We start from the raw sequence: 56538 nt of genomic DNA, 5'->3' as shown, positions 1-56538 counted from the left end.
TTTTAAACTCTCTAGGTGAAAATCCTGATTCCGCCAATAAATTTAGTCGGTAGTGCATTAGTCAATGAACGTAACAAAAAAGAAAAGTTAAGCAATGATTCGAAATGGGCACACAATGCTTGGAATTCTCTGGGCATGATGTAACCACGTTTTACGAAACCAGGCGTGCGCAATGATTTTTAATGCCTTTTGCCTTACGGAATTATGATTTTTATGGTCTGCACATACTTGTGGACCATTTATCGAGCTATTTTTTCCAATTGCCCATGACTGATTCTCCTCTTTTGATGGAGAAAGAGGAGAGAGAAGAATGACAAAATAATGGACAAAATGACTTCTTCTCCTCTCTTGCTTTTACGCTTTTTTTTATCTACTCATGAAAAGGTGATTTTGGTCTCTTTTGATGTAGCCTCGACAAACTTTTCAAACAGGATTTTTGGCTTATGTTTTGAGACGAAGATTAGAGGGAGGCATGGAAGCGTGTCGGCTTACACAAGTACTCATGAAAAGCCCTCTTATTTCTAATTTATTGAGTACTACAATATAGTGTTGGTGTCTCAGATGAACACTAGATGCCAACGAAAGGATTGATCTAGGATTCTTTAATTTCTCCTATTCTAGGTAATAAAACTTAGTATGGTTGGCCCTTAGTGAGGTTGTTTTTATTAATTAAAGACGTCCCGTACGTATTGCATGCAATTAACCTATATATTTGTGTTTTCCAATTGAAAAACCCTTATGGATTCAATTGAATTTGGCCCTGGTGGAGGGTAGCGCATTGAAATGCTTGGATATGATGTTCAACCCTCTAGCTAAAAGGGTCTCGCGTATTGAAAGTGCTCAGACGTACGTGACCATCCGTTGTTGGAGATGCATACTGATCCATGCAATTAATACCTGCTAAACAATGTTGAAATGTGTGACCAATATATTCATTAATTTTTTTTAAGAGGCTAGAGAAACACTTTTATTTATCTAATTATATCTTTCAGCCCTCTTACAATACTCTTGTTTATTTAGTTATGCTTTTCAACAGGCCTCCTAGAGATCCACATGTGATAACGAAGTGGTGGTTAGACTCGAAGTCATGATCTTTTTTATACTCTGATATCATGTTAAAGTATACGACAAACTCATTTAAAAACTAGACCTGTTAGGGCATGCGAATACATTTCTACTTAGTTAAATATGTTTCTTTTTAACGAAGAGAAGGGTTAATATTGCCCTCTAGAGGGGTCACATATATAGCTCATTGGTGCACCAAATGCACCGAAAAGGATAGAGCTTATGCATAAGATGAACCATGCAATGCATGCTCGCTTAACATAAAGAGGGAGTTAGTTAATTAGTCAAAGTCTTGCCCACGCTTGCAAGATTCTAAATGATCTTGTGGAATACATGTAACATGTCTCGAATTCAAACACCTATATATTAATTCATTAGCAAGTGCCCTACTACCTTCTATTAATTTCAGTAGTGATATTTGACTTACTTTTTAATGAACCATGCATCACACAACTTCAAAACCCATCATCTTGTTACGAGTTGGCTGTTCAAGTGCCACCCCATTCAATGAATACAAGTCAGAATTCCTTTTTGAGTTTATATATAAAACAAAGGTCAATTCTCAACTATTATTTAAAACAAAATAATCAATTAGATCCCATTCTTTTCTCCCTTGACAAGACCTACACAATCAAGGATGTTTGTCCTTTTGTAACAGTAAAGATCCTTTTTTCTTTCTTAAAGTTTTTTTTTCCCTTTTTGTTTTGTATATTGATCATTTTTTTGGGTTGATAAATATGGCAAAGTCTAATCAAATCGGGCTGTAAAGAAGTCTCAACTCTTTGCCCAAACTCATGAATCACGGCCGGCCGATATGGCCTACATTTAAAGTACGCAGTTGGTGCGCATTTAAACTTATGGCCCCTTCTCTGCCACACGTGTGGCACTGGACTTGACAGTGTGGCAATGATTGGGATATAGGATAAAAAGTTCATCTTATTTTAAAAGAAAAGGTCCACCCCGCACGAATGGTGAGTTGTTTTCTCCTATTGGTTGGTCCGTTGGTTCCAAATTATGGAGAAGACAGCTTATTGGGCCAGGTGGATGCCTGTAATAGCCCTTTGTTTATGATGAGACCATTTGTCCTACTTCAATGGTTTGGATCTCACCTTTTCCTCTTGATAAAGTTTTTATTTATTTTTCTCCATTCCTGTTTTTCTTTTACAAAAAAAAAAAAACATTATTGAGCTGTGATATATACATGAAGGGTGCTTTAGAGCAATGGTAGTCGGTAAAATTATCTTTGTGCGATCTATAGACCAGAAGTTTGAACTGTAAAAATATTCAACTATATATGCTTTTGTTAAGGTATAATTGTCTACATCACACCTCCTAATCGGGGGTGCAACCCTTTCTAGACCCTGCGTAAGTATGAGATACTTCGTGCACCAACCTATATATACTAATAGAGTTCTCAGTCTGATTCTTCAAACATGCTCAGGTTAACAGGTTTTGTACTTTCAAGAAAGACGAGTTACTTGAAAGCTTTAAAATGTTTCCACAATCACTCAATTTACATAATGAGTATTTCCTACAAAGTAATATACAACATATACTAATCACATTAGTATGCACATGAAAAAAATCAATTATTTCGGAGTTCTTATCAAGTAAGAAAAATAAATCAAATCAGAGTCCTTTACCAAGAAGAATTCTCAAATCGTGTCTTACAAAAAATAACTCTCAATCCAGTCAATACACATATTCTTTTTACAGCTCAATTACTTTAGAAAGATATTAATTGTGAATATTCAAAATATATTGCACGAATAACCACGGAGATATAGACAAATATTTTTCCTAAAATATCTCAATGCAGTCACGTCTTTTAGCTCACCACACATAAGCACTTTCAGAACCTTGGTCAAACACAAGTTGTTACTCTAATATTGAACATAGTGTTTCCAAATTGATTTGCCAAATACAATATGTTACTCCAAAAATACTTTTTCAAAAAGTACTTCTGAAAAAAAAAAAAACACTTTTAAAAAATAAACAGATTTGAAAGTTTGGCCAAACAGATTGATTACACTCGCGGTAAATGGAAATATTAAAAATTATAGTTGTAATATTTTAATAAGACATCTAAACTATACTTATGAGAGTATGTTGTGCCTCAGATGTACCTTTTCGATCTTTCCATCTCATTTTTGTAAATTTTACGTTAAGCAGGGTTTTTCGGTTGATGATTTAATTACTTAATTGTAAAGATTATTTTTACCTTTAATTTTGTCGCTTGTTAACCTTGTTCTTGCTTCCTTGTCTCACGATGTAAAGCATGGTACGAGTCAATAGTGAAGCATCAATGTAGTACAGAGTTGTAATTGGATGTATTCAATCCAAAGATACACTACGTACATGGAATTATTTGTCTATCTGTTTATTTGATAAACACCATTTACCAAACTATAAATTTATTTCGTAATTTAGCGGATTATTAGACAATGTTGCATAAATGTAATATGTTCACCCGATAAATTAAAGTATAAGCAATTAACTTTGATAATTGAAAAAAGCAACCGTAAGGCGTAAACATAAAGCAAAAAGAGTACAAAAATATGAAAATGACAGGACATTAAAAGCTTTAATGCCTACAACAAGTTGAAGTTTTCTTTTCTGAAAAATTCGACCGTATTGTATTTGATGTTCAGTAAAAGGTGTTACCAAAATGTTATTTTGTGATGTTTAGAGAACAAGTACCAAAAGTCATCCGAAAGTCATACTGGACTTTATGCAAAGTAGAATGATCCAAAATCGCTACGAACGTGTATTTATAATAGCTTTTGTTTCTTCTTGTTGCAACATTATAATAAAATAAAAGAAACTATGCATTGAAAAGCATAAAAATTACAATAATCACTCGCCTATAAAATAATTATAATTATTTTCTGTGATATGAATTAGTAATAGATTATAACGTGGAAAAATAGTTTAATCTTTTGCCACATGTTAGAATTTGTTAATAGTATAATAAAAATTACATTATCAAATATATGAAAATCAAATTCATAGAATTAAATAATAGTGTTGTTCTTCTATGAAAGCAGTGGCGGACCTAGAATTTTTACCAAGTGAATTCAATATATAAGAAATATATAAATAACATTGTATATACATATATATTTTTTAAAAACAAATTAAATATACATGTATATACAGTGTTATTTTTTAACAAAGTGAGTTCATATGAACCCACTTGAAACCACGTGGGACCGCCCCAGTATCAAAGTACTCCTAGTAGTTAGGCTAGAAGAAAAGCCAAGAACCACGGATTTCCGTATGGTCCGTGGTCAAGTTCTCACTGCTTCAGAAAACACCATTATTGGAGCTGTCTGCAACTGAACTTCTTGCTGTGTTTTTTTAGCAACCATCCCCCTTCTTTTATTTTTCTGTTTCCCACTTGGTATAGTATCTGTATTGGAGTTTGATTACATTCATCTTTGCCTCGGTATGTATAACATTGAGGTTAAAGTGTTCCATAACAAAGCCGACTACATATTAATTAGGACTCGAACCGAAGATCTATGTCAAAAAATAAAGGAATATCCACCGCTTCACTACAACCCTCATTGATATTACGTCCTCTTCTGCAACCAAATAACCTTTACTTTTCATTTTCTACATATACCTCCCTCCTCATTTCTCACTCTCCTCTTCCATCTATGTATATTAAAAAAATTAAAGGAAGAAATCTTTTCAGTCTTGGTAATATGCTCTTCGACAAGAAGTTGAAAAAAAATATATTTTAAACTAAAGTTAGTATAATTAGTATTATATTTGGAGGTAAATTTCACTTGGAAAAAGTTAAAATTATATAAGTGAAACCATTATCATTTTGTCTCATGATGACACAGCTATTAATAATCACCCACTAATGCAAAATAATTTAGTATTCTCTCCGGTTCGATTTATGTGAACTTTTTTTTTTCAATTCACTTAATAAAAATAATATTTTTCTATATTTTGAATAATTTAATCTTTTCATTTTAGCCTTAATGAAACACTTTTATGATCACATAGTATAGCATATTTTAAAATCACAAGTTTCAAAAAAATTAATTTCTTTTTTAAGCTCCATGCTCATCAAATACAAAGTACTCCCTTTGTTTCAATTTATGTGAACGTGTTTGACTGGATACAAAATTTTAAAGTGAAAGAAAGACTTTTAAAACTTGTGGTCTGAAATTAGCTATATATATTTATATAGCCATAAATCTTGAATGAAAAGCTTAAAGATAAATTGTTATTAAATATAGAAAAATATCCTTTTTTTAAAATGATAAAAAAAAATGTCACATAAATTAGGACCCGGAAAATAATAAACTCGTGGGTAAATTTCTGTGTGGTTGTAGGCAGTCGTGCAGCTGAGCCTATCAAGTGGGTTGGGCCGGGCCATAGTTAGTGGGCCGGGTTGGGGGCCGAGTTGGAGGAGAGAAAGGGGTGTTTGGCCCAGCCCCCTACCCGGGTAGGGGTACATAGTGGGCTAAGTGGGCCGGGCTAGGTTTTAGTTAGTGGGCCAGGCCGAATTTTTTTTTTTTTTTTTAAAAAAAATCTAATACTAAAATTTATTAAGTTTGATACTTTAAAATCTAGTGTTGTCAACTTTATTTTAACCATGAAGTTCCTTAAATTATACTTTGGCCCTATTTTCAATCTATAAATACCATTCATTCTTCTCCATATTGTCTCACAATTCCCTACTATCCTCTTTCCCTAAATTTCCTACTCATCTAAATCTCTCTCTCTCTCTCTCTCTCTCTCTCTCTCTCTCTCTCTCTCTCTATATATATATATATATATATATATATATATATATATATATATATATATCTCTTCCAACTTCCAAGTTCAAATTTCAAAATTTAAATTTAATGGATAATGATAATCCTCCCCCTCCTCCTCCAGTCCGAAAATCAATTTCAAGTCCGGTGTGGTTGCATTTTGAGCGAGTAGACGAGGAACATGTTAAATGTCAACGTTGAGGTCAAATATATCTCCGTAAGTCCGAATCGATTTTTGGGGGTACCGGTCCGTTACGTAGGCACTTGGACAAAAGACACAAAATTGAATGTTTTGAATTTGCAATGTTATCAATTTAAGTTTGAAGTTTTATTTTAAATTACTTATGTAGTCTTGTATCACATTCTCAACTTTTTATAATTTTTAGCACTTAAATAGCCGTTGGGAGTCTTCATTCCAACAACATATTCAAGATATACACAAATATACCATTAAAATATACAAGATATACACAAATATATCACTTAAATAAATAAATAAAACAATGAAGTGGGCTGGGCCGGGCCCCCGGTGGGCCAGAACTCGGGCTGTTGGTGGGCCGGGTGTCACGACCCGACTAGGGGCCATGACGGGTACCCGGAGCTAACCACCTAGCACCGCTCGTACCATTATAAATTATATGAATTTTATGAAATAAGTTTAGGGCCCTTTTGATATATTTTCGCTTTAGGCAACCAACATCATTGAGCCGCCTCAGGGAAAGGAAGAAAAATTGCCAGAATCTACAATAATAATGCTCATAATATTTTTTTTAATCTCTGTAGTACTTTTCTTTTGTTTACTTTTTGAGCTTTTTTGGCCAAGTGGTGCTCAACAGAAGTAGGAGAAGGAAGGGGGAAAATCCGGAACCTAAATGATGGAAAAAAGAAAAAAAAAAGCCAAATGAACCCAAGTAGGTTGCAAAAAAAAAAAAAAAAAACTGTTCAATCTACCTATAGCGCAATAATTAACAGTGCTATATAAGAATGAGTCAATGTCTCCCGTTAAAATTCTTTACCTAAGTCTTTTTTTTTTTGTTTAAAATAATGTCAATAATTACATAATGCAGTATTTAAGTGCGCTATATAAATAGGAGTAAATGAATTGTATCTGCAGTTGTAATTCAAAAGGAACATGATGTTGTTTTGCCAAATTCAAACTTCATTGTTGGGATTCTTAAAAGCTTGAAAACTCAAAATTGGTTTTTGTGATTTGTTGAAATTTTTGACAAATTGATGAGTAGAGTTCATTGAGGGTGTCATTTTTAAGCTTTGATTCAAAATTTCAAGCTATATGATGAAGATTTGAGCTATTTGGTGATAGTTTTGTTCCATTTCAGATGGAGTTAATTTGGGGTGAAATTTGTAGGAGACTAAACCCAGTCTTTTTTATAAGTGTATATACATTGTATAATTTTGTATAATATTGCAAAAGGGTGTATAAACCCTCTTATATAGTTTTATACAAGGTTGATATATTGTTTACAGTTAAACCTTCTTATACACTTTTATACAAGGTTGATACATTTCGAAGGATCTATGAAAGTCCCACTAAGAATTCCTATCCCATTAATAAAGTACAGATAATGTTTACAGTAAGGGTATAACGTTGTATCCCGAGTATAAATATTGTCGTTAAAAAGTTAGTTATGCGGGTGTAAATTTAAAATATTGCTACGTGGGTACAATGTATTATGTTGACTCTATATAAATTACTCTATATAATTTGAGGTGCCTACTTGTGCACACCCAAAGTTGGAGGGCATGCTTTTCAGTTGAGGCCAAGTTTGAGGGCTTGTTTATGTATTATGCCCTTGTAATAAATGAAGTACTTCAGTATGTCATTTTTTCCAACTCTTACCCTCTGTTTGGATGGTTGTTTCTGTGGTTCATTAATGTACAGTATGTTATGGTACAGTATTGTGTTGTATTGTATTGTATTGTACTGTATTAATGAATACAATGTTTGGATAGACTGTATCGTTTGTTGTGATTTAATAACATTTGTATTGTTTGGTTTGACTGTATCGTTTGTTGTGGTTTAATAACATTTGTATTGTTTGGTTTGACTGTATGGTACTGTATAATAACTTGTAAGTTTACTAAAATACCCTTAACTCTTAATTAGAAATTAGTTGGTTTAGGTCTAATCCTCTAAACCACTTGGCATATGCTGATGACACTATAATATTTGCTTCTGCTCATCCAGATTCTTTACAGAGTATCATGGGAGTTTTGAATAAGTATGAGGTGACTTCAGGACAGCTTATTAACAAGGAGAAGAGCTCTTTCTATATGTACTCTAAAGTGGGAAATGATCTAATCCAATCAGTGGCTGCTATCACAGGTTTTACCATGGGGCGGTTTCCATTCACCTATCTTGGGTGCCCCACTTTTCACTCCAGGAAAAGGAAGGTGTATTATGCTGATCTTATCAAGAAGATTAAAGGGAGATTGCATTCGTGGAAGGGCAAGTTATTATCTTTTGGTGGTAAAGCAGTATTAATAAAGAGTGTGTTGCAATCTATGCCTTTACATCTCTTATCAGTACTTGTTCCTCCTAAATGTGTGTTGAATGAACTTCACAAGATCTTTGCTAGATTCTTCTGGAGTAATAAGGACGAAGGGAGAAGCAAACACTGGGTATCATGGAAGGATGTTTGTTTACCTATTCAGGAAGGAGGCCTAGGGTTCAAATCTTTATTTGATGTGTCTAAAGCACTTTTTGCAAAACTTTGATGGAGATTCAGAACCACCAGTACTCTATGGGCAAACTACATGTGGAACAAATACTGCAAGAAAGTGATTCCTACCTTGGTTCAATGGAAAGGAGGAACTCAAGTGTGGAAAAAGATGCTAGAAGCCAGAGAAGATATGGAGCATGAAATTTGGTGGGAAATTAAAGGAGGGTCAGTTAATGTTTGGTATGAGAACTGGACAAAGCTGGGGCCACTACACTTTGTGGTGCCCAATGAATACCCTATCAATGAAGGACTAGAGGATGTAGCAGATCTCATTGAAGATGGAAGATGGAAAGATACAGTGCTACAACAGTCTTTTCCCACTGATATTGTAGAACATATTAAGCAGGAAATTTATATAGAGCAGCTTCAAGGGGTATGGGATAGGCCATGGTGGATGCCCACAAGCACAGGGCAGTTTACAGTAAATAGTGCTTGGCAACTCCGAAGGCAGAAGGGGCAAATACACCCTGATTTTCAACAATTGTGGATCAAGGGAGTACCATTCAAGATATCATTTTTCCTTTGGAGTCTATGGAGGGGAAATATCCCAACTGATGATAATCTTAGGAGAATGAGAATAGCTGTGGTATCAAGGTGTTACTGTTGTATTAATCCTCAACAACAAGAGACAATGATACATCTATTCCTGACAGGAGGATTTGCAGCTGGGGTATGGAAGATTTTTATGGAGGCAGCAGGCATTCAAGTTCACATGGTACAATTACACCAAGTTATTAGATCTTTGTGGCAAGTCAAATGTGGAGAGAAGCTCAAGCCTATAATCCAAGCTTTGCCAGCTATGATTGCGTGGGAGTTGTGGAAGAGGAGAAATACCATGAGGCATGGAGGAAGGGTAAGCTTCAAAAGAGTAGTACATGAAATCAATAACAATCTATTTTACCTCGCCAAGATGAGATATCCATGGCTAATTAATATCCCTTTCATCTGGCCTGATTTAATTGATTTTCTGGAGAACTATAATCCCTCTATAATTTGCAAGATTGTGCACTGGAAACTCCCTTATAATATGTGGTTTAAATGCAACACAGATGGGGCTTCAAGGGGAAATCCAGGACCTAGTTCCTACAGCTTTTGTGTAAGAAATTGGGAAGGAGACTTGGTTTATGCACAATGTGCAGAGATAGGCGATACAACCAATGTAGTGGCTGAAGCTAGGGGAATTCTGGAGGGTTTGATATATTGTGTGGAACAGGAGATCCATCCCCTAATTTTGGAGACTGATTCATTGTTGCTAAAGAATATCATTGAAGAAGTATGGCAAGCATCATGGTGTATTATCACAGAAGTTGGGAGAATCAAGAAAGCAGTGAAAAACTTTAATGTGATAATACAACATACATACATGGAGGGAAATAGTCTGGCTGATTTCTTATCTAACGTTGCTTTTGATTTTGCAGGTACATCAAAATTTTATAGCTTTTCTGAGCTGCCTGGTGCAGGAAAAAAAATTCTCAATCTGGACAAGAATCAGGTACCCAATCTGAGAATCAGAAATGCTAGGAATGGAAGAACCAATGGAACGTGAAGTGACAATGTGATTCAAATATTGATAACTCTCCAACGTGTGGTATTAGCCTTTGGCTCATTCTTTTGAAGAGTTAACAATATATGAAGATCAGAAATCGCAACACTTCCAGAGAGAATTTTGAGTTTAAAGTGAGAGAAATTTGGGATCCTATGACCTTATGATTCTCCTCATGGAAAGTCCATAGTGATTGCTACATAATGTTTTATTTAGTTCACTTTAGAGTCTGGAGGCATACTCCCGGTGGTTGTTAACCATGTCCCATACCACATAATTTCAAGAACAATGGAGACAAACATGGTTTCATAAAAAATCATACATTAATGAACCACGGGAAACCACCATCCAAACAGGGGGTTAGTTTACCCTTTTTTTCTTCTTTGTTTGTTCATAGTTGAGGGTTTACGGGTGAGACACGTACATAAAAACTAGTCAAATAAATATGTGGATGTAAACGGTAAGCTTTGGAGTCGCAGTACACAATCAAAGCACGGCTGGGAGCATGTTCTCAGTCTTCGTTTCGGGCGATAGAATGTTCAAAGTCGTCATAGTCAATTTAGCAACTAGGAGTACTCTAGTAACTTAGGGTTTTAGTTAATTGGTCGGTTGTCGATACAATGTATTGTTCCTTATCAACTGATATATGTTACCCTCGAGTTGTTTCACCGGAGCTTCATTTTTTTGGTCAATTTATTATTGTCTTCTTTGCATAACTTATATCTATCACTTTTTTTAAGACGTTGAAACAAGGAAAACATTGAATTTATAGTAATTAAAAGTTAAGTATATTAAAATACTGTTGTCAACAAATAACAACAACATACCCAATATAGTCTCACAAATTAAAATATTGCTGTCATTTATTTCAAATATTAGTCGTTTTAACAAATTATATTTATTCTAAATTATTTGTTGTTTTAAAAAAACAAAAATCATTTCTTACTCTTTTTATTAATACAAAAGACATCATTTCATCCCTAAACTTGGACGCAAAACTCACTTTAGCAACTAAACTTTATGAGCTGTTAAATACCCCCTAAACAACTTTCATCTTAATTAAATACAACCCCAAATGCTGACGTGACAAAAAAAAAAAAAAAAGAGAGTAAAGAACACAAAAAGGTGGACCTGCTGATATATACTCCCTCTGTTTCAATTTATGTAAACCCATTTGACTGGGCACAAAGTTTAAGAAAATATAGAGGTCTTTTAAACTTGTGGTGTAAAATGAGTCACATATATTTTTTGTGTGGCTATAAATCATTGCATAAAGGTAAATTGTTTCCAAATATAGAAAGAGGTCATTCTTTTTGGCACGGACTAATAAGGAAATGGGTTCACATAAATTGAAACAGAGTGAGTATATAATTATACAATTAAAAAATAAAATAAAAATAATATACAATTAAAAAATAAAATAAAAATAAAAATGCACTCCCACCCCCCACCCGCTCCTCCTCCCCCACCCACTTAAATCAACCCAACTGAAACCCCCCCACCCCACCCCCAACCGCTCTTCTTCCCCCACCCCACTTAAATCAACCCAATTGAACCCCCCCCCCCCCCCCCCACCATTGCCACCTCCACCACCACCATCGTGACCACCACCTCCTCGATATCCACCTTCACCACGGCTACCACTATCGTATCCACCACCACCACTACCATACCCACTGTCTCGATCGACCACCACTATACCCACCCCCACCTCCATAACCACCACCACCACCGCCGCCGCCAACCTTCCCCACCACCGAAGCAACAATAATTTCCAACAGACCATCTTCTTCCAATTTTGCTTCTACTTCTCATTCAAATCACCAAATTAAGAAAACCCACAAATATTGGTTTGCTTTATCTTCTTCTGGGCAACCCACAAACATTCCTCACCTCCGTTCAAATTTTGATTCCATCTTTTTAAAGAGGCAGTGTTGGTATTTTGCTAATTTTGGACTGAAATTAAGATTGGTATCAACAAAAAAAATTGAAGATGGGATTTTTTGTTGATGATAATGGAGGTTTGAATGACAAGGATAAGGAGGAAGATGAAGATGACAAAGATGGGATTTTTCAGTTGGGTTGATTTAAGAAGGCGGTGGTTATGGTCATGGTGGAGGTTGTGGTGGCGGCGACGGTGGTGGTTGCTACAAGTGTGGGGAGGATGAGGAGAAAGAAGAAGAAAAAGAAAAGGGAGAAAGAAGAAAGAGAAAAAATAATAAAAGAAAAACAAAAAATGAAGGGTTGGTAGTTTTTGCCCTAACAATGACGTGGCAACGATGTGGCAATGATGTGGCGCGAGTGTAATACCCCTCACATTGTGAGAATGGTATTATTTTTTCAGGGTGAAAAATAATTGAAACCTATGTTCTTTAGGGGGCTATATAATTAGAAGTTAAGTTTAGTTGCTAAAGTGAGTTTTCGTGCCAAGTTCAGGGAGAAAATGATGTCTTTTCTCTTTTATTAAGTACATCTTCACGGCTCACTATGACGACATAAACTGTAACCTCTGGGAGTCGCAACCAAAGTATGAATTGATCTCATGTTCAAAGTAGACTTGGTCAATTTAGTTACTAGTCCATCCATTCATTTATGTATGGAAAAGGGTCAGATATGTTCCTCGACTATACGATATTGCATGGAATGACCATTATTTAAAGGTGGGCACATATGTGCCCCTGCCGTCCATTAGGTGAGTCATTCATGCCTCTTGGTTTAACGGAAACCATAGGAGGACATATTTATCTAGTCTCGCATAGTATAGAGGCATATTTGATTCATTGAAGTTCCTGCACTGCATATTGCACCTACACAGTGCCGGCTCTATAGCTAGGCATTTAAGGCATATGCCTTAGGTCCCTGATTTGCGGGGCCCCAAATTTTACCAAGAATAGATTATGTGAATTTTTCTTTAAGGAAATTTTGATTATTTATGATAAAAAGTAGTAATATTGTTTTGTAAATTTTATATTATTTTATTCTCTTTGATTTTTTTCAAATAGAAGAAATCAAGAAAACGTTGTTTTGCCTTCTTACATTCTGTTAGCTAACACTCACAATATTTTATTCTCTTTAACTCCTTTTGTACTCTCTTTCTTAAAGTATCTGATAAGTTAGAGTAATATTCTGTCAAAAATAAGAGTCAATAGTCGAAAGTGTTGAACAAAGTGATTTTTTTTTTTTGTTTCTTCTTAGGTTTTCAAGCATTGAGCAAGGATATTAAAGTGGGTATACTAAGTTATCAGTTTCTTGAATCAGATTCTATAGTTCTAACTCTATTATTTTTATCTAAAATTTGTCAAGTTATTGCTTATAGAATTATGTCAACAATTTTTGTAATGATTGTCTCAGTAAAAGGATGTTTTTCAATATTCAAATTGATAAAAGTTTACCTAAAATTAACAATTGAAAAAGAAAAATATTCGAAGAAATCGATAATAAAAATCTTATTAAGTATTAATTTAGCATCTAAAAAAAGTTAAAAAAATAAATTTCAAATAAAATATAAGTATATAAAGTTTGTTTAGGTTTAGGCCTCTAATTGTTTAGGTTTAGGCCTCTAATTAAAGTTTGGCTTTAGGCCTCCAATTATGTCGAGCCGCCCCTAGATAATATCACTTAAGGTTGATCAAATTGTGTGGAGTTGGAGACATGATACTTTCACATTCCGACTGAACATCTGAAGCGTGAATAATAGGTTTAATATCGAGTAAATGAAAAATAGGGATGTATTAGATGCAACTACCATTATAAAATAAACATTAGGTATAGTTCAACCCAAAAAACTAGTACACGAATACGGAGATAACTTCACATCTTCTGTGTCACTGTGGGATAATCTAACACTCGGACTACGAAAATCGTTGCTAGCCACTGTTCTTTTACACCATCTTGGTGGTGTAATCAAGAAGGAAAGTCGCGTAAAAAACGTTGATAATCTTTTATAGTTTTATTGTAAGGAAGGATTTAGTAATAAATTAAGATGGTATTTAATTAGTGAATAAAGTAAAATTGTTGAAGTGTGAAGGAACTCTAACGGCGCAAGTGCGAATCCGCGACTTTTCTAGCACAAAAAAAAAAAAAAAAAAAAAAGTTGAACCAAACTAGTGCAAAAAAAAAAAAAAAACAGAAGAGCCTTAACGCACGAAATTCGTGCGTGAAAGGACCAAAATGCAAAAATGCAGCTTCGGCCTTTCACACACGAAATTCATGCGTTAAGGCTCTTCTGTTTTTTTTTTTTTTTTTTTGGTGTTACCTTTCAAATCACATTTTTTTCATACTTTGGGCAAAGATTAGTCATGTTTCAAAACCCCAAAATATCAATATTTTATATAAAACTTAATATCTTTTTTTTGCGTACAATAATGTCGGCTCATTACATCAAGTCCACCTAAACATTTGGATCGTCGTTTTAGGGGTTCTAAAGTGCCCCGAAGTAAGTTTTGAAACTTGTCATATTTATAGGGTTTTGATTTAAGGGTTTTATTATATTTGAATGTACAAATATAAATATTTGATTTAATAATAATTCATCCAATACGAGAGGTTTATACTAATTAAAAAATAATTCATTCCATTTAATTACAATACTAATTCAAAGCAATACAATAATAAATTACAATTATAATACAATCTTCAAGTTTTAGAGGTTCTATTGCTTCGAGACGTGCTTGTACTACCACGACCTTGTTGCCCACCCGAACGCTTGTCATGGCCATATTGCTTACATGTAGAGCACTTGCGAAAATAAGTTCTTTCACTAACATCCATTTGATTGGGTCTACGACTCCGTGAGTTAATGCCCAATTTCCTGATGTAATCCTTGTTAGCAACCATCGAAAACGGCTCGTTTGGCCAATAAGCTTCATTACCAAGTGGGTGGAATTGGCCGGAGTATTCTCTAAGGTAACTGTGGACCTTGTATTCCCCCGCCACATAACTTGTTACCGTTTTTCTCATTCTCTCGAAGCACTTGACAGCATGAGAACACGACATGTGGTACGTTTGCAACTTACCGCAAGTGCATGTTCTTGTTGCCTCATAAACGGTATGCACGTTTCCACCCTTACCGTTGCGATAACCCGTCCTAACTTCATACACATGTTGAATTGGGTCATACTCGGTCATTTGGTGATGCTTACTTTTTTTTTTCTATAATGCTCCATATTTTTGAAGGGCTTTGGCATTCATGTCCCGCTGTCGGCTAATATCGCTCTAGTCTGCCTTGTCCTAACAACAAATCGCTCCACAACCTGCTTGAAAGTCATTCTCACCATTGCGGTGACAGGTAGTCCTCGAGCAGATTTCAGCAAGCCATTGAAAGACTCTGAGCTGTTTGTTGTGAGCTTGCCCCATCTTTTGCCTCCATCAGCATGAAGCGTCCATTTTTCAACTTCGAGCTTCATCAACCAAACATATATGGGTTCACTCACTGCCCTGATCAGATCCATTTTTGCAGCCCATTTTCGTTGTTGATGCTCCATCGCAGCCCCCCACATCAATTTGTTTAGAGTGCCATTGTGAAACGTTGATTGCAAATTTGCCTTCAAGTGCCTTAAACAATAGCGATGGTAAATAAAGGGAGGTTGTCACCCCGGTAAATTAGCCATATTGTGCAATATTCCTTTATGACGATCAGACAACACGCATATGCCGGTACGATCCTTAATAACATGAGTTTTCAAATGGGTCAAAAAGATGCCCCATGTGTCGTTGCTCTCGTTAGCGGCAATTGCGAAAGCAAGAGAAAATATTGACCCATTGGCATCCATTCCTATTGCAATTAGGAGCTTGATGTCGTAGGCACCATATACATGCGTACCATCTATGGATATCACTGGTCGGCAGGGAGCAAAACCATCAATGCATGATTTGAATGTCCAAAATATGAAGTTAAAGATTTTACCCTCTATAAGCCGTCACTCTACAGCAGTACCATTATTAAAATGTTGTAGAGGTGCCATATACCTTGGCAGCAATTGAAAAGAAGTATGCCAATTTCCAAAGACTATCTCAAAAGCGCGTCTACGCCCGAGAAATCCCTTTCTGTTGCTTATAGTTTTACTATATACGGTTTGAACGTTTCGAATACAATCTTTGATGGGGATCCTGTTGACACCCAATTTTGTCCCTCCCTTATTTAATTCTATTCACTCGGGCTTCTAAATTTACTGAAGAACTAAACACTTTATTTTCACTACTATTATTTTTCACTACTCTTATTTTTAAACATTACGAGCATTACTTTATCACAAATTTTTAATGTTCGTCATCGTTTCATTTTCGGGTTTGGAATCGCTAAATTAATTACAAGACTACACTTTGCAAAATATTTATTTTTATCTACATATTAATTATCAATCGTCTTTACATAGTATATATTGTACTAGTTATCAAATTAGAAGCCCAAAAAAGAATTAAATAAAGGAGGAAGGATCAACATTTTTCAGCCAAATTAATGGCCAAAAATACAAATACAATATTATTTCCCTACCCAAATAAATAACCCACATTTTTATACTCAACCCATATTTTCAGCCCAAACGGACCAGCCCATTACCATCTTAATTTCGGTCCAGTCCATTATTTCACCCGACCCGGCGGCCCATTTACCTCATTATTCTAAACCCTACCCCCCTTTTTCTTTTCCTTTCCCCGCCTCTCTCACCCCTTGCCTCTCTCCTCTTTCTTTCCCACTTTTCCGCCTCCCTCCTCATCTCTCTTTCTTCCTTTTCCCACTTTCCTCCGCCTCATCTCCCTCGTCTCACTCCCCACTACCGCCGCTCCTCTTCCCTTTTCCCCACACACGCTCCCCTCCACTCACCGCCGCACCTCACATACAAAAACCTAATCACCTTTCTATAAAAGGGGGGAAGAGAAACAAGGATTCGTGGTTTTTGGGGACATCCACTATCTTCTACACTTGATTCTTCCTTTTACCGGTGAACTTTAGCCGCGACAAAGGGTTTCCAATAAATTCACTTTGATTTTATTTGGCTTTAAAACATTCGTCTGCGGATTTGTTGAGTTTAGAACTCAAAAGAATTCGAGTGTCGTTCGTGTTCGAGCATAGATTCGAGACCCCGAAGACCCCAGTTCATTGCACACAAAAAAGGCATGTACACCGGAGCCGAAGAGTTTCACTTTGAGACTCAACGACACCGCTACCGCATGAAATTCGCAGCCATATACTAAATTTACTGGGCCCAAGCCCAATAGCATAAAGAGTTCGCAGCAATTGGGCCTTAATAAATGGGCCGTACCCATTTATTCTTTTCCTCTTTCCTTATTTTATTATTATGTATTCTCACTTGTTTAGTATGACTAATATTTTATCTCACTTTTATTAACTTAGATGAATTCTAATAAATTAGTGGGTTTAATTTTAACATAGTGGGTGGCTTAACTTAAGGGAGAAACTCACGATTAGCCCATATATTTCATTCTCTTTCTATATTATAGTTATTTGTGGAATCTATGATATTTTATATATTCGAATAATTGATTCTTAAAAAACAGTATGACTACATTTCTCTAGCTAAGGGAATCATAATTTATTTTCACTATCTTAAAGAATTCAAACGTAATGAATAGACCCATATAAATTAAAGCACACGTTTGTTGATTTTTTTTAGATTTATCCAAATTGTACATACTTTGATTGAGTATAGTTTTATAAGAAATAATAAAAGAGATAAAATAAAACTCGCATTAACTATTTTCGTACTTTGTTCATACTCCTAAAATACAAAAGACAATCATTAATATCTCACCATTTGAATTTGTTTTTTTTTTCTTTCAAGTATTTATCAAAACGCTGCATAAATTCACTTTTTTTTTTAATACTCATATGTAAACTATCTTTGGCAAGCTTTATTTTTAAAATAACATCATTAGTCGAAACCTTAACAACATTTATAAGTCGTATTTCAAAATAGCATTAAAAGTACTCTTTTTATACAAACTATTACTTTTTACAAATTCTATTTTAAATGGCATTTTTTCATGTTTATCTATAACTTTAGCCATACTTACAAAGCTACTTTCCTTTCTATAATACTATATTTACGCTTAGCCTAATTAATTATAAGTCCGGTCGGTTAACCGTTGTTAATGGGTCTTAAAGGGTGCCTAATACCTTCCCTTTAGACTAATTGAACCCTTACCTAGAATCTTAAGTTTCGCAGACCTTAAACAGAGTTAACTTTAAACATAACTTTAATAAACTTTAGGTGTCCTAATTCACCATGAATAATTAGGTGGCGACTCCTTAAAATAAACAAATAAAACAGGAATCTCCAATATGTCGTACTTCTAAATTTAACCCGGTTAAAATGGGGTATGACAGTTTGGCGACTCTGCTGGGGATGTAGATAGGTTCTAACCATAACGGACTTAGTTTAAATAGGCTTTGTGTGCTTATTGGAAATTACTTTATTTATTCGTTAACTGTTTTTTACATGCTATTAATTGTTTGTTTGATATAAACTGTTTGTTTGATATAAACTGTATATGTGTTACTGCTTTGGTAAATTGTCATTCCGTTCATATTTCTTCCACTTCTGGAAACTCACACTATCACACGTACACGCGAGGTGTGTTTTGCGCACCCGCAAACTTCTTTCGTAGAATCCAAATTTTAGGAGAGTTGGCGTATGCACGGGGTGCCCGAATAACGGGGACAGCGTGGCCTTCTCACTCGAGTAGTCCGCTCGGGAACCTTGCGTCTAGTAAACCCACTCCTAGTCAACCTAGGATAGAGCTAAACCAACACTCTTTATTAAGAACATACATTTTATAACCTAGGAGGTTTGATACCCTTGGGGGTCGTTTGGTTTAAGGTATAAGTTGGGTTATCCCAGCACTAATTTTTATACTATGTTTGGTATAAGGTATAAATTAGTGCTGGGATAAACTTATACCTTGTACCAAACATGGTATAAAAATTATTGTTGGGATAACCCAGTGATGTGCCGTGAATTTTAGCACATTTTATGCCTTTGTAACTAGACATGTTGCTTGATTTTAAGTGTTTTTACATTGTTTCTTATGTTATTTTTGTGTTTTATAGGGTTGATTAACTAAGGATCGGAAATGAGAAGTAATGCTGAAAAAACGGACAAATTGGAGCTAAGCGACGCTCCGTAACTCATGTTTCGGTCCGTACCTTTGAACCGTAACAGGGCCTGAATTTCCAGAAAGTTTTCATTGAAACCATCAGTGTTACGGTGGAGTGTTACGGTCCGTAACTCATGTTACGGTCCGTAACTCATGTTACGGTCCGTTACATGTCACCGTAACATGAGCTAAAATTTCCAGAGAGTTTCAATAAAACCTTCAGTGTTACGGTTTAGTGTTACGGTCCGTAACTCATGTTACGGTCCGTAACCCTTCACCGTAACATCATCCAAAATTCCAGAGAGTTGCCAAGTAATTGTCACCACTTACGCTTCAGAAGGACGGACCGTAACACAGGGTACGGTCCGTCGCATGGTGGCCGTAACGTCAAAGTGGTCAAATGACGAAATGAAGGACAGACCGTAACCTGAGTTACGGTCCGTAACAATGCGGCGTAAGGGCATTTTTTTCCAGAAACTTGGCGCGATTTTTGGCTCTATAAATACATAATGTAGGGTTTTAATTCATCATTCAGATTTTATTTTAGAGGCATAAACCCTAGGTTTTTAATCTTGAAGTGGTTGGAGCATTTAAGGCAACAACTTCACTCTCATTCCATCTTGTATTAGTATTGTAAGTGTATTATGTTAATCTTTAAGCTTTTTCTGTCAAGAAACATTATGAGTAGTTAATTTCAATTCTAAGGTTGTGAATCCCATGATGGGTATTATGTGAATGGGTTTCTATTATTGATATATGCATAATGGTTGTTGTTATTTATTCTATCTTTGAGTTGTAACGTTGGGTAATGATTGCAAGCATTAGCCGAAGCCATTATATTGACTTTTCTTGGGAAAGAGAGTCAATATTGGTAAGATTGAATAACAATGACTCGAGGCGTTAACCCTCGTTTAATAGACTAACTTAGGAATAAGAATAAGTCTAAATTGGCATCATTGGTCGCTCTTCGATTGTAACGCTTTTATATTCGGAAGAATCATAAAGAGGAAATATTGCTTAACTGTTGGGAAACATTAAGAAGTCTTTAAGAGACCAAGTGCATATTCATAGAACAACCATTAGAAGTATATCACTTTGAAACCTGAAGCATAATATCTAATCAAATTGGGGAACACAACCTTAGTCTCTCTCTCTCACATTAATTACATTTTAAGTCAAAGTATTAAATTACATTATTCAACAATCAATTCAAACTATCCGGAATAGGATTAAAGCATTTAAAGACCGGTATCGCATACGATTAGTACTCTTTTCTCTCCATATTCCCTGTGGGATTCGACCCCAACCTTGTTGGGTTACTATATTTGACAACGTCCGCTTTACGCCATTAATAGGTGTAATTTGAGCGTATCAAATTTTGGCGCCGTTGCCGGGGAATACGGTTCAGAAATTACTAATTGTTGTGTACTATTCTTTAAAACTTTTTCTATTCCATCACACCTCGTTTGCTGTTTTAGTGAACCAGGTGAACATGGCTGGAAGACCCCATCGCAATCAAGGGAACCAAGGGGGATCCAAGTGAACCATCCTGCACCAGAAGAAGATGAGGATGAGAATGTATTTGCAGAATTCATCGACGAAGCTGATTACGCTTCTGCTGTAGTTCCCCCGAGAACAGGAAATGCTAATTTCAAAATTGATAGTTCTATCTATCAGCTATTGAAACTTGAAGGCTATTTCCGAAATTCTTCGGAGGACTATCCACTTCGACAGCTAAAGAATTTCGTGCATGTATGTTCCCAACAATCTCAAGGTGTTGTTCCTGCTGATGCACTGCGACTGCGGGTTTTCAAATATTCCTTAGCTGGCCAAGCTAGGGAATGGTATGAAAAGCTCCCGAGCAATACTATTCATACCTGGAATGAGCTGGCCAATATCTTTCTAAAAAAATGATTCCCACCCAGCAAAAAGGCTGAGCTTCGAGATAAGATTTTTGGGTTTAAACAACTTCCAGGGGAACAACTATATGCTGCATGGGAAAGGTTCAAATATTAGCTAGCTCAATCTCCGACTCATGGATTTCCAGATGCAATTCTCACAGAGAAGTTCTACAAGGGGCTAGATACAATGAATCAAATAGTTGTCAACACTGCAGCTGGGGGATGCTTCATGGACAAATCCTTTGTCAACATCACCCGGTTGCTCGACAAGCTTACTACCCATAATCAAGCCTGGCATTCGAGTGATAGCGAATTCTTATCATATGGTAGTCCCTCTGTGGCCGCGGTGGCCAAAGAAAATCATGAGCGAGATCATGCGTTCGCTCAATTGCAAACCACCGTGGATTTATTATCCAAAAGGCTTATGGAGAAAGAGGCCAAATGTGTAAATGTTGTCGATGAGATGCCACCTCATGCTCTCGGAATGTATCAAGTTTCTGACGAAACTTATCTTGAGGGGCAGCCACAATATGAGGATGCGAATTATGTCAATAACTCGCAAGGGGGTTATCAACGGCAAAACTACCAAGGTCCCGGTAATCACCCATGGCAAAGGCCTCAACAAAATTACCAAGGAAATAATTATGGAAGAACTGATCAGGGTAATCCCAATCAAGGGAATTACAATAACTATAATTATGGCAACAAGAGCTCTAACCCCTACATTCCACCTAGGGGGCAAGCATCCAATTCCCAGCCATGGAGAGATAATTCAGCTACTAACTCTGCTGGCAACACGTCTAATGATTCTGCAGAACTGAAGAGTATGATGCAGAAAATGCTGATGAATCAAGACAGAACAGAGAGCACAATCATGGGAATGTCCCAGGTCCAACTATCGCATTCAGCTTCCATTCAGAAGCTTGAAGCGCAATTCAGAGACCTTTCCCGAGAAGTGCATACTCCTCAACGGGGACAATTACCGAGTGATACAGTTCCTAATCCAAAAGGTAGTGGAGTGAACTCTGTGGAGAATGTACTTGCCATTAGCACCAGAAGTGGAAAAATACTTCAGGGTGACAATAAAAAGCCAATTGATCAGGAACCAATTGTTGAAAAAGAAGCGCAGCCTAATGTATTGGATGATATTGTCGAGGAAGAAGCAGGGGAGGAAGTCCCCCATTGTAGTTGAAGAAGAGCTGAATCTTAATAAACCAAAGGAACCGGTGGAAAACCAGGAAAAGGGGAAGGCAAAACTTTCCGGTGCTCTTCGCCCTTTGAGCCAATTGTTCAAATCTTCACCACCTTTTCCTCAAAGGCTGGTGAGAAAAACAGAAGATGAGAAGTGCTTGCGATTTTATGATCAACTCAAGCAGTTAACGATGAATTTTCCGTTCATGGATGCTATCCAAGAAATGCCTGGCTTTGCTAAGTATTTGAAGGACCTTTTAACAAAGAAGAAAAAACCATTGAAACATGACACTGTGGGCATCACTCACCGCGTTAGTGCCATTCTTTCCAAGACCACAGTGCAAAAGAGGGAAGATCCTGGAGCATTCACAATTCCATGCACCATAGGGCAGCAAAAGTTTGCTAGGGCTTTATGTGATAACGGGGATAGCATAAATCTTATGCCCCTGGAAATTTTTATGAGATCAGGGTTAGCGATGCCGAGGCCAACTACCATGAGATTGCAGATGGCTGACAGATCGATAAAAAGGCCAGTGGGGGTAGTTGATGATCTGCTGGTTCAAATCGGGAAGTTCCTTCTGCCGGCAGATTTCGTGATTCTTGATTGTGCTATTGATCAAGAAATTCCTATTATTCTGGGAAGACCTTTCCTTGCCACAGGGAGAGCTCTTATGGATTCCGAGAAACACGAAATAAAGTTCCGGGTGAACGATGAGGAGGTGACTTTCCACGCAAGCAGAGGTATGAAATTACCTAGTCCTTATCAAAGTATTTCAGTCATCAATTCAGTTGATGAGGTGGATGATGCTGTGGAATTCAAAATGGAGGAAGAATGTTTGAGTGAAGCACTATCGGCCATCTTGGTAAATTTTGATGCTGAACAAATGGAGGGATATACTGAGACAATAAATGCACTCATCGGTCTGGGGTCTTACTCTTATGAGCCCAAGAAACTATCTCTTGATCTAGAGAAACGAACAACTCCTCCAGCAAAACCATCAATTATTGAGCCACCGAAGTTGGATCTCAAGCAACTTCCAGCTCATCTTAAATATGTGTTTCTTGAAACGAATGCCACTCTCCCAGTTATTGTGTCATCACTTCTGAATGAGGGTCAAATCTAAAGACTCATCGAAGTATTGAGAAAGCATTTAAGAGCTTTGGGATGGACTATTGCAGACATCCGGGGGATTCCTTTCGGAATTTGTGAGCACCGAATACAGTTGGAGGAGGAAAGTTCACCAAGTGTTGAAAATCAGCGAAGATTAAACCCACCGATGCAAGAGGTGGTGAAGAAGGAAATTATTAAGTGGCTAGATGCTGGGGTGGTTTACCCTATTGCCAACAGTCAATGGGTAAGCCCAGTCCAGTGAGTGCCAAAGAAAGGAGGCATCACTGTTGTCTCAAACTCTAGAAATGAGTTGATTCCAACAAGGACTGTCACTGGTTGGAGAGTGTGTATGGACTACCGAAAATTGAATACTGCCTCCTGCAAGGATCACTTCCCTATGCCTTTTATTGATCAAATGCTTGATCGGCTAGCTGGAAGATCTTATTACTGTTTCTTGGATGGGTACTCAGGGTACAACCAGATAAATATCGCATTGGAAGACCAAGAAAAGACTACTTTCATGTGTCCCTATGGGACATTCGCTTTCAGCTGAATGTCATTTGGTCTTTGCAATGCCCCAGCTATATTCCAACGATGCATGATGTCCATATTCTCTGATATGGTTGAAAACTTTCTTGAAGTCTTCATGGATTATTTCTCTGTGGTGGGAGATTCATTCGATGAATGTTTGGTTCATCGTGATCGGGTGTTGCAACGGTGTGAGGAGACCAACCTTGTGCTCAACTGGGAAAAGTGTCATTTTATGGTCAAGGAGGGCATTGTCCTTGGCCATAAGATATCAGAAAAAGGGATTGAGGTTGATCAAGCCAAAATAGATGTGATTTCACAACTCCCGCCGCCCGTTTCTGTCAAAGGAGTTCGGAGTTTCTTGGGACACGCCGGATTCTATAGAAGGTTTATCAAAGACTTCTCAAAAATTGCAAATCCAATGTGCAAACTCTTGGAAAAAGATTCCAAATTCAATTTTGATGAGAAGTGAATCAAGGCATTTGACGAGTTGAAGCTGAAATTAACCTCCGCACCGATTGTGGTGTCCCCAGATTGGTCACTTCCCTTTGAATTAATGTGTGATGCCAGTGGTCTTGCAATTGGAGCTGTGCTTGGTCAGCGGCTAAACAAAATCCTGCACCCAATTTATTATGCCAGCAAAACATTGAATGGAGCTCAGCTGAACTATACAGAAACAGAGCAAGAATTACTTGCCATTGTTTATGCTTTTGAAAAGTTTCGGGCTTATTTGTTGGGTGCCAAGGTGGTGGTTCACACTGACCATGCTGCATTGCGCTATTTGATGGCAAAGAAGGATGCTAAGCCTCGGTTGATAAGATGGGTTTTGTTGCTACAGGAATTTGACTTTGAAGTCAAAGACCGGAAAGGGTTAGAAAATCAAGTAGCTGACCATCTTTCCAGACTTGAAGCACCAGGGAGACCGAGTGATGTGCTAGATATTGATGACACTTTCCCGGATGAAAGAGTTTTGGTCATTTCCAATGATGTGGCACCATGGTATGCCGATATTGCCAATTATTTGGTAACTGGCATCGTTCCTAAAGAGTTGAAGACATATCAAAAGAAGAAGTTCTTGAGAGACTGCCGACAGTATTATTGGGATGAGCCTTACTTATTCAGAACGTGTGCTGACAATATGATCCGGAGATGTGTGGCGGAATCTGAGGTGATGGACATTTTGAAAGCGTGCCACGATTCTCCAGTTGGTGGACATCACAGTGGAAATTGAACAGCAGCCAAGGTGCTAGAGTGTGGCTACTACTGGCCAACCATTTATCGTGATGCAAATATGTTGGCACGTTCTTGTGATAAATGTCAACGCCAGGGCACAATAGGTCGGAGGCATGAAACTCCGATGAACTTTGTTCTTGAGGTGGAGCTATTTGATGTATGGGGAATTGATTTTATGGGGCCCTTCGTGAGCTCCTACGGCCTGAAATACATTCTTGTCGCAGTGGATTATGTCTCCAAATGGGTGGAGGCGGTGGCCTTGCCTAACAATGATGGTAGGAGAGTCAATGCGTTTCTCAAAAAGAACATCTTTACTAGATTTGGCACTCCTAGAGCTATTATTAGCGATGGTGGATCTCATTTCTGCAATAAACCATTTGCTGATCTTCTTGAAAAATATGGTGTGCATCACAGGGTTGCCACTCCATATCATCCTCAGACGAGTGGTCAGGTTGAGGTCTCAAACAGAGAAATAAAAAGCATCTTGGCAAAGACGGTCAATGTGAATCGCACTGACTGGTCTAAAAAGTTGGATGATGCTTTATGGGCATATCGCACGGCATTCAAAACGCCTATAGGGACTTCACCGTATAAGTTGGTATTTGGGAAGGCATGTCATTTGCCTATTGAGCTTGAGCATAAAGCCCTTTGGGCATTGAAAAAGCTGAATATGGATTGGCATGAAGCAACCAAGCTGCGGTTGTTTCAAATCAACGAGATGGATGAATTTAGGTACAATGCCTATGAAAGTGCAACACTGTACAAGGAAAAGATGAAATACTATCATGACACGAAGATCCTAAAAAGGGATTTTCAGCCAAAAGACTTGGTCTTGTTGTACAATTCACGCCTGAAGTTCTTTCCAGGCAAGTTAAAGTCTCGTTGGTCTGGTCCTTTTGAAATTGTGAGTGTGTCCCCAAATGGAAGCGTCATTGAGGTGAAATCCGAGGATGGCACTCGGACTTTTAAGGTGAATGCACAAAGAGTGAAGCATTACCATTGGTGTATTGATGATGGTAAGGTCGTGGATAGGTATCGTTTGAAATATGGCTCCTGAACTCGAAAATGAGGTACCACGTCGAGCTGTGACGTTAAACCAAGCGTTGTGTGGGAGGCAACCCACATTTACTGCTTTGTAAGTAGTTTAAAGTTTGTATTTTCCTTGTATTCTTTTGTGTTGTTGATGTGCTAATGTGGTGGGATTTTGAGAACTGAAGGGACCAAATAACCCCTGAGTGATCCAAGGCGAGACGCTACGGCCCGTAACTCATGTTACGGTCCGTATCATGAAGCGTAACAGGCAAAAAGAAAAAAAGAAAAAATCACTGAAGGATGAGGAAGAGTGTTACGGTACAAGTTACGGTCCGTCGTACGTGTTACGGACCGTAACACTGAGTCGTAACTTTGATACAAAATCTGGGCTTCACTGGAAATTTTCAACATGTTACGCCAGGTGATACGGACCGTAACATGAGTTACGGTCCGTCGATTGGACTGCCAGGTCATTAATGAATAAGTGAAACGGGGTCGTTTGATGGACCGTAACACAAGATACGGTCCGTATCTCAGGATACGGTCCGTAACAGGTAACGTAATTGTCGGAAATGTTTAAATACATTACCGACGGTTCCCATTTCAAATTAAAAGGATTCTTAAAACGTTTTTCAACTCCGTCTCCCTCATAAATCCTCTCTTCTCTTTTTCACATCCTCCTCTCTTCATCTTTCCATTCTCCCCCATATTTCTCTAAAAATCTCTTTGTTATCTTCTTATCACAATCCCTGTTGTAAGTTTGAGTTTCATCCTTACAATCGCCAACGATCAGGTATTACATGTCTTTGCTTTTTTTTTTTTAGCTATCAATGCGAGTTCTATGATGCTCATGAGTAATTTCGTATAATATGCGTTGAAATTCGTGTTTTGGGCTGTGTTGATTGAGTTTGAATTTCAATTGATAAGTTATGGGGGATTTGACAATGGTTGGGGGTTGGGATTGGTATTGGTGTTGTTTAAAAGATTCGTGGGCACAAGCAATTGCTTCCCACTGAATTGGAGGGCAAATCCGGTTAAAGGTTTCATTTGTGAAATTACTAAATCGGTTTCCCCACCAACTGTTCCATAAAAGTCCCAAATAAAAACTTTAATAAAACCGGGTGAAGTCTGAGTAACCCGAGGCATGTGAGGGGATATAATATTGTTTTACAACATACCCATGGGACATTAAGTCGAAAATCTTGGCCTCGTGCTTAAAACGAGAAAATTTGGCCAAGTCATTTGTTTGCTAATCCGTTGCCCGTCATTATGTGTTACGGACCGTAACGTACGTTACGGACCGTAACATCGCACCGTAACACCGATAATTTCCATGAAAACTTTCTGGAAATTTGGCTGATGTTACGGTGGGATGTTATGGACCGTATCCTATGTTACGGACCGTAACACCACACCGTAACATCGATGGATTCTATGAAAACCTTCTGGAATTTTGACAGACGTTACGGTGAGGTGTTACGGACCGTAACACGAGTGACGGACCGTAACATCATACCGTAACACCTCTCAAATTTCCAGTAACTTTTCTGGAAATTTTGATCATGTTACGGTGAGACGTTACGAACCGTATCCTACGATACGGACCGTCGACTGTGTTACGGTCCCTTTGCTTAATTGAACCATTTCAGTTACGGTTGAAGATACGGCCCGTAACACCATCGACGGTCCGTCGACTGTGTTACGGTACCTGGCCTAATTAAAGTCCTTAGCTTAAATTCATAAGGGGTCTAATTTTTTTTTAACAACTTCTCGTACATCATATCTAACTTTTCCTTCCACAGGTATGGATAAACCACGACAATCAAAGAAGGCTTCACCTAAGGTCGCGCAAAAAGGAAAAGGTCGTGCTGCAAGCAAAGTAACCTCACGGCTGCGCGACGACGATCTGATCAAGGACACCAGGCCTAAAAAGAGGTCGGTCGCACCTAGCAAGCCACCCCCACCAGTTGCACCCGGCCAACCAGACCCACAATCAGAAAGTTCCTCCTCGACTGAGGAGTTGAGAGAGTCGAGCTCGTCGAGCCAAAGTGAACCCCAGCGGGCTATCACACCAACACACAGACCTCAACCACCCATTAGATAGCCTACTGCGGAGGAGTGCGAAAAAGAGCGCGAACAGGAAAGAAGGAAACTTGACATTCGGCTGCAAGCTATGACTGAGAAGATCCTCCGGTTTAATGTGAAGGGATCTAAAGATTTGTATAACAAGGCGGAGTATTTTCGAGGAACGAAATGTCATCTTCGATGGAATAGAAGGATATCCCGGCATTAGTGATACTATCCGATTCCACAAGTTGGAGTTTTTGAAAAACCTTGTTGGGTCCTACATATCGATTTTTGTTAGGGAATTCTACGCTTCATATGGGGCAGCTGTATTCAAAGTAGTGAAGAAAGGGCAGCGAGCAACTCAAGTACTGGAAATGAATGAGGTGGTATTCCGGACAAAGAAGATAGATGTCTCTCCATCGGCTATAAATAAAACACTATTCGGGGAAGATTATATAGAGCCTACAGCAGCGGAAGAAGGGGAGTTTGCCTACAAAATTGAACAGAAGGATACAATCCCCGTCCGAAAATGGGTAGCTTCTGTTATTGCACGGACAATAGATCCTGAATGGGCCATAGTGCCAAAGTTGACAGCCACCACGTGGATTTGGTAAAACACCCTAACGCCAGAGGCCAAGTTTTGGTGGCAAATTGTTCTGTTCCGCATCCGTCCTACCCAATCAGATAATTATTTGACTCCAGACAGGGTTGTTCTTGTGGCTTCCATAATGTCGCGATATAAGATCAACTTCGGACGACTGATAGCCGAAGACCTCCGAGAGAGAGCCACCCAGCCGGCCACTTCCCTCATTCATCCATGCCTGCTTACGCTACTATGCTTGCGTGCAGAACCAGAACCCCTACCCCATATCGATCACAGTGTGATTGCCAGCCATATTTATGACATCACAAAGGCGAAAGATGAGGTGTTGAGCCAGGGTTCGTTGCCCTCTGCATCGGTTTCTGAGGTGCCGGAGGGGCCTACTGGGTCAGATGTTATACCCTTGGCTATCATGGGTGAAGAGGGAGCTGCTGCGGATCAGCCCACAGATTCTGAGGCTCCACCGGCTGATCATGCTACACAGCCTATGCCACCTCCACCCACACCTACTTCGGGTGGTCCTACCTCTTCCACTGGAGCAAGCCCAGCACCACCGCAGGCAACACCAGGAGTCCCACCCGAGCTTGCGAGAAAAATGATGTTCAACCGGGACAATTTTGGGGCAGTGGTCCTGCAAGCGGATCGCACAGATATGCAGGTCAAGCAGATCATGACTGAGCTAAAATTATACACAAAAAGGGCTATTGATGCAGCGCTGCGACCGATAAAAGAACAAATGGCTGCGGACCACCTACAAATCTACTCCCGAATATATGGTATTGAGGGCAGGATGACTGAGCTGACTAGGACACACCCTACATTGGAATTGGGCGCTATTCGGAGTGAGTTGCGGTCTGTTAAGGATGATGTGCAGAAATTGAAGGCCCAGGAAGTGGCTGTGGTGACAGACCAGGTTCCTAAAGTACACACGGAGTTGGTACAGAGCCTATACTAGCCGGTTCAGAGCCTACTAGGGGATGATGACAACGAAGACACGGTTGAGGAACAGCACGACGAGGAGTTGGAGGAGGATATCCCCTCTGTGGACAAAGGGAAGCGAAGCAGAGCATCGCCAGATCTCGAGCCCATTCTCCAAAGTCTTGATCCATATGCTGAGTTGCGCCCACAGAATGAGGAAGAGGAGCGGCGTACTTTGAAAAGAATCCGCCAGGAGTCCCGGTTAAGTTCCGACACCGCAGGAGCTACTTCTAGCTTAGCTCAGCCCATTGAGTCGGTTCACCGTATTTCTCCCCCACCCACTGCTCCACCCCATGATGTTGCGACAGATCCGAGTGCCTAGTGCACTCCAGGGAGGCCCTCCATTTTTTTAAATGCGTTATATTGATGCTTTGAGGGCAATGCATGCTTTTAAGTTGGGGGTGTGGTATTTACTGATTGGTTGTTGGGATTGCTGTTTTAGTATACTGGATATTGTTTTTAGTATTTTTGTTTTGATGGGTATTTTATCCCAAAATTGTGATAATAAGCATGTGTGTAAGACAATTGTTATTGTTTTGTTTTGTTGGTATTATTTTTATTAGCAAGTATGTGTTAGGACGTTCATCGGCTGTTCTTTGCTATGTGTTTGTTAAACCTAGCATGTTTAGGATGTTTAATATAGAAGTAAAGTAATGATGACTTAAGTGGTAGTGGTCCGTGTTTCTAGCATAGATATAAATGGTTTTTACAAGTTCAATGATATCCCTCCGAAAAATAATTTGTGATATACATCAAAAATGAGTTGTTGATATTGACATGTATGGTTCTTTTAATGACATTGCAAAGAAAGGGTGTTTATGCATATGAAATCTTCAAATGGAAATGAAGTCGGAATATTTAAACAATCCTTATACCATTATGTGGTGAGTTTTTTTAGCTTCTATTTGCATATGATGCTTGCAATCTAGAACTTGCCCGGTTGGTCGTGCGTGAATTCTAAGGAGAATTTGATTGTGAAGTGATCTTAGGCTTTCTTTGTATTAACCCTCAAGTATCTTAAATGAGCCTGGCCCGTACAGAAAATGATCCCTAGTCTCCCATTTTTGAGCCTATAGACTTTTTCTTCGATTAACCATGAACTAACCTATTTCCCTTCTGTGAATAATCCCATTTGACACCAAGTCCCTCCTTGACACGGAAGAATGACAAATGAGGCTAAAAGCCTAAGTTGGGGGTGACAAGTCAAAAGTGCGGAAAATGAGGCTAAAAGCCTAAGTTGGGGGTGATAAGTCAAGATGCGGAAAATGAGGTCAAAGGCCTGTTGGGGGTGATCACGAATATAAAGGGACATAATTCAGCGTGGATATAAAAAAAAAAAAAATTAGATATATAGGTATATAAGTTCTAAATAAATCCACGCTAAAGATGGAGGGTCGGAAATGATAGGAAGAATGATGAATGAAGTCAAAAAGAAGTGTCGAGGAGAGTGAGTCACCGATACCCAAATATTCATCCTACCCGTCCCTAAGCCAACGTTACAAGCCCAAAAAGTCCTAATGTGATCACGATCAAATTGCTCAGAGTTGAATGCATGGAAAATAAAGGCAAGCCTATGGTTTGTGCACGCATGGTATGCAAATTTCTTTGTGCGTGTGAGTGTTCTTCTGTCTCTTTAGTCTTCTGTCCCATTTATGTCGTAAATGTGTGTTGGGACATTCTTTGGTCTATGTGAGGGCATAAGGATTGTAGGTTTCAAAGTAACTGGCTTTCCGGAAGTTGAAATTCATGTGCACAGAGATCCCCGTACTATGATTGTGTCATTAATTGAGGTTGCATAGTTAATTGAAATTTTTCTGAAATGTGCGTTTTGTGTCACAAACAGGAGATGGATAAGAGCCTAAATATTTTTCTTGGATCGAAGAGTCCGTGCTAGAAACACATGCCAAACCCACCGTAGTCATTCTTATTTTGCTAAGATGTCGTGTGTTAGTAGCGAGTATTGTTGTAGTTGCTTGAGGACAAGCAAAAGCTTAAGTTGGGGGTGTTGATGTGACGTGAATTTTAGCACATTTTATGCCTTTGTAACTAGACATGTTGCTTGATTTTAAGTGTTTTTACATTGTTTCTTATGTTATTTTTGTGTTTTATAGGGTTGATTAACTAAGGATCGGAAATGAGAAGTAATGCTGAAAAAACGGACAAATTGGAGCTAAGCGACGCTCCGTAACTCATGTTACGGTCCGTACCTTTGAACCGTAACAGGGCCTGAATTTCCAGAAAGTTTTCATTGAAACCATCAGTGTTACGGTGGAGTGTTACGGTCCGTAACTCATGTTACGGTCCGTAACTCATGTTACGGTCCGTAACATGTCACCGTAACATGAGCTAAAATTTCCAGAGAGTTTCAATAAAACCTTCAGTGTTACGGTTTAGTGTTACGGTCCGTAACTCATGTTACGGTCCGTAACTCATGTTACGGTCCGTAACCCTTCACCGTAACATCATCCAAAATTCCAGAGAGTTGCCAAGTAATTGTCACCACTTACGCTTCAGAAGGACGGACCGTAACACAGGGTACGGTCCGTCGCATGGTGGCCGTAACGTCAAAGTGGTCAAATGACGAAATGAAGGACGGACCGTAACCTGAGTTACGGTCCGTAACAATGCGGCGTAAGGGCATTTTTGTCCAGAAACTTGGCGCGATTTTCGGCTCTATAAATACATAATGTAGGGTTTTAATTCATCATTCAGATTTTATTTTAGAGGCATAAACCCTAGGTTTTTAATCTTGAAGTGGTTGGAGCATTTAAGGCAACAACTTCACTCTCATTCCATCTTGTATTAGTATTGTAAGTGTATTATGTTAATCTTTAAGCTTTTTCTGTCAAGAAACATTATGAGTAGCTAATTTCAATTCTAAGGTTGTGAATCCCATGATGGGTATTATGTGAATGGGTTTCTATTATTGATATATGCATAATGGTTGTTGTTATTTATTCTATCTTTGAGTTGTAACGTTGGGTAATGATTGCAAGCATTAGCCGAAGCCACTATATTGACTTTTCTTGGGAAAGAGAGTCAATATTGGTAAGATTGAATAACAATGACTCGAGGCGTTAACCCTCGTTTAATAGACTAACTTAGGAATAAGAATAAGTCTAAATTGGCATCATTGGTCGCTCTTCGATTGTAACGCTTTTATATTCGGAAGAATCATAAAGAGGAAATACTGCTTAACTGTTGGGAAACATTAAGAAGTCTTTAAGAGACCAAGTGCATATTCATAGAACAACCATTAGAAGTATATCACTTTGAAACCTGAAGCATAATATCTAATCAAATTGGGGAACACAACCTTAGTCTCTCTCTCTCACATTAATTACATTTTAAGTCAAAGTATTAAATTACATTATTCAACAATCAATTCAAACTATCCGGAATAGGATTAAAGCATTTAAAGACCGGTATCACATACGATTAGTACTCTTTTCTCTCCATATTCCCTGTGGGATTCGACCCCAACCTTGTTGGGTTACTATATTTGACAACGTCCGCTTTACGCCATTAATAGGTGTAATTTGAGCGTATCACCCTGCTTATACCTTCTTAACCCACTTATACTGGGATTATTTTATACCATCTTTTATATGGTATAAAATAATCCCACTAGATGGGATAAATTAGTCCCGGGATTATAATCCCGGGACTAATGAGTCCTTAAACCAAACGACCCCTTGGTGTATTAAACCCATTAGACAACTTTACCCAAATGTCCAAGCGGGTTCACGACCCCGAGTGACACTAATCATACTTTATGTGCATGTTTGAAGGATAACTGTGCCTAAATATGGACTAGTTGCTTTAACTAATTAAACTTTAGGGGGGAGGGAATGACTAACGTTTCTATGACAGGTATGGATTTACATTGGAGTACAATGAATGACGAAGATCAATGACATCACAAAACGGAGCTTAAATTTAGACATAGGAAATTGTATTTACTTTACTTAGATTAGAACACTCCATGTTGTACTCATTTGACATGTAATAAATATTACATTATTTTTTGTACTTTATTTTGGGGAAATAGAATTTGTTTAATTAATCAAAAGCAATGGGATGACGTATTATGGCACACTTTACCCTTCAAACAAACGTTAAGCCTACCTCTGGCACAAAGAGATCACATGCATATTAGGACGCGTTATTATTTTTTTGATATAATCGTTTACATCTGTTTGACAACTTGTTTGACTTTATTTGATAAATTATTTGCTACATGCCTTACTTGACTCTATGTGATCATGACTTTACCTACTTGACTCTATGTTATGAGACTGACATCATTTTGCATTTTATGTTCTTATATCCCCAAAAAGAGTTGATTCGTGTCGACACCAAGACACTGACCATCCGGGATGCCAAACCAGGAGAGACTTTGAAGAATTGGTTTCTTACTCCAGGAGTCTTGGTAGTTTGAACATATAGAAAACTTTTGAAATAGCACGATTTTAAAATTGAGGTTTGAATCATGCTCAAGACTTTTGTTGCTTTGCCTCATCTTTTGAAACTTAATTGCAAAATCTATGAATGCATTTCTGATTTTCCTTAATCATCTATTATCGTTATTCTCTACTATAACTATCAAATCTGTCAACTCTACGATTGTGACATGAAATGAACGAATAGACAACATACATCCCGAGAGAGTAACAAAGAAACTAGGGGACAAGACAAGATTCCACTAAAAAAGAATTGAAATAGCCGATAGGTGATGACATAAGCCTGAAAGCTAGCAATCCAAGAAGAGATCAAAGGACGACATTAGGTAAGACAACCTAGTTTGCAACCTTTCCTTTAATAGACGGTACGAACTACGTTCCGACCTGATTCCCGTGGTGGGATACGTAGGCAGCCCACATAGGGTTCGGTTGCTTTATAACAAAAAATCCAAAAAATCCTTATACAAGGAAAACTACACAGGGCCTGATTCCCTTGATGGGATTCGTAGACTATCAACATACAGGTCAATCATATTTAGTTAGAAATCAAACAAACCTTTAGCCCTTTACATAACGAACTACGCTGACTTGATTCCCTCGGCGGGATACGTAGGCAGCCCACATAGGGTTCGGTTGCATTTAGAACAAAAAAAAAATCAAAAGATTTTGCATGCCTACGAACTACGCTTGACCTGATTCCTTGGTGGATACGTAGGCAGCCCACATAGCGACTCGGTCATACTAGATTAGAATTTTTCCCATTTTGCATGCGTACGAACTACGTTCCGACCTGATTCCCGTGGTGGGATACGTAGGCAGCCCACATAGGGTTCGGTTGCATTATAACATAAAATCAGAAATCCTTATGTAAGGAGAATTACACATGACTTGATTCCTTTGGCGGGATTCGTAGACTTTCAACATACGGGTTAGTCATATTTAGGTAGAAAACCAACAAACCTTTTACCATTTACACAACAGAACTACGCTGACCTGATTCCCTTGGTGGGATACGTAGGCAATCCACATCGGGTTCGGTCCCTTTATTAAATTCTCAAACCATATTTTGTGAACCTTACGAACTACGTTCTGACCTGATTCCCTGGAAGGATACGTAGGCAACCTATATAAGGTTCGGTCACACCACAACATAAGTTTAGCATACCCTTCTGAACCCAAAACTGGGGCATATTTTGAAAAGATATAGACGAAAGAACGATTGGACATCGACAATATTGAGACTATCAGACAGGAAGTATTATAGACCAATTACTTTAGAAGTGTCACAATCTGAAGTTGGCAGAAATATTTTACAACTTACATACATATATTTACACATATATATTTCCTTATATACATATACTTACATATATATATCTTTCCTTATATATACACTTACATATACACTTTTTGAATGAAACACTTTCTTTCAATCATTTTCACTACTGTTCATCTACCAAGGTTTGAACGGAGGTCACAAGATCCAAACAAATAAGACGAATGGAGCAGCCAACAACGTCAAGCTTCGAGTCAACACGAATCAACTCCCCCTCCCAAACTAAGAATTTTTCTTTGAGTGCAGGAACTTAAAATCGCGAGATCAACAATCAAGTCTATCAATCAGGGCCATTGTGGCCTCGCCTCAAAAACCATACGGCTTTACTTCCAACCTTATCTTTTAATTTATTTTTTATCAAAATAATTTTATAACTTTATACACCTGTTTTTGTAGGTTGACGAGATTGAAGGCGAATTAAATCAGGATTACGTGTCCTAAATTTGGCCTGTCACGATACCATCAACATCATGAGCCAGACGGCTATTCCACCACTTTACTCCATACTTTATCAATTATTTTATCATATACTTTACCAGCTTTAACCATTTTACTCTGAACTTTGCAGGAATCATTGTTAAGTTTCCAAAGACAGCTGAAGGCATCTCCCAAGACCGCTGGAGGCATCAATATCACACCCCGAGGATAACTATACATTTTAGGCTCGTCCGCCTTTAATAGGACATCATTTCTTCAAAAGCATCGCACTGCATATGCACTACTGCTTTCAAATGACCGCACTGCAAAGGCATCGCATTGCATTATTACTTTCAAATGCCCGACAAAGGGACAACATCATTGTTCGCAAACGCACAGCATTTAGGCTCGTCTGCCTTTAATAGGACACTCTAGGATTGTCCGCCTTTAATAGGACACTTTAGGCTCGCCCGCCTTTAATAGGACACTTTAGGCTCGTCCGCCTTTAATAAGACACTTTAGGATTGTCCGCCTTTAATAGGACACTTTAGGCTCGTCCGCCTTTAATAGGATATCATTTCTTTAAATGCCTCACACGGCATATGCATCATGTCCTCGAAAACAACCAGAGACATGCTTGGGTTAGTCCACCCTAAAATAGGACATTTTAGGCTCGTCCGCCTTTAATAGGATATCATTTCTTTAAATGCCTCACACGGCATATGCATCATGTCCTCGAAAACAACCGGAGACATGCTTGAGTTCGTCCACCCTAAAGTAGGACATTTTAGGCTCGTCCGCCTTTAATAGGATATCATTTCTTTAAATGCCTCACACGGCATATGCATCATGTCCTCGAAAACAACCGGAGACATGCTTGGGTTCGTCCACCCTAAAATAGGACATTTTAGGCTCGTCCGCCTTTAATAGGATATCATTTCTTTAAATGCCTCACACGGCATATGCATCATGTCCTCGAAAACAACCGGAGACATACTTGGGTTCGTCCACCCTAAAATAGGACATATTGGGTTCTTCCACCCTAAAATAGGATACATTGGGTTCGTCCACCCTAAAATAAGACATATTGGGTTCTTCCACCCTAAAATAGGATATCGGGTTCTTCCACCCTAAAATAGGATACTTGGGTTCGTCCACCCTAAAATAGGACATATTGGGTCATTCTACCCTAAAATAAGAATTCACATATTTATCTTGAATTTTACAGGATTGGCGTCGAGTCTCTGAAGACAACCGGGGGCATCATTCGGCTATACAGTCTCATATGCATAAGCCAGACGGCTACACTATGACACTACTCTCTACCTTATCATTCACTTTACCAATTCTAACGATTTTACAGGAATTATCATTAAGTCTCTGAAGACAACCAGAGACATCATTTGGTTGTACGGCCTCATTAGCATATCATTGAGTCCCAAAGACAACCGGAGACATCACATGGCTACACAGCCACACCCGCATAAGCCAAACGGCTACATCATTTATCATCAAATCCTCGAAGACAACCGGAGACATATCATCGAGTCCCCGAAGACAACCGGAGACATCACATGGCTACACAGCCTCACCCGCATAAGCCAAACGGCTACATCATTTATCATCAAATCTCCGAAGACAACCGGAGACATATCATCGAGTCCCCGAAGACAACCGGAGACATCGCATGGCTACACGGCCTCACCTGCATAAGCCAAACGGCTATACACTTATTTTGCTCCTTACTTCATTTCTTTATTTCATCATCTACTTTTCCTACTTCCACAATTTTACCTTAAATTTCGCAGACAGCATCAAGTCCCCGAAGACAACCGGAGACGTAGCATCAAGTCCCCGAAAACAACCGGAGACATAGCATCAAGTCCCCGAAGACAACCGGAGACATAGCATCAAGTCCCCGAAAACAACCGGAGACATAGCATCAAGTCCCCGAAGACAACCGGAGACATAGCATCAAGTCCCCGAAAATAACCGGAGACATAGCATCAAGTCCCCGAAAACAACCGGAGACATAGCATCAAGTCCCCGAAGACAACCGGAGACATATCATCAAGTCCCCGAAGACAACCGGAGACATCGCATGGCTACACGGCCTCACCTGCATAAAGCCAAACGGCTATACACTTATTTTACTCCTTACTTCATTCCTTTATTTCATCATCTACTTTACCACTTTAATGAATTTACCTTAAAATTCGCAGATATCAGTTATCATCGAGTACCGGAAGACCGCCGGAGACCTTATCACTATCATCTTCAAAAGCAACTAGAGACCTTATTACATCCTCAGCATACGCATCACACATTCATTCAAGTCCCTGAAGACAACCAGAGACAACATTTCCCACACGGCTTCATCTTCATTCCCGCACTCATATTTACTATCATTTACACTCTTTATAATTTTACACTTCCAACTTTTCTACTAATTGTGACATGAATTTCAGTTTTGGCAGAAAGTACAACCTGCGGAGACACAACACAACGTGGAACTTTATCTTACGCAGTGAACTGGGGCAAATTTGCTGAAGAGGAATACCAAACTCACAAGCAAAGGTCACGAATCTACTCTCGAACTCAATCCACAAACATGTGATACGTAGGTTAATTTCTCTTTCACATCTCCCGCTAAAACTCTACTAAATCTACTCTTTTCACAACCTCATATTCCTTTCTACATCCCCAGCGTTTCCATAACTCAACACTGGGGCATCTTTGAAGAATTCACATCGTGCCTAGTAGAGTCCTACTTGAAAGTGTGTTGCGCGCCACATTTATAATTAGGAGGCTATAAGCATATGTTTCATTCTCGTCATCTGTCCATGACCCTTGCAAAGTTATAAATCCATAAATAATATTCTCTCCACAGGATCGACCACCAATTCTCTAAAAACCGTATTTCCTTACAAATCCATATTTTGTTGGTCGTAACAAAATTGGCTACTACGTCAACTTCTTCGCTCGAAAACTCTTACATCGTCTCCGGTCGAAGAGGGGCATCTGTTGACACCCAATTTTGTCCCTCCCTTATTTAATTCTATTCACTCGGGCTTCTAAATTTACTGAAGAACTAAACACTTTATTTTCACTACTATTATTTTTCACTACTCTTATTTTTAAACATTACGAGCATTACTTTATCACAAATTTTTAATGTTCGTCATCGTTTCATTTTCGGGTTTGGAATCGCTAAATTAATTACAAGACAACACTTTGCAAAATATTTATTTTTATCTACATATTAATTATCAATCGTCTTTACATAGTATATATTGTACTAGTTATCAAATTAGAAGCCCAAAAAATAATTAAATAAAGGAGGAAGGATCAACATTTTTCAGCCAAATTAATGGCCAAAAATACAAATACAATATTATTTCCCTACCCAAATAAATAACCCACATTTTTATACTCAACCCATATTTTCAGCCCAAACGGACCAGCCCATTACCATCTTAATTTCGGTCCAGTCCATTAATTCACCCGACCCGGCGGCCCATTTACCTCATTATTCTAAACCCTACCCCCCTTTTTCTTTTCCTTTCCCCGCCTCTCTCACCCCTTGCCTCTCTCCTCTTTCTTTCCCACTTTTCCGCCTCTCTCCTCATCTCTCTTTCTTCCTTTTCCCCCTTTCCTCCGCCTCATCTCCCTCGTCTCACTCCCCACTACCGCCGCTCCTCTTCCCTTTTCCCCACACACGCTCCCCTCCACTCACCGCCGTACCTCACATACAAAAACCTAATCACCTTCCTATAAAAGGGGGGAAGAGAAACAAGGATTCATGGTTTTGGGGGACATCCACTATCTTCTACACTTGATTCTTCCTTTTACCGGTGAACTTTAGTCGCGACAAAGGGTTTCCAATAAATTCACTTTGATTTTCTTTGGCTTTAAAACATTCGTCTGCGGATTTGTTGAGTTTACAACTCAAAAGAATTCGAGTGTCGTTCGTGTTCGAGCATAGATTCGAGACCCCGAAGACCCCAGTTCATTGCACACAAAAAAGGCATGTACACCGGAGCCGAAGAGTTTCACTTTGAGACTCAACGACACCGCTACCGCATGAAATTCGCAGCCATATACTAAATTTACTGGGCCCAAGCCCAATAGCATAAAGAGTTCGCAGCAATTGGGCCTTAATAAATGGGCCGTACCCATTTATTCTTTTCCTCTTTCCTTATTTTATTATTATGTATTCTCACTTGTTTAGTATGACTAATATTTTATCTCACTTTTATTAACTTAGATGAATTCTAATAAATTAGTGGGTTTAATTTTAACATAGTGGGTGGCTTAACTTAAGGGAGAAACTCACGATTAGCCCATAGATTTCATTCTCTTTCTATATTATAGTTATTTATGGAATCTATGATATTTTATATATTCGAATAATTGATTCTTAAAAAACAGTATGACTACATTTCTCTAGCTAAGGGAATCATAATTTATTTTCACTATCTTAAAGAATTCAAACGTAATGAATAGACCCATATAAATTAAAGCACACGTTTGTTGATTTTTTTTAGATTTATCCAAATTGTACATACTTTGATTGAGTATAGTTTTATAAGAAATAATAAAAGAGATAAAATAAAACTCGCATTAACTATTTTCGTACTTTGTTCATACTCCTAAAATACAAAAGACAATCATTAATATCTCACCATTTGATTTTTTTTTTCTTTCAAGTATTTATCAAAACGCTGCATAAATTCACATTTTTTTTTAATACTCATATGTAAACTATCTTTGGCAAGCTTTATTTTTAAAATAACATCATTAGTCGAAACCTTAACAACATTTATAAGTCGTATTTCAAAATAGCATTAAAAGTACTCTTTTTATACAAACTATTACTTTTTACAAATTCTATTTTAAATGGCATTTTTTCATGTTTATCTATAACTTTAGCCATACTTACAAAGCTACTTTCCTTTCTATAATACTATATTTACACTTAGCCTAATTAATTATAAGTCCGGTCGGTTAACCATTGTTAATGGGTCTTAAAGGGTGCCTAATACCTTCCCTTTAGACTAATTGAACCCTTACCTAGAATCTTAAGTTTCGCAGACCTTAAACAGAGTTAACTTTAAACATAACTTTAATAAACTTTAGGTGTCCTAATTCACCATGAATAATTAGGTGGCGACTCCTTAAAATAAACAAATAAAACAGGAATCTCCAATATGTCGTACTTCTAAATTTAACCCGGTTAAAATGGGGTATGACAGATCCTGCACAAGTTTAAACAAACAACATTTAGTAATGATCTTTTAATCGATATAAGACATAGAATGTACTAGGTAGGATAAGTTACCTTGGTGTTTCAGCAACGTCTTTAAGTAATACTTGAGCAATCATGTTTGTATCTAAATTATAATGATCTGCTCGATTTTCTTCCATATCACAAGTGTGTCTTTCGCGGAATTTTGTGATAGCCCACATACCATCAGGCTTAACAATTCCCCGAAGCAACCACTCACAGCCTTGATACCGTCGTTTACAAACTAGTCTCCATATCTTTGTGTTTGACTGATCAACCTTAAACTCCCTCATGTCCTTAAAACAATAAATTTTGACAGCCCGTTGCAACGCCTTTTTGGATGCGAACAACATTCCCTTTGCAAGGTAGCATCGATCTTTGTTGAGATCCTTTGGTTCAATCCAGGTTTTTTGGCGACTATCATCATCTTCTCTTGTGAAGACAAATGTATCATCACGACCCTCCAGGCTGTCAAGATAAGGGATATTGTAAGAATGCCACTGAACTGGGCTTTCAGAAGTTGGGTTTTCAGCCATCGGTGGTGGTACGTGGTGGTGCATTGGTTCTTGTTGGTTTTGGCTTTGAGGAATATTGTTGGTCATACCAACTTGAACATCATCATCATCTTCATCATCGGTTACCTCTGCATTATTAGCTATTTCATCGTCATCACTTGATGATGACTCATAATAATTAGGAAAATCTTCATTATCAAGTGCATTCATCCTCTGCACGAAAAGTAACATACTTTAAATACCAACATCATATATATATACAGATAATTTAATATCAAGGTGATGAACTTACTGTCGTTCATAAGCACTGTCATGGTGTGGAGAATGATCAACTCCACCGAACTGAGAGGATTGACCAACATCCATATTTGGTACCACTGGCGAGTTTTGAGAATAGTTCCTATAAAGATTTGAAAACTAGTTATTTACCAATTCATACAACAAACACGTGCTACTACACATAATAATATGAAAAATCCATATTTACCAATTTTCATTGTAAGCTTGATTAAATTGCTGGCTTAGATTTTCCAGCGGCACTTGACCACTCAAAATGTCTCCATAAGAACTAAAGTCCCCATAAGTGTTACCATGAAAAGGCTGGACTTGAGGGACTTCTTCTCGAGGTATCTTTTCAACATACATCTCAAGAACATTAATGAATACTAAATCACGATATTCTTCCGGCGATCCCAAATAATCACTCAAAGATTCATCATCGTTGATATTGTGCATGCCATAACGCACTACACCGTTTGATATTGTTTGTGGATATCTGCCAGTTATTGAGATTCCAAACTCAGTGGGTGTAGTTTTCATTCTTTTGTGCATGTAACTGACTAGTGTTTCATAATTTAAAGTTGTTGGAAATTTAACATGGGCTTTTGGTTTGATACTATAATGAATGGAGTAATTGTCCTCGACGATATCTCCATCCCAAAATAGTGAAACCTTAACAGTTGAAGCATTTTCAGACATTTTTTCTATGAAGTTTGATTTTTTTTTTGAATGACTTGTAAGACTTAGAAGTTGATGAGTTTTTCACTCGTCAACCCTTCAAGTTAAATAGACCACTCAAAATTGTAATGCGTAGTGTGTGGTCAAATCAACACTTAGATTGCGCATTAAAATGGTGCGCAATACAAGTCGTGTTAAAACGGTCAAATAATGCAGCAATGTATTGTCAAATCAAGGCTTTATGTGTCATAGATTCCTGAAATTGTCATGCGTGGTGTGTTGTCAAATCAATACTTACAATGCGCATTAAAATGGTGCGCAATACAAGTCATGTTAAAACGGTCAAATAATGCAGCAACGTATTGTCAAATCAAGGCTTTATGTGTCATAGATTCCTGAAATTGTCATGCGTGTTGTGTTGTCAAATCAATACTTACAATGCGCATTAAAATGGTGCGCAATACAAGTCGTGTTAAAACGGTCAAATAATGCAGCAATGTATTGTCAAATCAAGGCTTTATTTGTCATAGATTCCTGAAATTGTCATGCGTGGTGTTACATTGCGCATTAAAATGGTGCGCAATAGAAGTCGTGTTAAAACGGTCAAATAATGCAGCAACGTATTGTCAAATCAAGGCTTTATGTGTCATAGATTCCTGAAATTGTCATGCGTGTTGTGTTGTCAAATCAATACTTACAATGCGCATTAAAATGGTGTGCAATACAAGTCGTGTTAAAACGGTCAAATAATGCAGCAATGTATTGTCAAATCAAGGCTTTATTTGCCATAGATTCCTGAAATTGTCATGCGTGGTGTTACATTGCGCATTAAAATGGTGCGCAATACAAATCGTGTTAAAACGATCAAATAATGCATTGTCAAATCAAAGTGTTGGGGGGGGGGGGGGGGGGAGGCCTTTTCACGCACGAAAGTAGTGCGTGGAAGGATAAAAGCCTTTCGCGCACAGTTTCTGTGCGTGAAAGGTTAATTTTCCTGACACTTTAACATGTTAGGCCTCCTTAAATCGTGCGTGAAAGGCCCAGGTTGCATTTTTGCAAGTTGGTCCCATAACGCACGAATTTCGTGCGTGAAAGGCCGAAGCTGCATTTTTGCATTTTGGTGCTTTCACGCACGAATTTTGTGCGTGAAACCTACTAATGTATTTTTAATTTTTTTTTTGCACTAATTTGGTTCAATTTTTTTTTTTTGTGCTAGAAAAGTCGCGGATTCGTGCAAGTGCTAAACGACAACAAAGAAGCCTATAAAAAGCAACATACTTTCCAAAAAGAGATTCAGAAAACTGAAAGTTCCTTTATAGCAGCAGCTTGGAAGATTCATAGTCGAAGCTGCACATAGTGCTATAACATATTGAGTAGTAATTAACACTTACTATCTTATTCCAGCTCTGCTTCAGCAACAGAGCCTACTGAGTGTTGAAACTGAAACAGAGATATATAGATTCACTGAAATCATCAAATTTTCTTCATGTCTGACTTGGAGTTTTTTCTTTTTCTTGTTCCCCCAATCTTTGCAGTACTTATTATACTTAATCTATTCAAAAGAAAACAGAAATTTCCAAATCTTCCACCAGGGGACATGGGTTGGCCTTTTCTTGGTGAAACTATTGGCTATTTGAGACCTTATTCAGCTACCACTATTGGAGATTTCATGCAAGATCACATCTCTAAGTAATTCATTAAATCCAATTTCATTTCTTTCTTTTTTGCAAAGATTAAATCTTGTCCTGATAATTTGAATTTTGCAGGTATGGAAAAATTTACAAGTCAAATTTGTTTGGAGAGCCAACAATAGTTTCAGCAGATGCAGGGCTCAACAGATACATTCTGCAGAATGAAGGCAGATTATTTGAGTGTAGTTATCCAAGAAGCATAGGTGGAATTCTTGGAAAATGGTCTATGTTGGTTCTAGTTGGACAAATGCATAGAGATATGAGGATGATTTCTTTGAATTTCTTGAGCAATGGCAGGCTCAGGAATCAACTTTTAAGTGAGGTTGAAAAACACACTCTTCTTGTTCTTGGCTCTTGGAAAAAAGCTTCTGTTGTTTGTGCACAAGATGAAGCAAAGAAGGTAATAAGTAGTAGTACTACTACTACTACTTTTAATTTACCTATGAGGATGATCAATTTTATTCAATATGATCTAACTTTGTTAAATTGTTCTTCTTTTCTGTGTGAAATTTCTACAGTTCACATTCAACTTCATGGCAGAGCATATCATGAGTTTACAACCTGGAAACCTAGAGACTGAGCAGCTGAAAAAAGAATACATCACATTTATGAAAGGAGTGGTTTCTGCTCCATTGAATTTTCCAGGAACAGCTTACAGAAAGGCCTTACAGGTACTATTCTTTATCACTATATCAGTTAAGTGATTAAAAGCAGAGGGTATTTAAAATTATTTTATTAGTAACTTCCTTTTTTGTACAGTCTCGATCGACTATTCTTGGATTTATTGAGAGAAAAATGGAAGAGAGGCTCCAGGAAATGAATGGAAGCGAAAATGACCTGCTTGGGTGGGTTCTGAAAAATTCCAATCTCTCAAAGGAGCAAATTCTTGATTTGCTACTAAGTTTGCTCTTCGCTGGACATGAAACTTCATCAGTAGCCATAGCCCTGTCTATTTACTTCTTGGAAAACTGTCCTGCTGCTGTTCAACAACTGACAGTAAGCACAAATAATCAATTCTTTTAGTGAATGAATTAAGACATTCTTCAAGTCCACTCACTAATTTTTTGGGCTGGTAATGAATTCAGGAAGAGCACTTGGAGATTTCCAGAGCCAAAAAGCAGTTAGGAGAAACAGAATTGAATTGGGAGGACTATAAGAAAATGGAATTCACCCAATGTGTAATCTTCTACTCTTTAGCTTCTTGTCATTTCTCACTTTTTATGAGTGGTAAGCTCACTTAAAAGGTAACTATGTATAATTGATCATAAAAGAATATGATTTGTAACCTGAAAAATAAAACATGTTACATACTAGTACATGTTAACATATAGTACTACATTCTTTTAGAAAGTCCCAAATAGAATGACACTTTTCCAAATATCTATTTTTCCCATGATTTATAATCACACAATTATTTATTACTTATTTTAGATCACAAATTTCAAAAGCCTTCTTTTATTTCTTAAATTATGTTGTCAATCAAATACCACCACATAAATTAGGAAGGAGGGACTACTAATTTTTATACCGATAAATATAGTAGATAAGTTAAGTTAAATCCTTGCATATTGATTTTTTTTTTTTTGTTCACTTGTAGGTTATTAGTGAGACTCTAAGGCTTGGGAATGTAGTGAGGTTTCTGCACAGGAAGGCTGTGAAAGATGTACGATATAAAGGTATGTGACAGTTTCAAAGTGATAGTAAAATGGGCTAATAACCACTATATGATGATGCATGTCTGCAGCTTTAGAATGCGATTTGGTTTGCCTTTTTAACAATCTTTTTGTTATGCCTCGGTTTTCAACTTGAAAAAACAAAAAAGGTTATGACATTCCATGTGGATGGAAAGTGCTGCCGGTGATTTCAGCAGTGCATTTAGATCCTTCACTTTTTGGCCGACCTCACCAATTTGATCCGTGGAGATGGCAGGTTAGTTAATTTTTCATTTAAACCTTCCAACGTGCTTATATGGTTTTACTTTTTCACTTTCAATCTAATGCTTCATAAAGCAGTTAGTCTGAGTAGGATCATAGAGAGAGTAGCTTCCTTTTCACATATAGTTTTTTAACTTTATGCATCTATAGATACCTTTTGAATCCACCCATTTTAGTCACGCGGTCGCACATGAGAATCGTGGGATCATGTGACAAAATAATAAAAGAACTCACACCCTCTATAACTCTATTATTAAGAACCAAGTTTGTGCTATAGAATTGTAAGAAGAAAAAATGGGCATATTTTTCCCCAAAAGAAGAAAAGAATAATAAAATGGATAAGGGCGTGAATTAAGACAAGGTTGGGGAGCGGGGAGCGGAAAAGAACATTCCATCAAGGCCGTTTGTTGGGGTCGCATGATAGAGCATATAAAATATAAGCAAAAGCAAAAAGCAAGGTGGGATTTAGCCGTCCTGGTAATCATAATAATCCCCAGAAAGGGACCCAAACCAAAATATGAATTGTCATTATCAGTTCTTGCACAGATGTTGCATTATGTACGGAGAAACACCCCACCTTAAAGATGTGAATTGAGTGCGAATGAATGAGGCCTCTAATAACAGTCCGGAGTATAGTGGAATGCATTTGATCCTCACACTCTTAATCAAATTTTGTGGGTTCGATTCCTAGGCAAGAGCCCATGTAAAGTGTAAATCTTTGTTCATTCGCACCCGATAGCTTTGGTACGAACTCTCTGTATATATATGTTAAGAAAATTCACTAAATAACTTAAAATAACCGATTTAGAACTCAATAAATCAATTACGTTATGGTAAATTTTTTACGTCAAAACCCATAAAATTTGAATTTTAAATTCGCCTTGAATCTTAAAAACGAAAAGCTTTTGAGGTGGCGGGAAACACTTACCCTTAAATGAGTAATATACTTTGCGAATGAATTAATCAGAATAATGAATTCCATATATTTAATAATTAGAAAATGTGAGGACTCTAACTAAACACTTTCCCACACACTCCAAAAACTCAAATAGGATTATTTATCGTCCATCCATATTCCAACTCAAAACCAGCCCAAAGTCCCAGAACAGTCTCATGCGTGTGGGCGTGGGGAGGGCCCCAATCGAGGTAATTACACACTTAAAAGACTTGGCCAACCCCAAACCGCATGTGGCTAGTGGGGTTTTCATGTGCTCGTGCACCTTGTGTTTTTCATGGTGGCTCACCTCCATGCTGGTCCATCCATTTCCCATTCTATCTTCTTTTTTTGGGCCCAAACTACATGTAAAAACAAGTTATTTAAATCCTATTCGTCAAGAAAAAAATCAAGTGCATTTACTGCTTGCTGCACCAGTACTAGTTCCTCAGGATCTCAATGTACTACAGAAGAATGAAGATCAAAAGCAGATATTCATGCAATTGCATGTCCGACCCAAATTTCTTCTGAAATCTGACATATCTAATGTGAGTACTGTACCGCCCAATGCGCAATGCCTCGATAATGTCGACAATAGCTGAGAGGACGAAAGGACACTCATTGCCGCAGTTGACTATTATATTTCTAACTAAAGAGTTCATATTTTCTCCACTGTACCATAAGAATATTTACTCTAATGTAACAATTAATTAACATGTATTACAAATTAAAAAGAGTTATAATCCGAAAAAATCTGTGAATAATCTGTTATATCCGCTATTAAACTGACTTATGTTGGAGCAAGAACTAGCATGAAAGTCGATCTATTACGACCAACGCGGTTGTTCCTATTTCATTTTCTTCTTCCAAGCCCTTCTTAGAAAGCCGGAGATCATGTTTGAAGAAGTTTTGAAGAATGAGAATCTGAATAAAGCCCCAGGTCCCAACGACTTCCCGGCTGCCTTTTGTCAAAGGATGTGGCTGTTAAGGTCACATTTACGGAGAATAATACGGATTTTATCGCCCTGTGAGAAAGGCAGCAGCTACTATCAGTACGCCAGTCTAAGGTTGTTCGTAGAGAGTGTTCCGTTGGTGTTCTCAGTCTCAGTGCGACCTTGCTTGGTCAACAAGGGGATCAAAATGAGCGAGTTCTCGTCCTGACCTATGTTCTGGTACCTGGGTACCTGTCCTACGACTAAAGCACAGATTATCTTGTCAGTATATATGACCAATCAAGATCAGAGAAGCGAGTAGAATCAGGATTGTGAATGCCCGGTTGACTTTAGTTTAGGAAGTAGATCGAAGGGGCCCACCCGGTCATCATGGAGAAAACTATGCATACAAATACTCCCATCATCCGTTTATGTGACACCATTTCATTGTTAGTCAGTCCAAAACAGAATGATATATTTATATATTTAGTACACTAATTAGTAGTAATAATTTAACTTCAAATTCTCCATTTTACCCATCACAAAAACTTTTTAAGTCTTATTTTAGATTCAAAATCCTTTCTTTTTCTCTTAAACTTAAGTTGAGACAGAGGGAGTAACTTTTATGCGTTGATCATGTAGATCTTTTTATATTATCGTGTCATATACTAATAGATAATAACATGCAACATATACAACATGTTAACTTGCACTGATAATTAAATGGCCTTAAATTGACTTACTAGCATTATTGGCGTATAGAAGCTAATTAAATCCTTATTTATGGCAAAATGAGTTCTTGACAGAGTTGTGTGTTATTATTGTTAATGCAGAATAAACAAGGGTCGCCTTCAGGTGACGGAGGAAGCACGGGCACGAGCAGCACTACAAAAAGTAGTAATAATTTCATGCCATTTGGGGGAGGACCGCGTCTTTGTGCAGGATCTGAACTCGCCAAACTTGAGATGGCCATTTTCATCCACTATCTTGTTCTTAATTTTCACTGGAAATTAGCTGCACCTGATCAGGCTTTTGCCTATCCTTACGTCGATTTTCCTAATGGTCTCCCTATCACTATCCAACATCGTCAAATAAACAACGACACTAAGCCTAATTCGTAAAACAATGTCGTGTAGGGGTAACATTATGTATAAATAAATAAAATAGCTGAACAAATGAGAAATTTTATAGAAAATTGCCTTTGGTCTATTTATTACGAAAAGGAGCTTCCTGAATTTAACAAGAGTTAAGGAGAGGACGGTACCTAAACTGGTCAAACCAAAGCGATGTTTTGTAAATCTAGCTATTTTATCTAGGAGGTGAAGCTGCTACAGTTTTTGTTTTCATTTTTCTGTTGCTTTATCTCTTACTATCTTGTTTCCTTCTTGTTTTTCTGTGTTAGTACATAATTTTCTGTGTAATTAAATACAGCAAATTATTCTAATTTCCATTTTACGCTGTGGATCTTCTTCTTTTTTTTTTTAATTTTTTACTTTGCTGCGAATTTCCTAATTAAGCAACGATGTTCATAAATCGTGTGGATGTAAGCTCCGAATATGTGGGATTGAGCTCCTCTTCATTTCTCTTCTCTCCATTTTCCTCAAGTTTTTACTTGGATAGGTGACACATGACATGAGTTAAAACCAAAGGCTGAGATTTAATTAACTAAAGCAAGACTCTAACCATGGTTTAGATAATTAATAATTCAATATATTCTTCCTTATCAGTTTAAAGAACTCCCAAATATTTTCATATATATATATATATATATATATATTTGCTTCAAAAAATTCTGACAATATTCCACAATAATTGCAGCTAAATTATTTATTCTTGTCTGCTTTCTTTTTTCTTTTATCGTTGAAAAAGGGTAGTTTCATGTTAATCAATTCAAAAGAACATTCTCTTATTCTATAAAAAAAATTGAAAAAAATCATTATCAATCTCTTATAAATTTGACTTCATATTCGAAAGTATGTTCTTGATTTTTGCTCTAAATATGCTCATTTTGACATCACTCGCAATAAAAAGTCTTAATTAATATATATGTTGTATATCGATGTTAAAAAAAATAATCAAAAGGTAGCTTTCTGCCACCAAAAGAAATAAGAGATGTTCTCAAAATTGATTAGCTTGAAATATCCAAGTTCAATGATAAAAAAAAGAGAGTTGGCGAAAATAAATTGTAAATATAAAACGTTAAACTTTGGAGGGGTTAATTCCTGCGGGATAATTTGTTATTAGTAGAATATTAATTATTGTATCCTTAATTCAATTGGTGGGTTACCAAATATTTTGAGAGAAATATATGGAAATATTTATTACTTTAATTTTGGTTAAGACCCATGGGCTAGTTAATTTAATCTAGACCATTTATTTTAAAATAAAACACATGTCACCTATCCAAGTAAGAATTTGGGGAAAATGGAGAGAAGCGAAATGGAGAGGAGTCGGATCCGAATATGTGACACCATTGCACGGCCAAATTTCAACTGATTTTGTGTATTAGTACATAATTTTCTGAGTGATTCCTAATTAAACAGTGACGTGCATAAATCGTGGATGTAATTCAAATTAAATTTGAGTGTTAGTACATAATTTTCTGAGTGGTTCCTAACTAAGCAAAGATGCTCGGAAATCGTGGATGTAAGCTTTGAATATGTGATGACACCATGTTGCATGGCCAAAGTTTCAATTAATTTTGTTTGTTAGTACGTGCGTTTCTAAGTGATTCCTATAATTATGCAATGATGCTCATAATTCGTGGATGTAATTAAGCTTTAAATATGTGATGACACCATGATGTATGGCCAAAATTTCAACTAATAATTTTGTTTGTTAGTACATAAGTTTCTAAGCGATTCCTAAGTATGCAATGATGCTCATAAATATTGGATGTAAGCTTTAAATATGTGATGACACCATGTTGCATGGCCAAATTTCAACTAATTTTGTGTGTTAGTACGTAATATTCTGAGTGATTCCTTGTTAAATAATGATGTCCATAGATCGCGGATGTAGGTTTAGAATATACGATGCATAAATTTCAACTAATTTATGCTTTATGACGCATGAGTCACGTCGAGGGGGAAAATGCATGGAATGTATATAAATAAGCATTTGGGACAGTATTTGTGTAACAGAAGAATAATTAATATGGTTGGTGGCTAAGTATCTCTTTAAATAAGCATGGAGCTGATAGAAAAATTTAGACCAATATATATACATGAGTATCTGTTGAATCATGATGAATATATGCACCAAAACTGTAAATTGGGGTACCGTGAATCGTCTTATTCTGAAAAGTGTGGAAGGACAGAACATGATTTACTGGAATAATTGTCAAATAGATATGAGGCTTTTGGAAGATTTTGTTAGGTGTAACGTGTGAAGTCCAATCAGATAACAATTAAACGGTAGATAGGAGCAAATAAAGACTCGTTATAATTTGTTCCCTTTAAAATTAGAATTGGGGCAGTCTAACACTATACTTCCTTATGTGTCACATCTTTTTATTTATTTTCCAGGACCCACCCCTAATAATTCTTTTTGTCCTTCAAATTAGTGGGCACAGCCTCACTATTGTCTCCCCTCAACCATTTTTTAAAAATAACAATAATAGTGTAGTGACAGTGACAATAATAATAACAACCTCGATGAGGAGCAAATTGACAATCGTTGATGTGCCTAGCTCATGTATTTTGGTGTTTAATTGGATTAGAATTTTGATCTTAACTCAGCAATACATAAATACAACCAGTAGGGGCGGAGCTATGTAGAGCCAAGGGGTTCAATTGAATTTCCTTTGTCGAAAAAATATATTGCGTAAATAGCCATGGAAAACACGAGTTTCTTATATATTGTGTAAGTAGTTATAGGGCAAAAATGAGTTTGTTTTATTATCTATAAATTGTTGAATTTCCTTGATATAAGAGAAGATTCTAATGTAGTGACAAAGAAGCTTAAAAATTTGTTTTATGTCAGAAGTTCAAAAAGTGTGACATTCTAGTATTTTTTGAATTCCCTTACATAAATCTTGTACGAATTAGATCAAGAAACAACAATTGGCAATATGAAACCAAATAAAATATTGATAAATTAAATGTCTTATTAGAATTATTGTTGTAGGTTTTTGACAAGGTTGCAAATTGTTTTACTTAACAATGTTTTAGTCACTGTCACGCGAAGTATGTACTTTTTAGCGTTTATATCAAGTTCAGATCCGGTGCTAAATTAAAATTCACTATTCACATAATTGATGGAGATAGATGTACTAATTCTGATCACTTTGAGATATGATTGGATCCATGCTGATTCGCAGACACGACCATGCCATCTGATATTTTAATTGATACCTGAAACGTGGCAGAATTTATTAGTTAATCTAAACAAAGAACAATTATGTCACCCCAAATAAGGTGTTTTATTTAAAATTATTAAAGACTATTTGGTCCGACCACGATAAGTTTGTTGCTAATTTTTTTTTTTTTAATCTATGTTGCCGAATTAGGAAGTGGTAAAGAATAAACAAATGACATGCAATTATACTGTAAGTTTAAAACGGAGAAATGTCAATGGATTTATATTAGTTAAAGGAGAGGAGACAAAGGAATAGCTTATCGGAATTGTCATGCATGTTAGGTCATCTTTCATTTTCTGACGTGCGAAGTTCATTCTATTAGTCCCTTCTCTTCTCTGTCTGAGTACTATATTCGAAAATTGACTCCCAACTCTTTGGCGTGAGATGCAGCACGTTCTATTTTGAACAGTTCCTTAATTTTCTGGTGTTGTCTTAAAAATATCTATAAAATTATTATGAAAAAAACGTACGTATTTGAATAGTTCCCATTTTTTGAAGTGTAGTTCTATCCATTAATTTTCCTCTAGAAAGGTGTTTCAAGGGATTTCTTTTATAAAAGCCAAAAGGTTAAAAAAAAAAAAAAAAAAAAAAACGTCTTTATTAAATGGAATCAAACAAACACATAGATAAAAGTTTGAGAACGTCTCAAATAACTGTTTTTGTTTCAGCGTTTGATATTTACACTAAATCAATGATAATAATAACATGATGAGTATTTTATTTTTCTATTTAATCACTTAATCATAGTTGATAACGTGCATTTTTTCTTCAATTTGTTATTTAGCTATGATGAGATAATATAATTTAGTGTGAACATTGGAATTGGTAAGTTTTCTTCTGGCCCGTAATGTGTTTCATTAACGTATCCACTGGGGTCATTGAGGCATATGCTCCTATTTTGTGCTGTCTTTAATTTTTGGCCTCGTAACAAATAAATTTTGGGTAGGGAATAAGTTTATATTTTTGCATCATAAACCTCACAAGTTATGTCCCTTGCCTTTAAAGGACAAATGTCTCGCTAAGCATAAATTCGATTTTGAAAGGTAAAAATTAAAGACGGTTCATTTGAAGGGAAAAAATTAAGATAAGCCCGTTTGAAGGCCCAAAGTGCAAGTTTTTCTATCCATTGCTACCACCCTTGTAATTGCACGGTTTTCCCTTCAAATGGGCTGGTCTTTAAGGGCCTGTTTGGAAAGCCACCCAGGTAATTGGAATTGGATGTAATTGTGTGTAATTACACAGTTTGGCCTGTTTGTTTGACCAGGTAATTACACAGTTAGGTGGGAATTGGGTGTAATTGACAGGGTGTAATTACACTCTCCAATTCTCAAGGGGGAGGGGGGGGGGGGGGGGGGGGGGCTGAGAATTGGGTGTAATTACACTCTGTAATTACAGAGTTACTTTTTAGTTTATTTATTTTTTATTTTATTTTTTATTTTATTTTAATTTCTTTGCTTTTATAATTTATTTTTTTATTTCTATTAATTAATTTATTTTTTATTTTTACTTTTTAATTATTTTTATTTTTTTAAATATATTTTTCTTTTTATATTATTTATATTTCATTTCCTTTCTTCTCATTTCCAACCTTTACTTCTTGTGGTTCCATGTAATTGCTCATATTTTTTTACTTTTTTATTTTATTCATTTAGCATAACAGTATTATTATTCTAATTTTTGAAACTACATCTCTTAATATTAGAAAGAATGAGTCATTAACAAACTTGGCATATAATGAGTGACGTTATTAAAGTATAATTTCGTTGTGAATGTGGTTATAGACTTATATTTTCCCTTTCTTTTGAATTATAGGAGTATTTACTTATGTTACGTTGAAACTTACTTATGTAATGTTGGAATTTGACATAAGAGTATTATGTTAAAAAAAAAAAATGGATTTTGAATTTAGGTTATATTTTTTACTTTAATTTATTTGTTTTAATACTATTGACTTGTTATTTCACATTGCTTGTTATTTATTTTTCACCTATAATTGATAGAATTTTTGTTAAACATTTGAATAATATTGTGGCATTTTTTTTTATAAATATTCTTTTTTTCTCAAACATCAAATCCCATGATGTTCTCACAAAAAAAGTATTTATAATCAATTAAAATAAAAATATTATTAATTTTAATTATATATCAACTATTTTTTACAATATTAGTTACAAATATATGATTATTAATTAACATATTTTCGAGAAATAATGTGTCATTAAATAGTTAATTTAATATCATGTATAAAGGCATATATTTTTAAAATATTAATTTTAATTTTTTTATAGTGAATTTTTATTTTAAAATTAAACTCACTATGTAATTACACTTGTGCAACCAAACAGCACGTTTGTAATTGCACTGTAATTACATTATGACAAACAAACAGGTCATTGTAATTACAATACTGTGTAATTACTAGGTTGTGTAATTACTAGGGTAGTAATTACACCAATTCCAATTATCAGGTGGCTTTCCAAACAGACCCTAACTTTTTCCCTTCAAATGGGATGGTCTTCAATTTTTTTCTTTCAAAATCGAACTTATGTCTAGCGGACATTAGTTCTTTACTGGCGGTGGCATAACTTATGAATATTATAATGCGTGACTTATGTTCCTTTAGACATAAGTTCGATTGTGAAGGATAAAAATTAAAGAGCAATCCATTTGAACGACAAAAATTAAAGACCAGCACAAAATATGGTCAAAAGTGCAAATGACCCTTTGTATATTGGGAAATCTACATGGTGTGGCAAACATTAGAAGTTATTTACATTTAGTAGCTACACTTTATTTTAATTACATCTCATAACTAAATTTTGTATATCAATAACACAATGTAACTAATGTCTTTTAATATATTTTTCTTCCCAATGTATCATTCTTTTACCTCAACCCTCTCTCTTCTCCCTTAACTCTCTCTCCTTTAGCAACCCTAGTTCTTTCATCCTTCTTTATACCACTTCAATGGAGTCACTTTCTCGTCCTTTACACGAAAGAAAGCTCTTCAACACCAAAGTAGAGTTACTAACTGTAAGCAATGGCTAAACCAACTCCAGCGAAAACGAAAAGCAAGGTGGAGATAAATTCAACAACTCCAGATCTCTCTCTCTCTCCCTTTTTCTCAGATCTGCCGAGATCATCAGAGCATTTGTATTCATTATTTTTGAGTTTTTTGGTTAATTTTTTAGATTGTATTCATTTTATTGTTTTGTATTCAGTTTTTTTGAGTGTTTTTGTTAATTTTTAGTGTATCTATGTTTTTATGTATTCAATTTTTAGTGTATTACTAGCTGCCTTCACTAAAAAAAAAATTGTATGCAACAAGTTGAATACAATATTTTTTGTATTTATGTTGTTTGAATACCACTGATTTTTAAATACAATAAAGTGAATACAATGTAAAAGTAGTTATAGATGAATACATTTGACATGAATACAGCTGAGTTGAATACATATGACTTGAATACAGTGAAAAGTTTTTTTTTTTTTTTATTCGTTGTATTCATGAATACAGCTAGGCCGTTTTATGAATACAGCGAGCCATTTTTTGAATACAGCGGGAAAACTGTAGCTACGCAATGTAAATATTGAAACTGTAATTATGATAAATTTTAAATCCCCAAAGTGTAGTCATTTATGTAAAATTCGTTGTATATTCATCTGAATGCCTGGGCCTTCGTCATTAGCCTGATACGTGATTGGTCTGGTTTCTGTATAATGATTTGTCATTATTGGGCTATACTACATTGTCTTCGCAAAGGCCCGCTAAAAAGGTTCATGAATGAAAATGGGCATATGCTTTTTAGAAGTACACGGCTTT

The 56538-nt window shown here is 37.0% G+C and overlaps 1 protein-coding gene and 1 non-coding gene across 2 annotated transcripts; one reads left to right on the top strand and one right to left on the bottom strand.

Annotated features, from left to right (window-relative positions):
- Window positions 1-21182: 21182 nt before the first annotated feature.
- Window positions 21183-21289, bottom strand: LOC132625338 (small nucleolar RNA R71). The gene has a single exon (XR_009576776.1). It is a non-coding gene; the product is annotated as a small nucleolar RNA R71 (small nucleolar RNA).
- Window positions 21290-44152: 22863 nt separating this feature from the next.
- LOC132623588 (cholesterol 22-monohydroxylase CYP90B51) lies at window positions 44153-49819 on the top strand. Its single transcript, XM_060338363.1, has 8 exons — window positions 44153-44553; window positions 44631-44955; window positions 45074-45226; window positions 45315-45551; window positions 45641-45733; window positions 46153-46231; window positions 46378-46484; window positions 49189-49819. The coding sequence occupies exons 1-8, from the start codon at window positions 44351-44353 to the stop codon at window positions 49474-49476; spliced, it is 1485 nt and encodes a 494-aa protein (XP_060194346.1). The 5' UTR covers window positions 44153-44350; the 3' UTR covers window positions 49477-49819.
- Window positions 49820-56538: the final 6719 nt, after the last annotated feature.

Source organism: Lycium barbarum, chromosome 12, assembly GCF_019175385.1.
Source record: "Lycium barbarum isolate Lr01 chromosome 12, ASM1917538v2, whole genome shotgun sequence".
NCBI lineage: Eukaryota > Viridiplantae > Streptophyta > Magnoliopsida > Solanales > Solanaceae > Lycium > Lycium barbarum.
Note: the sequence above shows the minus strand (reverse complement) of the source record. Positions and strands in the feature narration are given on the sequence as shown.

Excerpts from the sequence above, each read along its gene's own strand:
- LOC132623588 (XM_060338363.1), top strand. The coding sequence starts at position 44,351 with ATGTCTGACTTGGAGTTTTTTCTTTTTCTTGTTCCCCCAATCTTTGCA. Across the intron at positions 46,232-46,377 it reads GAAAGATGTACGATATAAAG|GTTATGACATTCCATGTGGA; the intron begins GTATGTGACAGT and ends AAAACAAAAAAG. Across the intron at positions 46,485-49,188 it reads TTGATCCGTGGAGATGGCAG|AATAAACAAGGGTCGCCTTC; the intron begins GTTAGTTAATTT and ends TTGTTAATGCAG.